The 60,169-nt window shown below is 42.6% G+C and overlaps 2 protein-coding genes, 1 non-coding gene and 1 pseudogene across 9 annotated transcripts; 2 read left to right on the top strand and 2 right to left on the bottom strand.

Annotated features, from left to right (window-relative positions):
- The first annotated feature begins 9,295 nt into the window (after positions 1-9,295).
- Positions 9,296-9,425, top strand: LOC132373846 (small nucleolar RNA SNORA18). The gene has a single exon (XR_009505506.1). It is a non-coding gene; the product is annotated as a small nucleolar RNA SNORA18 (small nucleolar RNA).
- Positions 9,426-10,922: 1,497 nt separating this feature from the next.
- On the bottom strand, positions 10,923-16,312 carry LOC132373720 (ERO1-like protein alpha; annotated as a pseudogene).
- Positions 16,313-20,911: 4,599 nt separating this feature from the next.
- ASB8 (ankyrin repeat and SOCS box containing 8) lies at positions 20,912-29,017 on the top strand. Of its 5 annotated transcripts, none has more exons than XM_059935776.1 (4): positions 20,912-21,056; positions 23,610-23,769; positions 25,224-25,328; positions 27,180-29,017. In XM_059935776.1, exons 2-4 carry the CDS (start codon positions 23,641-23,643, stop codon positions 27,810-27,812), a joined length of 867 nt encoding a protein of 288 aa, XP_059791759.1. In that variant the 5' UTR covers positions 20,912-21,056; positions 23,610-23,640; the 3' UTR covers positions 27,813-29,017. The 5 variants fall into 5 exon arrangements, with proteins under 5 accessions (XP_059791759.1, XP_059791758.1, XP_059791762.1 ...); XM_059935775.1 differs by having other exon boundaries at positions 23,606-23,769; XM_059935777.1 differs by lacking the exon at positions 20,912-21,056 and adding an exon at positions 21,111-21,405 and having other exon boundaries at positions 23,606-23,769.
- A 1,491-nt stretch (positions 29,018-30,508) lies between these two features.
- Positions 30,509-55,634, bottom strand: PFKM (phosphofructokinase, muscle). 3 transcript variants are annotated; one of them, XM_059935771.1, is made up of 23 exons: positions 55,545-55,634; positions 52,280-52,372; positions 44,905-44,978; positions 43,969-44,046; positions 42,144-42,333; positions 41,750-41,915; positions 40,939-40,983; positions 40,413-40,521; positions 40,204-40,299; positions 39,849-39,941; positions 39,140-39,265; positions 37,975-38,039; positions 37,384-37,447; positions 36,488-36,637; positions 35,629-35,699; positions 35,200-35,287; positions 34,957-35,109; positions 34,296-34,460; positions 33,244-33,305; positions 32,904-33,015; positions 31,482-31,581; positions 31,298-31,403; positions 30,509-31,056 (listed from the first exon to the last, which is right to left on the bottom strand). In XM_059935771.1, exons 2-23 carry the CDS (start codon positions 52,362-52,364, stop codon positions 30,912-30,914), a joined length of 2,343 nt encoding a protein of 780 aa, XP_059791754.1. In that variant the 5' UTR covers positions 52,365-52,372; positions 55,545-55,634; the 3' UTR covers positions 30,509-30,911. The 3 variants fall into 3 exon arrangements, with proteins under 3 accessions (XP_059791754.1, XP_059791755.1, XP_059791756.1); XM_059935772.1 differs by having other exon boundaries at positions 55,540-55,611; XM_059935773.1 differs by lacking the exon at positions 55,545-55,634 and adding an exon at positions 55,523-55,540.
- Positions 55,635-60,169: the final 4,535 nt, after the last annotated feature.

Below are 60,169 nucleotides of genomic sequence, written 5' to 3'. Positions count from 1 at the left end.
TGATGTGTATAAAATTGATGAAAAAAAAAAAAAGAACTTGCTATTCTCAGCAGTGTTATCTGGGTCTCCAAGAAGCAGAGGGCAATTTCACTGGTAGTTGCCTGGATAAAATGCATTAAACTGGGACTCAGTTCCCCTCAGAGGGTGATCCTGAGTCACATACCCAATCTCGTATTCATCCTAGCTCATCCATCACCATATCACACATCCTTCCAGTTTTCATGTATTATTAAAAATCAATTCCCTCTTACCAAGGACATTAGTGGCTTTTGCTGCTCAGCAGAACAATGAGTACCGTCCAAGACACTTGCAGGTGTGAAAGACAATAAACTGCTCACAATTTTACATTACTAGAACATTGAAATCACTGGTGTTTCAATTGTAATGAGATCTCTGGGACATAAGCCCTCTCTGCTTCATACTTGTGGATTTTTATTAGTGTTTCAGGGATATTCTTTTCATAAAAAAGAGTGATTGAGGAGACAAGTTCAATGCAGATGGAGATGGAGCATGGAGATGATACCAGGGCTATAATTTGAGTCTAAAGTCTAAGGGAAGAAAGGAAATAATCAACAAAGGTGAGAGAGAAGGAAAAGCTAGAAGGAGATTCTCCATAGATTTTAAACTCTGAAACAAACCAGCACAGAGGGTAGAGGGCAGCATCATACCCTGATTCCACTATGAGGACAAGAGGCAGGATGAAGCATTTAAGTAAGATTTCTTAAAGGACTTCTTGAGAGTGCTGGATCCGTGAGAGGAAGGAGCTTGCCTTTCCTTTCCAGGAGGACTTGAAAACTGGGAGAGTCTTACTTGTCTGAGTTTAGCTTGGAAAGAAATAGATTTATTTACCCTTGAGACCAGCTCTGTGATATTTTGGCACCCCACTGCCCACATTTGAAGCACAGACCCAAAGCTGAAAGAGTCCTGAAGCAATTGTGTATTTTTCAAAATAGGAAGATTTACAGTAATCTCTGATCCCATAGACCATTCTCTAATCCATTCCCTTCTCCCTTTTCTATAGGCAATGCCATCCTTCAGGCCCTGGTTATCTCATGCCTGGAGGATTGGGACAGTTCCACTTTCAGCCTTTCCTCTGCCCCTCCCCTCTCTCCTCCCTGTAAATCCCTCTCCTCACAGCATTTAGAAGAATCTACTTAAAATTCACATTTAAGCCTTCTCACAAACCAGCTTAAAATATTCCAAAGGCTTCCCATAGCTTCCAGCTTCATTTTTTCCCACCTCTTTCTGCCTCACTGTTTGCCTTCTAGATGCACATACACCCAGCACAATTTCATGCCTCCCCACCTTTAGTCATGCTGTTCTCTAAGTTTTCTCACCTTTTTCTCCCTTTTCTTTTTTAAAAATATATTTATTTATAAAAGTTTCAATAACTACATAACAAAATAAATATGAATAATGCTTCTTTTCTTTTTTTTAATTTTTAAATTTTATTTTATTGATTTTTTTATACAGCAGGTTCTTATTAGTCACCAATTTTATACACATCAGTGTATACATGTCAATCCCAATCGCCCAGTTCATCACACCACCCCCCCCCCCGCAGCTTTCCCCCCTTGGTGTCCATACATTTGTTCTCTGCATCTGTGTCTCAATTTCTGCCCTGCAAACCGGTTCATCTGTACCATTTTTCTAGGTTTCACATATATGTGTTAATATACAATATTTGTTTTTCTCTTTCTGACTTACTTCACTCTGTATGACAGTCTCTAGATCCATCCACGTCTCAACAAATGACCCAATTTCGTTCCTTTTTATGGCTGAGTAATATTCCATTGCATATATGTACCACATCTTCTTTATCCATTCGTCTGTTGATGGGCATTTAGGTTGCTTCCATGACCTGGCTATTGTAAATAGTGCTGCAATGAACATTGGGGTGCATGTGTCTTTTTGAATTATGGTTTTCTCTGGGTATATACCCAGTAGTGGGATTACTGGATCCCATATCATATTACTGGACCATATCATATTACTGGATCATAACTATTTTTAGTTTTTTAAGGAACCTCGATACTGTCCTCCATAGTGGCTGTATCAATTTACATTCCCACCAACAGTGCAAGAGGGTTCCCTTTTCTCCACACCCTCTCCAGCATTTGTTGTTTGTAGATTTTCTGATGATGCCCATTCTAACTTGTGTGAGGTGATACCTCATTGTAGTTTTGACTTGCATTTCTCTAATAATTAGTGATGTTGAGCAGCTTTTCATGTGCTTCTTGGCTATCTGTATGTCTTCTTGGGAGAAATGTCTATTTAGGTCTTCTGCCCATTTTTTGATTGGGTTGTTTGTTCTTTTAATATTGAGCTGCATGAGCTGTTTATATATTTTGGATATTAATCCTTTGTCCGTTGATTCATTTGCAAATATTTTCTCCCATTCTGAGGGTTGTCTTTTCGTCTTGTTTATGGTTTCCTTTGCTGTGCAAAAGCTTTGAAGTTTCATTAGGTCCCATTTGTTTATTTTTGCTTTTATTTCCATTACTCTAGGAGGTGGATCAAAAAAGATCTTGCTGTGATTTATGTCAAAGAGTGTTCTGCCTATGTTTTCCTCTAAGAGTTTTATAGTGTCTGGTCTTACATTTAGGTCTCAAATCCATTTTGAGTTTATTTTTATGTATGGTGTTAGGGAGTGTTCTAATTTCATTCTTTTACATGTAGCTGTCCAATTTTCCCAGCATCACTTATTGAAGAGACTGTCTTTTCTCCATTGTATATCCTTGTCTCCTTTGTCATAGATTAGTTGACCATAGGTGCGTGGGTTTATCTCTGGGCTTTCTATCTTGTTCCATTGATCTACGTTTCTGTTTTTGTGCCAGTACCATATTGTCTTGATTACTGTAGCTTTGTAGTATAGTCTGACGTCAGGGAGTCTGATTCCTCCAGCTCCGTTATTTTCCATCAAGACTGCTTTGGCTATTCGCGGTCTTTTGTGTCTCCATACAAATTTTAAGATTTTTTTGTTCTAGTTGTCTGGAAAATGCCATTGGTAATTTGATAGGGATTGCATTGAATCTGTAGATTGCTTTGAGTAGTATAGTCATTTTCACAATATTAATTCTTCCAATCCAAGAACATGGTGTATCTCTCCATCTGTTGGTATCATCTTTAATTTCTTTCATCAGTGTCTTATAGTTTTCTGCATACAGGTCTTTTGTCTCCCTAGGTAGGTTTATTCCTAGGTATTTTATTCTTTTTGTTGCAATGGTAAATGGGAGTGTTTCCATAATTTCTCTGTCACATTTTTCATCATTGGTGTATAGGAATGCAAGAGACTTCTGTGCATTAATTTTGTATCCTGCAACTTTACCAAATTCATTGATTAGCTCTAGTAGTTTTCTGGTAGCATCTTTAGGATTCTCTATGTATAGTATCGTGTCATCTGCAAACAGTGACAGTTTTACTTCTTCTTTTCCAATTTGTATTCCTTTTATTTCTTTTTCTTCTCTGATTGCCGTGGCCAGGACTTCCAAAACTATGTTGAATAATAGTGGTGAGAGTGGACATCCTTGTCTCGTTCCTGATCTTAGAGGAAATGCTTTCAGTTTTTCACCATTGAGAATGATGTTTGCTGAGGGTTTGTCTTATATGGCCTTTATTATGTTGAGGTAGGTTCCCTCTATGCCCACTTTCTGGAGAGTTTTTGTCATAAATGGGTGTTGAATTTTGTCAACAGCTTTTTCTGCATCTATTGAGATGATCATATGGTTTTTTTTCTTCAATTTGTTAATATGGTGTATCACATTGATTGATTTGCGTATATTGAAGAATCCTTGCATCCCTGGGATAAATCCCACTTGATCGTGGTGTATGATCCTTTCAATGTGTTGTTGGATTCTGTTTGCTAGTATTTTGTTGAGGATTTTTGCATCTCTGTTCATCAGTGATATTGGCCTGTAGTTTTCTTTCTTTGTGACATTTTTGTCTGGTTTTGGTATCAGGGTGATGGTGGCCTCATAGAATGAGTTTGGGAGTGTTCCTTCCTCTGCAATTTTTTGGAAGAGTTTGAGAAGGATAGGTGTTAGCTCTTCTCTAAATGTTTGATAGAATTTACCTGTGAAGCCATCTGGTCCTGGCCTTTTGTTTGTTGGAAGATTTTTAATCACAGTTTCAATTTCATTACTTGTGATTGGTCTGTTCATATTTTCTATTTCTTCCTGGTTCAGTCTTTGAAGGTTATACCTTTCTAAAACTTTGTCCATTTCTTCCAGGTTGTCCATTTAATGTCATAGAGTTGCTAGTAGTAGTCTCTTAGTATGCTTGGTATTTCTGCGGTGTCTGTTGTAACTTATCCTTTTTCGTTTCTAATTTTATTGATTTGAGTCCTCTCCTTCTTTTTCTTGATGAGTCTGGCTAATGGTTTATCAATTTTGTTTATCTTCTCAAAGAACCAGCTTTTAGTTTTATTGATCTTTGCTATTGTTTTCTTTGTTTCTATTTCATTTATTTCTGCTCTGATCTTTATGATTTCTTTCCTTCTGCTAACTTTGGGTTTTGTTTGTTCTTCTTTCTCTAGTTGCTTTAGGTGTAAGGTTAGATTGTTTATTTGAGATTTTTCTTGTTTCTTGAGGTAGGCTTGTATAGCTATAAACTTCCCTCTTAGAACTGCTTTTGTTGCATCCCATAGGTTTTGGATCGTCGTGTTTTCATTGTCATTTGTCTCTAGGTATTTTTTTATTTCCTCTTTGATTTCTTCAGTGATCTCTTGGTTATTTAGTAACGTATTGTTTAGCCTCCATGTGTTTGTCTTTTTTACGTTTTTTTCCCTGTAATTCATTTCTAATCTCATAGCATTGTGGTCAGAAAAGATGCTTGATATGATTTCAATTTTCTTAAATTTACTGAGGCTTGATTTGTGACCCAAGATGTGATCTATCCTGGAGAATGTTCCATGTGCACTTGAGAAGAAAGTGTAATCTGCTGTTTTTGGATGGAATGTCCTATAAATATCAATTAAATCTATCTGGTCTATTGTGTCTTTTAAAGCTTGTGTTTACTTATTTATTTTCATTTTGGATGATCTGTCCATTGGTGTAAGTGAGGTGTTAGAGTCCCCCACTATTATTGTGTTACTGTCAATTTCCTCTTTTATAGCTGTTTGCAGTTACCTTATGTATTGAGGTGCTCCTATGTTGGGTGCATATATATTTATAATTGTTATATCTTCTTCTTGGATTGATCCCTTGATCATTATGTAGTGTCCTTCCTTGTCTCTTGTAACATTCTTTATTTTAAAGTCTATTTTATCTGATATGAGTATTGCTACTCCAGCTTTCTTTTGGTTTCCATTTGCATGGAATATCTTTTTCCATCCCCTCACTTTCAGTCTCTGTGTGTCCCTCGGTCTGCAGTGGGTCTCTTGTAGACAGCATATATATGGGTCTTGTTTTTGTATCCATTCAGCAAGCCTATGTCTTTTGGTTGGAGCATTTAATCCATTCACGTTTAAGGTAATAATCGATATGTAGGTTCCTACGACCATTTTCTTAATCATTTTGGGGTTTTTTTTTTTTTTTGTAGGTCCTTTTCTTCTCTTGTGTTTCCCACTTAGAGAAGTTCCTTTAGCATTTGTTGTAAAGGTGGTTTGGTGGTGCTGAATTCTCTTAGCTTTTGCTTGTCTGTAAAGCTTTTGATTTCTCCATCGAATCTGAATGAGGTCCTTGCCGGGTAGAGTAATCTTTGTTGTAGGTTCTTCCCTTTCATCACTTTAAGTATATCATGCCACTCCCTTCTGGCTTGTAGAGTTTCTGCTGAGAAATCAGCTGTTAACCTTATGGGAGTTCCCTTGTATGTTGTTATTTGTCGTTTTTCCTTTGCTGCTTTCAATAATTTTTCTTTGTCTTTAATTTTTACCAATTTGATTACTATGTATCTCAGCGTGTTTCTCCTTGGGTTTATCCTGTATGGGACTTGCTGCACTTCCTGGACTTGGGTGGCTATTTCCTTTCCCATGTTAGGGAAGTTTTCGACTATAATCTCTTCAAATATTTTCTCTGGTCCTTTCTCTCTCTCTTCTCCTTCTGGGACCCCTATAATGTGAATGTTGTTGCGTTTAATGTTGTCCCAGAGGTCTCTTAGGCTGTCTTCATTTCTTTTCATTCTTTTTTCTTTATTCTGTTCCGCAGCAGTGAATACCACCATCCTGTCTTCCAGGTCACTTATCCTTTCTTTTGCCTCAGTTATTCTGCTATTGCTTCCTTCTGGTGTAGTTTTCATTTCAGTTATTGTATTGTTCATCTCTGTTTGTTTGTTCTTTAATTCTTCTAGGTCTCTTTTAAACATTTCTTACATCTTCTCAATCTTTGAGTCCATTCTTTTTCCGACATCCTGGATCATCTTCACTATCATTATTCTGAATTCTTTTTCTGGAAGATTGCCTATCTCCACTTCATTTAGTTTTTTTTCTGGGCTTTTATCTTGTTCCTTCATCTGGTACATAGCCCTCTGCCTTTTCATTTTGTCTGTCTTTCTGTGAATGTGGTTTTTATTCCACGGGCTGCAGGATTGTAGTTCTTCTTGCTTCTGCTGTCTGCCCTGTCTCCCTTTCCTTTTCTTGGACCTTTGTTAACTGTGAAATAGAGGACAAATACATAAAAGTAAATAAACATACATGTACAATTTAATGAATAATCACTCTACCCAGATCAAGAAACAGAGTACTGCAGTCATCTTTCCTCCCCTCCCCAATGTCCCTCACTGCTATGCTGGAGTCAAAACTCCCTCCCTCCTGTGGGTAACCACTGCCTTGATTGCCATGATGATAATTGTCTTGCTTTTCTTTATATTTTATCATATATTTATACAGTGCTAAAAATGTAGTGTTATTTTGCCTGTTTTTGAACATTATATGGATAGAATCACAATGAATTCGTTCATTTGAACTTTATATGAATGGAACCATACAATTTATCATTTTGTGTCTTGCTTCTTTTTCACAACATTATATTTGTAAAAGTCATCAGTGTTTTGAGGATACCTGTGTGTTGTTTATATTTATTTTTCTACTGTATTCCATTGCATGAATATACTGCAACGTATTTGTCTGTATTCTACTGCTGTATTCTACTGTTGATGGACCTTTCAGTTGTTTTAAAATTTAGGATATTACTATTGTTACTAATGCTCTAGTACATATCTTTTGTTGCACATAACGAGTTTTTCTAAAGTTTATACATACAGATGGACTTGCTGAATCATAAGGTATGAGCTTCAGCTCTATTAGAAAAGATCAACTTATTTTCAAAAGTGGTTGTAATGATTTACACTTCGCCAGCAGGGTAAAAGTTCTCATGACTCCACATTCTCTCCAACATTTGGTATAGTCAGACTTTTAATTATAAATTTCTCTCAGATATAGTAATCCCAAGTGTCTAGACTGTGCCTGGCTTATAGTATGCATGCATTAAATATTTGTTGAATAAACTAATATTTCTTAATTTCCAAACGTGGGAGTTTTCTAATTCTCTTTTTGTTATTAAAACTTAAATCCATTGTAGTTGAAGAACACTTCCTGTTCAATATCAACCTTTGGAAATTTGTTGAAATTTTTCTAATAGACAAGGTGTTTGCAATTGTTATGTATATGCATCATGGAAGAATATGTGTTTTGCTTTTGTTGGATGCAAGGTTTAGAGACACCCATTAGCACAAAATTTAAAACAAATTTATAAATTGTTTATTAAAAATTTTTATATCCTAAGTGATTTTTTTTCTATACGTATTACAAATTACTAAGAAGAGGTTTTTATAATCTTCCACTATGTTTGTGAATTTATTCTTCTGATAAATTTTTTGTAGTTCTGATAATTTTTGCTTTATATATTCTAGTGCTATGTTATAAGTATAATTTAAATTTTTGAATTGACATATTTTCCTGGTGAATGGAATGGTTTTCATTATTGGGCAGTGTTTTTGTTCACTGATAATGCTTTTTGCCTTAAAGTCAATTTTGACTGATGTTAATATAGCTACACCAGCTTTCTTTTGAATGGGGTGCATATCTCCTTTTCCATTTCTCTACTTTCAACTTCCTAAGTTTTAAGTGTATTTCTGACAGATAGCATGTAGTCACATTTTGTTTTGTTTTGCTTTTTTTCCATTTTGGCAGCCTTTGTCTTTTATCTAGTGCATTTAATGCAGTTATATTTAATATTAATAATTTGGATTTAAACCAAATTTGTGGACTTATCTATTTCTCATTTCTATTAGGTTTTGCCTCCTATATTTTGGAGGATCTTTTATTATATATTTTACAATTTAGGATTGTTATGTCCTTTTGCTGAATTGACCACTTTATCATTATGAAATGGCCTTTCTTTATTCCTAGTAATATCCATTGCTGTAATATTTACTTAGTCTGATATTCATGGAGCCATTTCAGCTTTCTTAAGTGTTTGCATGGTATATATTTTCTATTTTTTTCTTTTGTCATATCTGTGCCTTTACATTTCAAGTAGGTTTCCTATAGACAGAATGTACTTGAGTCTTACTTTTTATGTAACCTGACCATCTCTACCCTTTAATTGGGATGTCATTTATACTTATTATAATTATTAATAAGATTGGATTTCCATCTATCATCTTGCTATTTTGTTTCTATATGTCTCATCTGTTCTTTGTTTCTTTTTTCTTATTTCCATTCCAATGTTTAGACTAAGTGAATTTTAAAATGATTTTTTTACCTTGGCTTTTGGCATTTTAGTTCTTCTTCCTCTTTTCTCTTTGTTTTGTTTTGTTTTTATTGCTTTAGAGCCATTCTTTCCAACAGAATTTTCTGTGAAGATGGAGTTCTATGTCTGCATTGTCCAGTATGGTAACCACTAGCCACATATGACTATTTAAGACTTGAAATATAGCTAGTATGACTAAGGAACTGAATTTTAAATTTTTTTCTAATTTAAATTTTAATAGCCACATATGGTGAGTGGCTACTGTATTGGACAGTGCAGTTCAAGAGTTTACAATATACACCCTTATCTTGTCACAGTGCAAGAAACTTACAAAGACATACTTTCATTTCCTCCCTTATGTCCTTTGTGGTTTTGTTGTCACACTTATTACTTCTACATAAGCTAAAATCCCAAATGCACTTTAATTATTTTTACTTTAATCATTTATCTTTTTAAGAGATAAAATTTGAGAAAAATATTTTACCAAGTATTTATCATTTTTTGTACTCTCTATTCCTTTGTGTTGATCCAAATTTTTCATGTTGTTTTTTTCTGCCTGAAGAACTTCCTTTAACATTTCATCTTTTGTTTGTTTAAAATGGTCTTTAGTTGAGGTCTATCCCAATGAGGCTTTTTCTGTAAACCTACATCATTGGAAACGCCTCACGGAGTTAACTGTGGTTTCCTTTACTCATAGAACTACCTGTTAGATCAGTGGGGAAGAACTACAAGACAGAGCTGCCAACTAAACTATGAAAAACCTAACAGTCAAACTTTTTTTTATCTTCAGTATTTGCATATCCCAACGATCTCTATGTACTGTTCTAGGGTGTGATGGTTTAGGAGTGAATACGATTTGAACCTAATACATTTTTAGAGGGTGTCAAATTCAGAAACAGGCAGATCCATCTCCTGACCCTAAACATGGTCCTAAAGTAAATTGCTTGAGGAAATTGGATCCCAAAGATTACAAGTGGGGAATTTTGAAGTATGTCCATATTCCACTGGAGATCAAAGAAGCCCAACTAAAAGAATTGTGGGCTGACTCACATGACAACTTCTTTTTGAAAAGGCTATTTTATCTTGAAGATTATGAGTTTGGAGGAACTAAGGTGATTGGCAGTGGAAAGAATCAGAACATGTGAAATTCCTTAAAAATTTATTGACAAATAATTTTGCCTATGTTACACAAAATAGAATAAAAAACCCTTTACACTTTGTACAGGAAAAAAAATGGTCTTTATTTCATCTTTATGTGTGACAGGTATTTTTGCTGCATAAAAAACTCTAGGTCAACCTTGTCTTCTGCCGTGCTTAGCCGTTATAAGAAATCAGCTGTCATTATTTTCTTTGTTTTTCTGTAGTGGGGGATGGCAAACTTTCCTGTAAAGGTTCAGGTAGTCTTTTAGGTTTTGCAAGGCATATAGTCTCCATTGAATCTACTCAACTCTGCCAAGGTGGCACAGAAGCAGCCATAGCAAATACATAAATGAATGCATGCGCTGTATTCCAACTAAACTTTAGTTACAGAAACAAGAGGTGAGCCAGATTTGACCCATAGCCATAGTTTGCCAATCCCTGCTCTATATGTAACTTGTCTTTTTTATCTAGCTGCTTTTAGAATATTTTCTTTATCCTTGGTTTTTAGAAGTTTGATTATTATGTGCCTTGACATGGTTTTCTTTAAGCTTATTATGCCTGGATTTCATTGAGCTTTCAAACTTGGAATTTTTAGCCATTATTTCTTTAAATATTCGTATAGCCCCCAGTTCTTCTGAAACTTCAGTTACATGTATGTTAAACTGCTTGATATGTCTCACAGATCACTTTTACTCTGATCCTTTCTTTTTCAGTCTTTTTTTTCCTCTGCTTCATTTTGAATAGTTTCTATCTCTGTCTTCAAGCTCTCTAATCTTTTCTTCTATAGTCTATAATTTGCTATATTTCTCCTGTGAAAATTTTAAATTTTATTCATTTTTAAATTTGGATAATCCTCATTTTTTTCAATATTAAACTTTAAAATTTGTGCCAAATTGTCAAAGTCTTACTTTGACTCACAATAATATTATACATATGTAAACTCAGCACAATTACAAAATAAAGTTGTTTACTTAAACAATATAGTTCTCCTCTAATAAAAATAGCTTTAAATAAAAGGTCTGACTTCAAACTTTCATTGCTATTTCACTCTTTGGCCTCCATTGTCCAGAAACAGGCACATTTCAACTCATTTCTTTAATGGATATTTTGCAACAAGTTTCTGAATTTTTCCAATTCTTTCATATTTGTGTAAATTCTTTCAAATACATTAAACAGTGATACTATTTCTTGCCTGTTTGGATGGATTTCATATGTGGACCCACTTTCTGGTTTATTTGCTATCAATTTCTCTGAAAACAAGACCTTCAAAGCAGTGCCCAAACCCTGAGTCTGAATATTTTCCACAGTCGACATTTAAAACAAACAACGTAATCCATAATTTTGGGAACATTTCTATAATGCAGCCTAAAGTGTGCCTGTTTTTTTTTAATCCTAAGGGGAAAAAATGAATTCCATAAAGATGCAAAAGAAAAAAATTTGACTTTATGAAACATTTCCAAGAGTAATTTTTGAATCTTGTTTTATGAACCTTAAACTTCATTTTCAGTGAATAGCTGGAAATCTGGGTGCCCAGAGAATGGTAGCACTTTAGATAAAGTCCTTAATTCTTTTAAGTAGAGAAAATACGTGTTCTTAGGCCTTCTTGGATATTCCCCTTCAGTCAAAATTCCATCAAACCCACTGGTGAAATTCTGTAATGTGTGTCCCCTTTCTTTTCCAAACAGGTATCTTGTAAAAGCTCTCTCACACTCAAACACACATTATTGCTTGCATGTAATCCAGATATGTCTGTAGTATGTCACTTCTTTTACACAGAGACCTTCTAGCCATCTGTGAAAAGTGTTCTCTTCACATTTCCCTTGACTAGAAGCCAAAATATTTAAATGTCTTTTATTGTCTGTGACTTGAAATAATTTTCTTCATAGATAATGATATTCCCTGTCTTCCAAGCATCTGGTCCATTCTAACTATGTAATGCTTAGGATTAAGAACAATCTACATATTCATTGCCAGGGTACTATATGTCCTCACCTTCACAGATGTTGTCTAAGGAATCATCATACTTGGCCCACTGAAGAACAGTCTTCTGTGTTTCCTCATTTAGAGAGTCTTTCCAAACTCCATGTCACTGAGCTTGTTCATATTCTTCAGTGAGCTTATTGGCTTCTTCAGAATACCTGTATCTTGTGGATTTGATTTAAATTTAATTAAAACACTAAATTTTTAACATATTTAATTTTACATTTTTATTACTTCTTACACTGAACTTATTTGCTTTACCCTATAACATACACAAAACAGTTTCACAATACCAGTATTAGTACTAACAATAAAACTACAAAATGAAGTTTTAAGAGTTCTTTGCAGTTTGTTTTGTTCTTACAATATATCCCACTAAAGAAGGACAAAGTCCTGTGTTCAGAAGTCATTTGAAATAAATCTTTCTTTTTGGTTATGTTATCGATATCATACACATTTAGGTTTATTTTGTTTGTTTTCAGTTTTAGGGCTTGTCCTTTTTTTCTTTTTGGTTTAATTTATTTTTTGAATATGTAAAATAATTACTTGATTCTAAAGTCAAAAATAAACTCAGAGGAGTCTCCCTTCCACTCCTAACCCCGATCCCAGTTCCCCCTCCTCGCCTTCTATAAATAACCATTTTCATTAGTTTCTGGATTATCTTTCTAATGCTTCATTTTGTTCAAAGGGTAACTATCATATAACTTGTTCTGTACCTTTCCTCACACAATGTGACAATTATTCTATAGCAACATATAAAAATATTCTTCGTTATGTTTATAGCTTCATAGTATTCCATTATGTGTCATAGTTTAACTATTCAACTCCCCACTGTTGATAGTATTTGGGACATTTCTAGGTTTTTTGCCATTAAAAATAATGCCACACACATAAATACAATGGAATATTACTCAGCCATAAAAAGAAACAAAATTGAGTTATTTGTAGTGAGGTGGATAGACCTAGAGTCTGTCATACAGAGTGAAGTAAATCAGAAAGAGAAAAACAAATATCGTATGCTAACACATATATATGGAATCTGAAAAAAAAAAAAAAAAAAGGTCATGAAGAACCTAGGGGCAAGACGGGAATAAAGACACAGACCTACTAGAGAATGGACTTGAGGATACGGGGAGGGGGAAGGGTAAGCTGGGACAACGTGAGAGAGTGGCATGGACATATATACACTACCAAACGTAAAATAGATAGCTAGTGGGAAGCAGCCGCATAGCACAGGGAGATCAGCTCTGTGCTTTGTGACTACCTAGAAGGGTGGGATAGGGAGGGTGGGAGGGAGGGAGACGCAAGAGGGAAGAGATATGGGGACATATATATATATGTATAACTGATTCACTTTGTTGTAGAGCGGAAGCTGGCGCGCCATTGTGAAGCAATTATACTCCAATAAAGATGTTAAAAAAAAAATAATGCCACAATGACTAACCTTGTGCACATATTATTTCAAGTTTGTGCAGTGTATTTTGAGTATAGATTTCTAGAAAATGTGATTGCTGGGTTAAAGGGTGAATGCATCTATTTGTAATTTTGCTAGATAATACAAAATTCCCTATAAAATAGGTAACTAATAAGGATCTACTGTATAGTACAGGGAACTCTACTCAGTACTCTGTAATGACCTTTATGGAAAAGAATTTGAACAAAAAAAGAGTGGACATATGTATATGTAGAAATGATTCACTTTGCTATACAGCAGAAACTAACACAACATTGTAACTCAGCTATACTCCAATAAAAAATTAATTCAAAAAATACAAAATTCCCCTCCTTAAGGGCTGTATCATTCTACATTTCCACCAGTAGCATATCAATGTCTCTTTCCCTAGAGCTTTGGCAACAAATTGTTCTCTCAAACTACTGGATTTTTGCCAACACAGCAAGGAATTCTATCTCAGTGTAATGTAATTTGCTTTTCTTTCTTGAGTGAGTTAAGTGTGTTTCACTATTTTAAGGGCCACTTGCATGAATCTTTTAAAACTATCTGTCCATGTCTTGTGCTCATTTTTCTACTGGGCTTACGTCTTTTTATTTCTAGAAGATCTTTATATATTAGGGAGATTAACTTTTTCCTGTGATAGAGTTGTTAATATTTTGTCCAGTGAATTCTTTGTCTTTGGTCTTACAGTATTTGGGCCATGTAATTTTAAAAAATTATATGTAATAGAATTTATCAGTCTTTTATTGATTCTAGATTTTGAATCATATAAATGCTTTCCCCACTACCCCCATGGGAATACTATACAGAAATCTACACATGTTTTTTTCTATAACTTGTATGGTTTCCATTTTTGTTATGTTTAATTAACTGATCCATTTGGAGTTTATCTAGGTGTGCAGTATAAGCTATAGATACAAGTTTATCTTTTTCCAAATGATGCCTAGTTGTCTCAACAGCATTTATTTGAGTCCATTTTTTCATTATTTTGAAACGTCCTTATCATTAATAAATTTCTTCATGTATTGGATTGACTTTATATTATGTTCCACTAGTGTCTGTCTGTTCATGTACCAATTCTACACCATTTTAATTATGAAGGCTTTATAGTACTTTAAATGTCTAGTAAGACTGGCCCCTCCTCATTGCTCTTCTATTTGGGGTTTCCCTGGAAGTTCTTGTTTATTTTTTCCATATGAGCATAAGAATCAACTTGTCTAACTAAAAAACAAACAAAAATCTTGTTGAATTTTTTATTAGAATTATATTAAATTTACAAATTCACTTAAGGTATGTCTTTCATTTGTTCAAGTCCACTTTTGTGTCTTTGGGTAATATTATAAAATTTTTCTCATAGATTTTTACATATTTCTTCTTAATCCTAGGAGTTTTATAATTATGGTTGCTATTAAATGGGATGTGGGTGTTCTCTATGTTATCTTCTCACTGGTTCTTCCTTGTTTCTATGAAGCCTACTGACTTCTGCAAATTGCTTTTATATCCTGCTGCCTTACTGAATCATCTTTTTGTATGCAGTAGTTTTTCCATTGACTTACTTTCATTTTCTAGACTCACCATCAGATTATCTACAATTCTCATACATTTAATTCTTTCTTTGTAACAATGCTGTGGCAAATACGTCCAACAACATGTTAGACGTTACAGTAGTAGTGGATAGCCTCGTTTTGTTTTAGATATTAGTAGGGATGCCGCTGGTGCTTTCCCATGAAAATAGTAAGATAGATGTTGGTAAGCAAGATACTTTGTGACATTAAGAAAATAGTCTTTTATTCCTCTTTTGAAAGTTATTTTTACTAGGAATACATCTTGAATTTTCCCAAATATTTTTCCAGCACTATGGAGATAATTGCAAGATCTTTTCTTCTTATATATAATAACATTATTAAATATATTAATGTATATTCTAACATTGAACCATCTTTGTATACCTGAAGCAGTTGACACTTGGTCATGACATTTCATGCTGTTTGATTCCATTTACTAATGTTTTATTTAAGATATTTGCATTGATATTCATACATGAGATTGGTCTGTAGTGTTCCCTTTTGTGCAATCTTTATTCGATTCCGGTTTCAGTGTTATATTTATTTCTTTAAAGAATTTTTGAAGTTGTCTTTCTTCTGTGTTTTGGAATAGAATTGAGATTATAAGTCTTTAACTCAAAGATACAGAAAACAAATCAGTGAGGAGAGGGAAGGGGGTAGAGACAAATAGGGGTAAGAGATCAAGAGGCATAAACTACCATGCATAAAATAAATAAGCTACAAGGATATATTGTACAGCACAGGGAATATAGCCAATATTTTATAATCACTTTAAATGGAGTATAATCTATGAAAATACTGAATCACTGTGTTGTACACCTGAAACTCATATAATATTGCAAATTAACTATTCTTCAATTTGAAATAAAATAAAATAGATTATAGGTCTTTAAAGAATCCCATTTGAAACCACCTTGGGTATTTTTAGGGAGATTTTTAAAAAATATTCTATCCAGTATTTTAATTGTTTTCAGAAGAATGACTGGTCTAAATAAGTTATTACTTCTTTTCCTGAGGAAAAACTCCCACCTTTCTTTACCTTATTTACTCCTTCTAATCTTTCAAGACTTTGTTCAGTTATCATCTCCTCTGAAAAGTCTCTGAAACCCCCAGGTTGTGCTAAGCTGCCTCTTTTCTGGACTCCTTCTGGCCATTGTTCATTCTTGCATAGCTACATTATATTGAAGTAATCTATTAATGGTATCCTTACTCTGCCCCTTCTATAATCCATTCTTCAACAGAAAGTCAAAGTAATCCTTTAAAAACACAGTTGTGATCATGTCACTTGCATAAAACCTATCGATAGCTTCCTATTCTTTTGGGATAAAGTTTAGAATCCTTCACATGGCCCCCAAGACACTGCCTGATCTGAAGCATCCTTACCTTTCTGGCCTCAACTTGTGTCCCAGCCTCCTTATTCTGACCTCTTTCTCTTCTTCCAACTTCCTAAACTTTCCTTCTTGAAGTCTTTCAATACTCTTTTCCATTTGCTTGAAGACCCACTCCCTTCACTTCCTCCACACCTTTGATCTGGCTATATCCATGTATCTTCCAGGTCTCAGGGAAGTTTTCCCTGAACTCCCAGTCCGATTGAGGTCTTCTTTGAAAAGTCATATTATCCTCCACACTTTTCCTTTATGTAACTTATCACTATTGTGATTATTTAGGCATTCAGGTGATCCTTTAATGTTCATTTCTCACACTAACCTATAATTTCCCTGGAGACAGGGACCGTGCTGATCTTATTTTCAGCTGGATCATAACAAACAGCAAAATAATAGGATTAAATAAGTATTTGTTGAATGAATGGATGAATGAAGGAAGGAAGGGAAAAAACCCTAATTATTGAACTCTGAGCAAGAAACCTGAAGGAACAAATGCTCTATTTCCCCTCCAGGGGGAGACATACTCCTACTAGAAGTCTCACAGGCCTAGGAGAGCACAAAATTATGAGATCAACCAAAACTTGCTTCTCAAGTCCCTAAAATTGATCCAAAGAATCCAATCATTTCCTTGCTAGTAGGACTCTTCAGATCAGTCTGAACCACCCACTGGAACCAGGCAAGTGGGCATTTCCTCTGTTAATTTCCCTCCCCTGAACAATCTTAAAAACTCTCCTGCTAGAGTTTGTCTACTCCAGTCTTGGTTTGCTAGCAAATAACTGCCCACAGTCTTGAAAAAAATAGTATCATGTATATGTAATTTAAATATTATCATTAACATTGTTATTTGTATTTTTACTGTAACTTTTTTTCAAACTCCCTCAGATAGTCTTTCTTTATAAAGTCTCAAGATTAGCAAAATTATTCTGATAGTAGAAAATACTGGTAACCTGTAGGGCCAAAAAATAATAAAATACTGATGAAACGCTAACTGAAAAAAAACAATGATTCATAAATTTCCCCAAGCCTTGGGGAAATTTAAAGGGAAAAAGAGCAGAGTTTGAATACTGAGAGCATGTCTGCCTCTGAGCAATTCTGAAAGAAATGCTTGTTTAATCTTGATAACATGTCTTGGGAGACTACCCCTGCTGCACATTAATACTGTTCTTTTATTCACTGAACTACTTTCTCTAGGACAAGGTTTAAGTGTATAAAAAGTTTCATGAGGTTTGCATTATATTTCCCTGAACTTTTTTTTTTTCTTTTCCTTTGCTCTATTTCCAAAGCCCTCTTTCAACTTTCCTTGTAAATGTGCCACTGACTTTTTTCTCAAGATCAGGGACCAGTACATAGAGGCATTCTGCTATCCCTGTCTTTGAGAAGTCAGTTCACCATAGTTCAATTCAGTTCGCATTTATCCAATACCTACTGTGTGTTTGGGACTGTGCTATGGGGAGAGGTGAGTGCAGGAAATCTAAGTGCCTGCCTTAGCTTGCAGTGTAACTGAGAGGCCCAGACATTTGGTAACCTCCTTGAACAAATACATAGATGACACAGATAAGAACCAACATTTATATAGTTTAGAAATCCACTTTTCACAAATATGATCTAAGTTTTGTGAAATTAACTGTTGGGGGTAGGTGTTGCTACAAGTAAGGTAACTAGAACAACTATCAGAACTGGAACCTTGGTCCCTATGGTGTTTTCATGGATATTTCATTGTTTCTAAATTAAGGAATACACTACAAGTGATAATCCTAAAAATTAAAGAAATTCAAAATAGAAAGAGAAAATGCACCATTACACTAATGAAAGAAAGTTATTTTTCCTAACCAGTCTGACACTTGGATATTATCTTTTCACTCTACGTTGTTAATTTTGACAGCTTTCCTTCACTCTTAGGGTATCTCAAACTTCCTTTTGGTTCTTTTCATTTTCTTTGGTGATGGGGGAAGAGCTTCTTTGGAAGGAATCACTTCTTCTTACTTAAGTCACCTTTCTCTAGGAAAGGTGTGAGGAAAACTTTTTCATCAACATTAGTCAAGCAGCCCCTGAAGAAGGACGAGGCTGTTTAGTCAGAAGAGTAACTGATGAGTTCTAGACAGAAGCCAGAAAACTTGTGCTTCGTGTTACCACTTAAGAGAGGTTGCAGGGCAGAATTCCTCTCCTCCAGGAATTGTCATTCTAGAGGACTGCATTCAAAATCAGGAAACGGTTTGGAGCCAACTGGTGAAAAAAGGAGTTTTTCACTCCAAAAAGGAGTTGTACAAAAGCCCACGGCTGTTAGGTTGCTGCAGCGCTCAAGAAGAAAGACACCCAGATCTGTAAACTGGGACAGCTCGCTGGCATCTATCCATGGAGACTGGATACTGATATATGTTGAACAGTGATAGTAGCGTTCATTACAAGCAAAACATTATTATCAAATTTCTAGTTCCAGTTTATGCCAAGGTGTGAAAATAGGAACACTAGTTGTACTGTCAATCAACACCATCTCATGAACAGTTCTTCAAAACAGAACTAGAACTGGCAAGGGAGAGAAGAAAAAATAAAAGTCTTATGAGAGACACAACATATTTAAAAAAAAGTCAAACTCAGGGAATCACTTGTAATCAAAGCATGAAGATCATAAATAAGCTGAAATATATAGAGATGGTGTTGGGATGTTGAATGGAAGATTCATGGGATATGATCAAAATACCACTTTACTTTTTGGCTTTTACCGTCTTTTAAAAATATTTATTAAGAGGGGATAATTCATGCCCCTGAATGGAAAATTGGGCAGATTCTCTGACTTTTTGGTTTATTCTTTGATAATGGACAGTATTTTAAGTAACAGTCATTTTAAGTCAAAAAAAGAGTCTTGATTTAGTAATTAGAATGTTTCCAGTCCAAGATGGTAATCAAATACTTCAGGCTTCATTCTAAGGTGCCAGTCTAAGCACTCTCCTCCCCTCCCCCACGAGGGGAGGGTTGGTAGCTGCCTCCTGTGGCTGGTGGCTGCTGCCTTCAGCTTTCTCCTCGGCTTACCACTAGCTAACTGCTGTTTGATCTGCTGTGTAAAAGTGGGAGGAGGCAGGACAGCCAAGGGGATAGGGTGGTTCTGTTTTGATAGGATGGGTCCGTACTACCTGGGTCTGGTAGATGGTTACTCTTTTTCTTGTAAGGTGCTTTTAGAGGTTCTTTGGAGATTCCCATCATCAGAGACCTCTCACTTGAGTCCCTTTGGCCTAGACAGACACAGGTGGTTGCCTGCAACAGCCTCTGTGGGATCTAGGATTCCTGCGTTCATCTCTAGCTTCTGGTCACTGGGTCCCTCTACACCTCTAGACAAGTCTTTTGAATAGACCAAAAGCAACCTCATGCTGACTGTCCTCTACGTGGCCCACGTTGGGTCCAGGAAAACGTTTCACATTTGTCATCCCTACCGAATCTGGGTGTGCTGGTGGATCCCAGTGCAGCCACCTCTGCTTTATGGTCACTGCCTTCTTTTATTTATATGCAAGAGTCAGTGCAATCCTCTGTGTTTTACAACTATGGGGAAAAATTTCCAAGCCCTCTGGTCCCACAGAGCCCCTCTTTAGGCTTGAGAAGGATGCAGCACCAGCACTGCCTCTCCCTCTGGGTGGGAAGGGAGCGGGATCTCAACAAAACACATTTCTCCACAAGAAACCTCTTCACAGACCCTCTCTCTCTACACTCTCTTGATCTCACCATGAAGTAGAACTGTTCTTCAACATCAGCTTTGTACAGTAAAATTTTGTTGAAATAGTGATCTTTAACTGCAATTGACTGTTTGCAAATCTGTCTCCCAATCCTTAATAATAAGGAAATGTACTAAGCATCCTTAATTTATAAGATGCTGGGAGGAGGCTCAGTGAACTTTTCCAGTTCGCCATTCCCTCACTGACATACAAGAACTATCTGGGCCCTGCTTTACTCTCAAACTGGTTAAATTCTGTTGCTCAGAGCAAGCTTTGCGGAGGGGGTGCTGGGAAACTCTTGGTTAAACGGGCTGCGTGCGGGGTAGATCACGGCTCTTAACAGTCTGCCTGTGTGGGCTGCTTTACTCTTTGCATGCACCACTACGTGCTGCTGGCTTTGAAATGTTTATGCTTTGCATGGAAAAATCATCACTCGCAGGTGTCAGCATCTCTCTGGTTGGGAAAGGTTAATGTCAGCATGTACATATTTTTTCAGCCCTCAACATTTGGGCTAGTACTCCTCGTGAGTGCTTGTTTATCTTTGATATATCAGTAGTTTCCTTTGAGGGAGGGTGGACAATATCCAGAAGGGTTCCGAGGAGCATCGATGCGTTCCAATGTTATGAAAAATGCTGGAAGTCTCTTTTATTTGCCAAAGACACTTCTTACTAACAGTTTATTCTCCCAACTAACCGCATCAGTGTCGCGAGTTTGGGAATAATCTGGCAATTGGCTGTTCAGGTCCGGTATCACATGGAGACAGTGGGAGGCAGCGGAGGTCTCGGATGAACTCATTGCTTCACGCAGGCACAGCCCCACGGAGTTGGTCGAACAGCCAGCGGGGAGTGAGCTCTTTGCCCACCACCGCCACGGACCTAGCGCCGGGCCAGCAACCGATAGCGCCACAATGCGCCTGCGCAAACCCTGTGGCGGGGCTAGATAGCAAAGCGGTTAACTAAGCCTTGGTTGGACCAAGGCGGCTTCACAATCTGCGCAGGCGCGTTCCGCCTTCGGACACCGGTCGCTGCGCAGGCGCCCATTCTAGTCACCCATCCTGTAAACAGAGGGGCCCCCGGGAGACAACTTCTGCTTCCGGGTGACGTCTTGACAGCGGCTTTCACCACCCAGGTCAGCCCCGCAGTTCGGTGAGTGTTGCCCCGCTGCAGAAATGTCTGCAGCCTGGTTCCCTAATCCGGGGCCGCACGCCCAGTAACGCTTCCTCCACTCCCAGCTCGGGGTCCGCCAGCCCTCGAGGCTGGGACCTCGTTCCGGGCCTTGCGGAGATCGGGGCAGGGGTTGGTCCGCCTCAGGGGCTCCCCTGCCAGATTTCGCGACCCCGTTTCAATACCGGCCCCGGGAGACCTGCTGGAATTGCTGCGGTCTCTGAGGAGCCCGTGCGGAAAGTGACACCACGTGTCTTCGCATTTCGTGCAGTTGTCCACCGCCCCCCTAGATTCGGCGAGACCAAGCTGCCGCGAGTCCTCCCCCAAGCAGGTGCGGTGGGGCGGGGGGCCCCGCCTTGGTGGGCGGAAGCCTGGCCTCACTAGCACCAGAGCTCTGGAACGTCACCTCTCTCCTACTTTGCTTCTAGCTTCGCAATAAAAACAAAAAACAAAAACCTTGGGGTTGTCTCTGGATCCGAAGTGAAAGAAAACGGGAGAGAGAGGACTTTCAGCACCAGGAGAGGAAAGGGGAGACTTGGGGTCAAACCGTGTATAGGCTGCTGCCCGGAGATACGTCGAGTTTAGATTTCGTTGACCCTCCGTGACAGTGACAGTGTTGTCTGTGTGCCCCGAAGTTTCACTCTTCAGCACGAGCTTCGAGGCGGCAGCAGCAGAGGACCAGTGGTCATATTCTGAGTTAGGAGTTCTTAGCGGGGAGCCCAAGGGCGCTCCGAAAATGATTGCAGGGTCTAGTTTTTTCAGATTATCATGACCCAGAAATGGTTAACAGAACCACTTCGGTGTAAGCCTTCCACTTTGGACGCTCTGTTTTCTGCCCCCGTTCTTGAAATCAATGACTCAAATGCAGCTATGCCTTTTTCCCCTTTTTCCTTGCAACAAAGAAGTGTAAGATACAGACCCTTTGTCTCTGAGGAGTTTCGTGGCTGTTGGAGAGATTAAAACGTATGCCAAGTCTAAACTATCTAGAAAATTTCAGGGAGGCATATAAACAAGTGTGTAAGCTTACTTATTCTTAATAAAGTAGGGGAGAATACCCAATTTGAATCATTGATACCTATGAATTGAATATTTTTAACTTGCATTCCATTAATTAGTACTGTATATATTTTAAACAGATAAATGGCTACTGAGTAGCAAAATGGAAACTATTAGAGTTTATAGTATATTACATAATGTATAAGGGGATAGTCCTTCACAAAAGGCAAAAATTACATAGTATGAAATGACCAAAATAATTTTTGGATTTTTCCCTTAGTAGTCATCATATGCATAAGATGTTTAATTACTGCAAGTCTTGGATTTTTTTAGGATCCAAAGTAATAAGCTTTACACTGGTTCAACAGATATTTATTGAGAACCTGCCGTGTGCCAGGCACTATTAAAAATAACACTATATTTACCGCCAAGGAGCTTATAGTTTGATAAGAACATGGATTCCTAAACAGTTATACCTAGAGAGCCATACAGCATACCATGTTTTCTCTACAGTTTGATATATGCTTTTTCATAGAAATACTCCACATTCTTTGCTGTAATCTTAAATGTTCCCCAACTGATACATGGCTCTTATTCAGCCAAAACTTATCATAGTTGAATTTAAGTATATTGCATTATTTTCTTCTTCCAACGCCGAACTCAAGTCTGCTTCTCAGTTGTCACAAATGGCCAATTTTTAAATTCATTTTTCACTATGCTTGTTTTCGTACAACTGCAAGCATATGTCATTGGTGTGAACTTTGAAATTTTTTTCTAATTTTATATAGATGACCCCAGAGTAATTATACTTTGGCGTTCCTTCCTTATTTTAGAATATTACCTCAAAAACTTCCTATTTTTTTCTTTGCTGAAGACATTTTAAACTGTTTCACAGATGCCTTGTCATTTGTATTTGTTCCATCTCTTCTCACAAGTAGCAATCACTCCCATACCCTTTAGTCAGTCAATCAACCAGTATTTATTAAATACCTGCTTTTTGTAAGACTCTGTGGCTGGCCTTATATGGGCCGAAAAAGTAGAAGACAAGGACCTTGCCTTCCAATTGATTACAGTTTAGATGGAAAGACAATATGACCGTAACTATACTGCAAGGCCAAATGTAACAAGTAACCTAAAGGGGGTGCTGACAATAAAGACCACGTAATTCAGAGGAGGAAAAGAATGTTTTATGGCATCTTTAGCCTTTAGAAGAATCCCCTTCCTTGCCTAGTCTTTTTTAAACCACACAGAGCTCCATGGGGAGCTTGGAGCCTCTTGGGGAAATCTTGTGCTAGACTAGGTCAGAGAGTAGAACTGAGATTTCAAGGGTCAGAACATTTGCATCCAGGTTTACCCAGCTCCTTCAGCAACTATTATAATCTATTTCTTATGATTAAGAAAAAATGATATTAATGAATGAATCATTGATCTATTTGAAATCTGGTTTTAGTAGTGGGAAGGCCTCGGAGAACCTCTAACTCTAAGGACAGGTGTGCTCAGTGAGACTGTGTATGCCTAAAACATCTTTGTTTCAGGCAGTTTGGAGCATGTGAACGTACTCTGAGCCTTGATGAGTTCCAGTATGTGGTATATTATGCAGAGCATTCAGAGCAAATACTCTCTCTCAGAGCGCTTAATCCGAACAATCGCTGCCATTCGTTCCTTCCCACATGACAATGTAGAGGACCTCATCAGAGGGGTGAGTGTGCTGTGTTGATGCAAGAGTCCTTGGGGAGGTGAAGTGGGAAAGCTCCCGGGGAATCCTAATGGATGACAGATTTGCAGCTCTGACTCAGCACAAGATCACAGGGAGTCGTCTAAAATGTATTAACTTGACCATTAAAATATATTTAGCCTATGTTTTGCTTCTCTTCCCTTCTGCCTTTCACTTTGCGCCTATGATATTTTTCTTCAGGAATTATGTTCTAGATAAACCTAGTCCCTTGTTCTCTATAAAATCTCCGTCTGCATATGGTGCATATGGGACCCAGCAAGCTCAAAGTCTTCAACACATGCTGTACTAAGGGAGGAAGGAGGCAAGCAAAGCATAAGCGGCTTTCAAATCCTTGTGTTTTGTAATAATTACATGGAGTGGTATCATTGGCCTTCTGTCTTACCAACAGCCACCACTTACAGTTCCACAGAGAAGATCAACCCCTAAAATGCATGGTAATTTTTGACTTAAGAAAACTCCTTAACTATCTGATGTCTAGCCACTACTATTCAGTAATTCTGCTGAATGACTAGTATCCTAGAAAGGCTTTGATGCCTTTGTCTGTGTATTATTCCTGTTGAAGAGAAGTTACAGGGTAATTTTTGTGGTCACTAGAGAATGCATCTAGATGGTTACTTCTGTACATTCTTTTTAACAACTTTAGTGTCCTTATTTACAGTCTAGAGCCCTGTAGCTGCTTCAGAGTTGTGTGGCACAGCTGTGAGAAGAAAAAGTCATACAGCATTAGCTTGTTCTCAGCAAAAGTGGTATCAGAAGACTCAGCAGTAGAAAGTTTGTCACGTTCTAATTCTAGCTCTGCTGCTGAGTCATTCTGTGACTTTGGTCTGCTGTGCTATCTCCATCTTCTTCACCAGATTTGAAATAGAAGTACCAGTGGGCACTAGGTGGTAGAGAATGCTGATACTAATAGGCTACTTTGAAGATGTTTATAAACAAAGAGACAACATTAAGATGACCTTAATATTAGTGATGGTCATCTGTCAGTTGGCAAAAGAGCATGCCAGTTCTCCTGGCTTCAGTCTGAAAGACTCCCTTTCCTGACTTTTTCAGAGCATGGTAGCCATAGAAAGTTGATTGCTTCTCCAACCTTCTTGCCTGATGATAAGGTTCCACTGCTTTTACATATAAGGTTATGTCCTCAGTGATATGCAAATGACCATCTGGCAGTCTAGCTTGTGGAGAAACTTAATGACTTGATCTAAGGAATTGACAGTTCCTTTCGTTCATCTTCAGTGTATTCTCTTGGTTTGGATATTGGCATTAGAATATCATTTAATGAATAGGAATAGAAACTGGGGCTGGTAGTATGTTTACAGTACAGAGTTAGAACCCTTTTCCCCCCGGCCCTTGTTCTGAGTCTTGTCCTGCGTGGTGAGCCGGAGCTGAGCACACTGACTGAAGTTTCCTTCTGCCCGTAGGGAGCAGATGTGAACTGTACCCATGGCACGCTGAAGCCCCTGCACTGTGCCTGCATGGTGTCCGATGCGGACTGTGTGGAGTTACTGCTGGAGAAGGGAGCTGAGGTAACGTTTTTAACACTGTCAGATCAGTGATTCACTAACACTTGAGCGTCACACTTTCTTAAAATTTCTTGTCTCTTCTCCCATTTCTTCCCACCTTCTAGCTCCTGGTAACACTGGCATGGCCAATATTAAAACAAAATGTAGTGGTAAATCATCCGAAGTATTTCATTCCTTTGCCTTTCTTTCTTACACTGTCCATGACTCCAGGAAGAGGGAATTTTTATCTCCCCTTAATCTCTCAGCCTTCCCTCTAGGGTTGTTTATATTTCCATTTAATCCTCTCATTGCCTGTTGACTCTCCAGGCCCCTCAACCCTGATTCAATGTAAACCACTTGAGACCTGCTACTGGATGTACACTTCTAATACCTCTGTCACTGGAGAATAGATCACTAGGCAGTCCCTTCCCCAGGATTGAGCTACCTGTGCTCTTTCTGCCCACTGATTTTTTTCTGTCTTAGCATATCTTGTTCCTATTTTCTTTCAAATGTATCTTAACATAAAAAAACATAGATTACTTTTTATTGGCAGTAGCAAGAAGCAGCATAGTATAATGAATGATTAAAAGAACAGAGTCTGGAGCCATACTTCATGAATTTGAATTCCAGCTCTGTCACTTTCAGCTGTGTGACCTTGAACAAGTTACTTAACCTTTCTTTGCCTCAGTTTCCCCATCTGTAAAATGAGGATGATAGTGGTGTCTTCTTCATAAGGTTGTAAACTGTTTAGAGCACTGGCATGTAGTAATTACTAAGTAAGTGCCTATTAAATAAATAAATCAGCAGTTTCGACAGCTTTTGAGGCATCTTCAAGGTGCACACGCTGCGGCACTCATTTGAATCGGACATGCCATGAAGCTGGTGTGCGGGCCCCAGACACACTGGTCGGTAAGCCTGCTGCAGCCCCCAGCGTCCTCACCTCCACACCGCCATGTTGTTCTCTACTTGTCATTAACTATCCCGTAACTATTATGAGTGACCCTGAAGTGAAAGCCAGTGATTAATGTCAATGATAAAAGTGAAACTACCCCGGGGGGCAGTGGGGGAGGCAGTTTTTAGCTAAGTAGAAGGTTGAACTCAGTTAAATATCGCAGGGGTTTTTTTTTTTTAGTGCCTTTCATGGGAGAAGATAATTCGCTATTTAAACCTGGGATCTGAAGTCTTCGTAGCCTTCAAAAATTATAGGTGATGCTGAGTTTTAGCAAGCCAGCTGCTCTTCCAGCACTGGAAGATCTGTGTTCTTTCCTCCACATGCTTTCCTCCAGGCTCTCTTGTGACCTCACAGCATATGTTTGCAGGGGGCTGACTTGGATGAACAATCTGAGCTTCTCCGTATGGTTAAAGAACACAGCAGAGCTACATGGGCAGAATCTTGACCTCATTACTTTTCAGTCTGGTTGCCGTTAGCCACGGGATACAGAGTGAGTCAGGATAAGTAAAATAATCCAAAACCTTTTCTCTGGCCAGTATATTCAAGCCGCTTTCCAATAAACGTCTTTCAGAGTAGTTACGAGGACTTAGACTTCATCTTCTCTTTCTTTCCCCTTACTCTGTGGTAGAAGTCCTAGTGAATAGTAAATAAGAACGTGGAAGCAAAATCCTAGATAATGCAGGCCAGCTAATCAGCGGACATAATAGTGTCGGTTGTCTGGGGACAGTTGTTTTCCTATTTGCTCCTCAGCTCCTGTCATAGCTCCATCCTGATCACCATGACTCCCTGGGAATTGCTTGTTGACCCTCATGTTCAGAACGTTACATAGCAAAGGTAGTGGATAGACACATGCAAGCGTCTTTGCCCGCCTGTCGTCCTGTCAGTCGTCTATACACTGTAATGTAGTTGCTCCCCCTTTACAGGTGAATGCCCTGGATGGTTATAACCGAACAGCCCTCCACTATGCAGCCGAGAAAGATGAGGCTTGTGTGGAGGTCCTGTTGGAATATGGTGCAAACCCCAATGCACTGGACGGCAACCGAGACACCCCACTTCACTGGGCAGCCTTTAAGAACAATGCCGAGTGTGTGCGGGCCCTCCTAGAGAGCGGGGCCTCTGTCAACGCCCTGGATTACAACAATGACACCCCGCTCAGCTGGGCTGCCATGAAGGGAAATCTGGAGAGCGTCAGCATCCTTCTTGATTATGGTGCAGAGGTCAGAGTCATCAACCTAAAAGGCCAGACGCCCATCTCCCGCCTGGTGGCTCTGCTAGTCAGGGGACTTGGAACAGAGAAAGAGGACTCTTGCTTTGAGCTCCTCCACAGAGCTGTGGGACACTTCGAATTAAGGAAAAATGGCACCATGCCACGAGAAGTGGCCAAAGACCAGCAGCTATGTGAAAAACTGACTGTTCTGTGCTCAGCCCCAGGGACCCTCAAAACCCTCTCTCGCTATGCTGTGCGCCGGAGCCTGGGACTCCAGTACCTGCCGGATGCGGTGAAGGGCCTTCCGCTGCCAGCTTCTCTGAAGGAATACGTGTTACTCGTAGAATAGCCCAGAGGAGACGAGTGCGCCGTCAGGCAGGCAGCCCTGGGTGAGGTTTTGCCTCGCAGCACCGTCTCTGTCTTGGGAAACAGGAGAAGCAGTTGCTCCTGCTCTGTGGTTTCTGTTTCGAGGCAACATGTCACAGCAGTAACGTCCACATCACCTCCCCTCCCCGAACCAAGCAACCAAAACGTCCCTCACTTTTGTTTGTTTCTTGCTTACCTGGCCTTTCATATTGCACCCTGAAAAGGAAGAGGTCTCCCCGACCCTCCCTTTAGGGAAAAAGTCAACAGTGAGACTAAATTTCTCTTGGAAGATGAAGCGTATTTATAGAACATATGTTTAGTTTTCCTTTGGGGACCTGATTAACGTTTTCAGAAGAATCCCTCTTAGCAACATTTTAATTGATCTGTGAAGTTTAAGAAAATTCCAGCTAACAATTGCAGCCCCAAAATGAAGATACTACAGCCTCAAATGGTGTGCAGGTTCAGAATTGGGCTGGATGATATCCCTAGAATCATCCTGGGGCATTCAGAAGGGACTGGCCCCCTTTCTCACCATCGAAGGGAAGGGCAGCCTTTGCTCCTTTTCCATGGGTGTGCCCAAGGGTTACAGTGGTTCAGCAATATTATTTTAGAAAGACTGTCATGCTGCTTTCCATACAGTAGAAGGGATAGGAGGTTCTAAGCAGTCCTAAGAACTAACAGTCCTCAGAACTTTTCTTCTAATGCAGTTCTTTCTCCTCCTGACAGCCAGTTTGCTCTAGTGGGCTTGACAGGCACTTGCCGCACCATAGGCAAAGGTGTTTGCTCGAGCACAGGAGGACATGGGCTGGGCTGCCTTTTCTCTCTGGTCTTCTTCATTCACTCTGCTATGAGTTTGGAATTTGTTTTGTTTTGTTTTGTTTTCAGGTGTTTTGGAAACTTTACTTTTTACTGATCTATACTAGACATTGGTGGAGGGGGTGGAGAGTTGAGGAGTGGGGGAGGAGCATTATAAGAGCTTCCTCTGAGATGACCCACCTACCCAAAAAAGATCTGTTTTAGTGAACAATACTTAGTTTACAGTACTCTCCCTTTTCATGTTCCTAAACTAGATCAAGTTGTTATTGATCCTAGATGACCTTATGCAAATGTGAAAAACTTTTTTTTTTAACTGATTGGGAACTATAAATAAAATTGAACAGAATCTGCTGACACAGCTAATTTGAAAAAGTTTGTCTGCTTTTGTCCTTTTGCTGTTGGTGTTTTTTGCTCACTTAAAAAAAAAAAAGAAATAAACAGTTCTAAAAGCAAGTTTGGCAATTTCTACTGTTCCTACTTTTCTGTACATTATTTAATTACCATGAGCCCCAGTGTCCTCATCTCTGAAATGGGGCTGTCACCACCACCTGCATTGGCTGTTCTGAAGAATCAGTGATAACAGTGCTTGATATGTATTAATTTTTCTTCCCCTTAAAGAACTGTACAAAGAGCATTTGGCTGCTTTAATGCTGGGCTCTGACGAGACTTCTCGGTCATTTTTTTTTTGTTGTTTTATAAATTTATTTATTTTATTTTATTTATTTTTGGCTGCATTGGGTCTTTGTTGCTGCGTGCGTGCTTTCTCTAGTTGTGGCGAGCGGGGGCTACTCTTCGTTGCGGTGTGCAGGCTTCTCATTGCGGTAGTTTCTCTTGTTGTGGAGCACGGGCTCTAGGCATGCGGGCTTTAGTAGTTGTGGCACGCGGGCTCAGTAGTTGTGGCCCACGGGCTTAGTTGCTCCGTGGCATGTGGGATCTTCCTGGCCCAGGGCTCGAACCCATGTCCCCTGCATTGGCAGGCGGGTTCTTAACCACTGCACCACCAGGGAAGCCCTCGGTCATTTTTTAGAACTGTTTTTAGGGTATAGCAGTTATACTTTGGACAGCCAGCAAAAGTGAAGTACTACAGATAATCCTTTCCTCCATCCCTTGTAAAACCTCAAACCTCCTTCCTGCTTCAGCAAGCAAGCGAGGAAACTGTGTAGGTTGGGAGGAATATGTATGCTTGTGCCAAGAGCCAGGATCTGATTATTGGAGACTAATCTCAAGCCTGGCATTGACAGGGCAGCATCCTATCAACTGGGGGAACAGTCTGTAGTCCCAATCCTAAGAACCAACTGTATTACATGGATACTTGCTAATGAGGAAGTATGGGACAGAAAACAAATTGAGCTGAATAAGAACCGACAATTTTCCTAAGCAGTATTTCAACCAATCCATCAAACTAGGTCCGGGACTGGGTGTCTCTATTTCCCAGGCATTCAAGATGTACATGTCTCCCCACCGATGGTGTCTGGCTTTCATCAAGGAAGGAACACAGGGGAAAAGTTGAGAAGGAAGAACCCTGGATTGTCAGAGGAAGAGTAGAGATTGGGGGATGGCTGGAAAATAGCAACGCTGGGTAATGGGTAGATGATCAAGAGGGAAACACAACTTCATGCTTAAGGAAGACGGGAGCATCCTGTTGGCTGCAGAGGATGCAGGAGGACTAGTTGCGGGATGAGGATAAGGACAGTGTCCTATGTTTTAGGACCCTGTGTACAGAGTCAAGAGATGTCCAAGAACACAGAGAAGTACATGGGGTTAGCGCATGGGCTGCATTTTCCTAGGTGTCCGCTGGGCAGAGTCTGGTGCTTGAGGCTGATAGGAATGCACTTGTGAAGATGATAACAGGAGAACCAAAAGCACAGTGACCAGTTGGCATTTATTAGTGTAGTTATGGTTTGTCACTGTCGTAAATGTAGTAGAGGAACCAAGACTTTGTTATCACAAAGAAATAAATAAAGCTTATTTTTAGGAAAATTCTAACCGAGTAACTGAAATCGAGCAGTAGCACTAGAGGAGCCCAGCCTCGTGTGACACATGAAGCCGGGGCAGAAGTCAGGATAAATTCTACCTACAAGGAGCTTATGCTTACTGCCCCCTGCCCCAGCTCCCTGGCCAGAGCTGACCATGGCTGCAGTTACAGAATAAAAGGAAACCTAATTGAAAATGAGCTGAGCTGAAACACTTGAGAATGCATGGACTTGGATCTATCGGGGTGAGCTGACCATGATCAGACGATCCGTTCCTCTCACTGCAAAGAGGTTTAGACCTTAGCTTCCCCGGACCGCTTCCGACTGACGTGCTCAAAGTGGGCGTGCTCTGAGGTATCCAAGTCAATCTCATACTTGGCTAGGATTTTGAGGATGGGCCTCAGCTTCAGCCACCACTGTTCCTTGGGGATGCGGTGCCTACAGAGGAACGAGGTAGATGATGATTTAATCTTTAGCACCCCAATCAACTTCTATCAAAGGCTATGGGAAGAAGTTGAGCAGAAGAGGCTGGATTTGGGGCCTGGGCATCAGATCTGAAGTAGGTACGACTACAGGTGTTACTCGTAAAAGAAAAGGACTGAGGAGAGTGAGCAGCTTGGGAAGGGTAGATCTTGAAATTACCGGGGAGGGAACCACCGCAGGAAGTAGAGGTACTCACTCAAAATCTGTCTGTTCCTTCAGCTCAGTCACGGGTTGAAAGACCAGGGCCCTCTTACGCATCCCCAGAACACAGCCCGAGTCTGGGGTATTGGCAAAGATCCGCCCTGCAACAGGGATGGTCAGTCAGCTTCTATACTGGGAACCAGCTTCTAGGAAGAGGGCAACCCTGTTACCCCACCTACCATTACGGTAACTCTCTTTGATTTTCCCAGACATCCAGTTCATAGCCTTTGCACCCATCTTAGTGGCAAAATTCCTGTCAAATGGAGTTGGGCTCCCACCCTGGAAAAAGAATCATAAAAGTTACACGGGGAAGGGCTCTAATGAAGTGGCAAAGATATGGGAATACACAGAGAAAAGTTTATAACCAGAAATAGGAATCCAGAAGTCTAACTATGAAAGGAAATCCTGAAACAGGGCCGGGAACCAGGGCAAGCTGGCCTAGTGTATTTGGCCGTTTATCAGACTTCAGAGTAACTAATTAGTACAGGCGGATGACTGGTCTCACAGTCGCCTCTTCCAGCTCCATAGCTGCATGACCCTGTTCATTTCCGTCTAGTCTTACTGGCCATTCAGTCAATTCCCTGCCCCTCATTAGCTTAGCAGCTTCTGTCAGTCACCATCATCAATGACACAAGTGTTCCTTGTGACCCAATTTGGATGCTCTTGGTAGCACCTCAGAATAATATAAAACATGGTGCACAGTTTCTCTGAACAAAGCAGAAGTGGGAAAATGGGAAGGAAAAACAGAAAATAGGTCTTCATACTTTATGCAATAGTACCCCATTCCTGCAGGAGCTGCTAAGCCCATTCAAACTGAGATAATGTGAATTCATCTGTGGATATAGAAAGGTCAAAGGTCAATGCTTAAGAGGCATCTGCGGGGACATTTGGGATGGGATAGGCCTCAGACCACTAGTATCATCTGTGAGTGAGGCCTGCCTTGGGTGGGGATTGAATGTGGGTGATAGAAAGGGATTCCTTTCTCCTTGAAACTCCAGTTAGTAGAGACGGAGCCCAACCCTAGCAAGGTGCCTGTACTCGTCTCACAGGTTCCCCACAAAAGGCAGCACGCTGTGGTGGCGAAAGCACTGGACCAGCTCATTTTGACCTCATTCCAGCTTGACTAGTGGCCCTGGAAAAAGCATTTCTCCTCTGTGAGCCTCATTTTCTTCATCTGAAGCAGTGGTTCTCAACTGGAGACGATTCGGCCCCCCAGGGGACATATGGTAATGTCTAGAGACATTTTTTCAGTCATACAAGTGGGGAGGCTGTGCTACTGGCATCTAGTGAGTAAGAGCAGAGGGATGCCGCTAAGTAAGCAATCCTACGCCACACAGAACCACCACAAAGACTTTTCCAGCTCAAAATGGCAAGAGTGCCACGGTTGAGAAACCCTGCCCTAAATAAAGAGGATGAACCACAGAATGTCTAAGGCCATTTCCAAGGTAAAGATTTCTGATTCTGTGGCTGTAAAAGCCTGCAGGCCCACGCTCTGTGGCAGCCCCAGTAGCCTCCAGCGGGTCAGAGGCTACTGGGAGATTCAGTGACTGTTGGGGGTTATTTATGGCTGTCTGGTGATGGGCATGGCGTGTCTTCCGCACCTGCTGCATGTGGCCAAGCACATTCTTCCTGCTGTCGAAAATGCCCTTCCCCTCCTCAGAGTACAAGTTGAAGATGAAGTCAGTGGTATAGTTCTCATTGCACTTCTCATTCCTGCAGGAGAGACCGAAGCCTGTGCCGGGCATTGTCCCCCTCCCTCCACCCGCCTTCTGCCTTGGTCAGCTTTGCCCCTCCCGGTTCCATCTCCCCCCGCGGTCCAGGCGCTCTCCATTTGTATCCAGACTCCTCAGGGTGTCCCAGGCACGGATGCAGTCTGACTAGGGCCAAAGCCTGACTATTGCTTCTCTTCACTTAGGAGCAAACCGGGGATGAGGTAGGTACCTTAACACCAGTCCCCTCTTCACAGTTGTTTTCATCTTTTGTACCAGATGTTCCACGTTCACCTGAAAATGAAACAGAAAATCCAAAGCCCGGCTGAGAGTGGATCCGGCTGGGCAGGCTCATAGATCCCTTCTTCCCCGCCAGGCGTCTGCAGGAGGGAGAGGGACACGAAGAGGGCTATTTACAGCCCAGGGCCTGAACCGTGCCTAAGCCCTTTAAGAAGGTCAGTGCAGACTGAAATTAAGACTCCAGATGCGACAGGCAGAACAGGCAGAGGGAAAGTTGGACAAAGCGTGGCAACTGTCAGTTTTCGGCCCCTTCAGGGGTTTCCAGTTCTCCCTCCCTCGAGGGCTGACCCTTCTCTCCGTGTAGGTCTCTAAACGGGTTGCGTCCGGGTTGCATCCGTCCGTGTACAGCAGTGATTCACCCAGAAGCAGTCCCTTCATTGGGCTTTGAGTTGGGGGTGAAGGAGAGAAAAGGTCACCCTCCACTGCAGGCAGGCGTTGGCTGGGCCCTTGGATTAGGGAGTTCCCTCAGCCTGCGGCCCTCCACCTTGTGGCTCTTTTTCCCTCCAGTGAACGGGGATCTTGGAAAATGAGGATCATAAAGGTATGCCCTCAAATAATGGAATGAGGACCCCGGTTTGGTAGCAAGGGAAAGCTGGTGGGGGGTAGGGGGGTGGGCGTGTGACTTTCTCAATCAGTTAAACCGCCTACTCAAAGTTTAGAAAGGTTTTGTAACCTCACTAAACCTTTCTGATCTGTAATATGGAGATAATAGCTCCCTTGCATGTCTGTTATGAAAATAAAATGCAAAACCGCACGTAAAGTGCTTAGCTGCATACCACCCTTCAAACAAATGCTCCAGCAACAGGAGTGGCGGCCACGTACGGGAGGTTACACCAGAGAATGCCCGCCCGGTGCTCCTTCTAGGACTCCACACACAGACCACACATCAGCTCTGTCCTCGCCTTGGGCTCTCACAGCTTAGGTCGCTGTGGGGACAGTGGGGAGAGACTGGGGCGGGGAGAGGGGCTCTCGGCAGCCGTCTACCTGCAGGTCTCGAATGGTGAAGGGCTCCTCAAAAATATAGGCAGCATCGGCCCCGGCTGCCAGACCCGCCATGGTGGCCAGGTACCCGCAATAGCCACCCATAGTTTCAATGATAAACACCCGGCGCTTGGTGCCTGCCGCTGACTGCTTGATGCGGTCACACGTCTGCAAAGACAACAGGTCATAGAAAGACACGGTCAGGGGTGTGATTCTTGTCACTTCGCCGGCCCTTGCCATCCCCCAACTCTGGAGCGACATCCTCCCCAGGCCAGCGGGGCCCCTACGCCTCATCGAGCGCTTGCCTTCCGGGACAGCAGGCACGTCTGCTAAGCAGAGCGTGGAGCTCCTCCCCTGGAAGGAAGCTGTCCCTACCCCTCCTGTTGCTCGGAGTAGGGGAACTAGGCTGTAGGACCTCAGAAAGGAAAAATCATTTGATATGCAGAGTACAGATGCCTTTCTAGGTGAGAGGACTCACAAGGCGTGGAGGATGGACACCATATGTACGGTTAAAGGCAGTGTGTATAAATGCCGGGGCTTGAAGAAGCATTCTTCTAACACTGCCACTTGGTTGGTACAAAACAAGTGGCTCACTTTCTACGCTCAGACTCGGTCCAGGGATTACAGTCCTGGCCAGAGGCTGGGAAGCAGTGGTGGCCCTCACCATGCAGATGGTGTTGAGAGCCGTGTCAGTCCCCACGCTGAAGTCCGAGCCGGGCACGTTGTTGGAGACCGTGGCAGGGATGACCACAAACGGGATGCAGAGCTCGTCATAGTGCTTCCTGCCCTCCATCAGCTCTAGGCCCCCCGTGTAAGCCTGAGAAGACGAGAGCAGCGGGGGCGGGAATGAGGGGAGAGGGAAGGCGGGGGCGGGGGGGGGGGGTAGGAAGAAAGGGGGGGCACTCACCTCAAAGCCCCCGATGAGGACAAGGCCCTGAATGTTGAACTTGGTGATGTTGGCACTGATCTGTTCGAAGCTCTTCTTGGGTAGAGTTCTAGTTGATTGGGGCAGGGGGAGGGGAATAGAATTTGGGGAAGAGACAGCAAAATTGAAGGAGAGAAACGCTACAGTTAGAAGGCACTTTAACTTGTGCCCCCTTCCCTACCCCACTTTCTCATCCCCGTCCGAGGATACACGCTGGGGCTCTAAGTTGCCAGAGCTGCCAAGAGATGTCTGGATTGGCACGTCTGCCCTCATGAGGCAACTGTGAGCCTCGGGGGAGCGGACCCAGAGACAGCACTGGTCAGGCAGACCCTGACCGGATGAACTGACGCCCGCGTGCCAAGGCCCACCTTTCAGGGCAACTAGGAGGAAGTGCTCCTGTAATGCACTGACCTTTTAGTTCCAAGTTTAGAACCACCTTGGCCAGTCCAGCCCCCAACATAGCTCCAGCCAGCCTCCTCGATCTGCAGGGAAAGGTCGCACAGGTCCGCCTCGTGGCCTGACACAACTCCGTCAGCTCTGACCCTGCCCCAACACCCACCTGCCCGGACAGAGGAACGCCAGGCACCAGCTTTTCCCACCTCACTCAACTTCCTCCCCTTTCTGTTCATTCACAAATCTTAAGCGCCTTAGATTACACCAGGCCCTGTGCTGAACTCTGGGACAGAGAATTAAATCAGACACGTTGTTTGCAAAGGGTTCCTTTCAGTGGCTCCTGCCTGTTCCCACTGCCCTAAAATTAAATACAGTAGTCCCCCTTTATCTGTGATTCCACTTTCCAAGCTTTCAGTTACCTGCGGTCAATCTCAGTCCAAAAATATTAAATGGAAAATTCCAGAAATAAACAATTCACAGCTTTTAAATTGCATGCTCTTCTGCGTGGCGTGATGAAATCTTGCACCATCCCACCCAAGACGTGGGTCATCCCTTTGCCCGGTGTGTCCACGATGTGTACGCCACCCGCCCGTTAGTACAGAAAAAACACATAGTATACAGCTGACCCCGAACAGCATGGAGGTTGGGTGCCAACCCTCTGCGCAATCAAAAGTACATGTGTAACTTGACAGTCAGCTCTCACATCCACCGCTCTGCATTCGTGGATCCAACCAACCCCGGATCATATAGTACTGCAGTATTTGCTACTGAAAAGTTCTGGGGACTTCCCTGGCGGTCCAGTGGTTAGGACTCGGTGCTCTCACTGCACTGCTCCTTGGCCCCAAAGTAAGTGCCCTCCTTCCTTGTATCCCTGTACCTGACCCTTGGCCAGGCCCTCGAAGCCGTCGTGTACAACCAGCACTCGGTTGCCCTGGATGAGACCGATTCTCACGGTGGAGCGGACGGCGGCATTCATGCCTGCGGCCGGGGCCCCCACATTCATCACGGCCACTGTGTAAGAGGCACTCTGGAGAAGGAAGCAGAGGGGGAAAGGGGAAAGAGGGGACAGCAGGGGGAGGGGGACAGGTCAGTAAGGGGAGCTACACTCTGAGTCCCTTATGGTCCTGACAGCACACCCCTCCCCCAGGGAACGCCAGCACAGCCTGTCCCCTCCCCCATAGGAGGGAAGCAGATGTCTTCATCACAGATCAATAAATAAAGCTGTGCTCTCTGATCCCAGGTATCACTGCAAAATGAATAGGAGACCCTCCAGAGCAGTGTTTCCCAATGTGGGATCCTTGGACCACCTGCTGTATCAGATCCACCCAGGGAGCTTGTTAAATCTGCATATTCCTGACACTACCCCCGATCTGAATCCCCTCTGAGGGAGGGGAATATGCATGTTTAATAAGCAACCCAGGTAATTTTGGTATATGGTAAATATTAAGAACCACTACGCCAATGGAAGAGGTGGCTCAAATACACTTAGATGTGATTATTCCAGATTTGCCCAGAGAAAATAACACATGAGCCTTCTTTCCCATTCCTTGCATGCTATCTTGTCAGCCCTAAACTGGATGTGGGTCTTGGCTTAGAGACCTTCAGGGCACTCTAAGAACACGGGCTTATATCTGGGGTGACTGAGAGAAAATTATCTTAGTGGGGTCTAGGACTCAGCACTGAAGATTACAGGCGGGCAAAGAAGTAGGTTGTGTGGATTGAGGGTAGCACTTCATAATGGGAGAATAAGGGGAGAGAGCAACTTGCCAGTACCTTAGATACTGGGGGTCTGACATGAGCCAGAAGCTTGTATACCTCCCAGTTGTTCATGAAGCTCCTAAAAAAGTACAGAGAGAGAGAGAGAGAGAGAGAGAGAGAGAGGGAGGGAGAGAGGGGCGGTGTCTCCAGGCCATTCCCCGAGGCCAGCAGCCAAGGGGATCTGGTCTGAAGTTTTGCTCCCAGCGTGAAGTTCCACAGGGCAAACCTCTAAGGACATAACTGGGCCCCGAGCAGGGACTGGGCGGGGCTGCAAAGAAGCCACTAACTCACCAAACACTCCCTGAGCACTCTTCCCCCCTCGCCTAGAGAAACTTATGATCTAGCTGGGTCCACATATAGAAATAACAGACTATGAAAGGCTAAGGCCAGGGAGAGAATCCCTGGGGTGAACTGAGACACCTGGTCATCTCACAACTAATTCTCTCTTGGGTCATCTCACAACTAATTCTCAGAAGAAACTGTTGCAGAGACAATAAGAAGAGGAAAAAGCAGAAGCTCCTATTTTGGGTCTGGAGCTACGTCGATTTTTGGCTTCATTGTGGCATCAGATTTCTGTAGCTAGTGAGCTCCTGGTCATTTCCTCACCGGCCTCTCAGCTTCAAGGCTTCATCAAATCTCCTCTCATCCATGGCCTTGGTCACGTCTTTGGTCTGAGGGAGGAGCACGGCAACAGTCAGACTCCAGGGCAGGGTTCTGCAGCGCTGGATTCCCATCCCACACTGAGACCCTGCCCATCTCTGGGCTTGTGATTGGATCCTGCCCATCCTGTACCCCACCTTTTCTATGCCCCCCAAACTTTCATAGAAGAGGTATCTTTGTTTTCCTTAATTTTCTGAGTAATGAGCAGCAAAAGAACAGGGCTGATTCTATGCTCTATTTATTCGAAGACGGGCAGAGTGGAGGAGTACACCCAGATAAGATAGCACCCTCCTCCATTCCACAGCCAGGGCCCCAGCCTCAGAGGAGCCTGTAAACTAATGACTAAATGAAGACGATCCTGCAGGTAACCAGTTAGGAGGAAAGGCTGATCCCTGCCATGTGCTTCCCAACTATTGCTTTCTGTTCTGCGAGCCAGGGCTTCAGCTTGGGGCTTTTAGAGATACGGTTCCAGGCAAGCCTGGAGCTTGTCTGGGCTGTAGGTAATTAGGACTCCCAAGTCTCAGAGAGAAGCAGCCAGGAGACGGAGAGCCAGCCCTGAGAATCAACCGGACCCCTGAGCTCCCAGCCTCAGCCTCTGCCCTGTGGTATCAGAGGAGCGATTCCTCCATAACTAGAGCCACCACTTCCTGAGCACTCAGCATCTTCCAGACCATTTACATGTCTTCTCTCCAGTCCTTATACTCACCCTCGAGGTGAGCATTTCTCAGTAACCTCATGTTGGTTCAGAGAAACATGTTCAATGGAGAAATCAGAGAGAGGGATAAGCTACCCAGCCAGACCTTAATAGTATTCCCCTGCTTTTAATAAGTTTGGAGAGAGATTGCATGGGTCTCATTACTAGGTAGGATGTAGAGCTTCGCATCTTCTTTAGCAACATCTGGCGGATGGGAAAACTGAGGCTTAGTTAGAGAGGTGACAGCTCCTGCACAAAGCCCATCGTGTGCCTTCCCCACGTGTCCCTTCCTGTGCTGCGCCACCTCTCCACCTGCTCCCGCCCTGGTAGCCTCGGAAGCTGCTCTCTTCCCCCATTAGCTCGAGCTCAGAGACGGGTTTGGGGCTGGCAGGAAGGCAGGCTGGGGTCAGTACTCACCACCTGGACACATTCCATGAGGGGCAGGCGCACAGCCTGGTTACCAGAGAGGCTCACCACACAGGCTGGGGTGTCCGGGGTCCCCTCCAAAAGAGCCATCACTGCTTCCACACCCATCCTGCTGCCCTGCAGGGAGCAGAGACAGTCTGGTTCAAGCCTCCCCATCTAGTCTTGGCCTGGAGAACCTGGGCATTCAAGGCCCTTTCCAAATCACGAGTTGAGTTCCACATTTAAGGACCGTGGCCAAAAACTCACTGGGCTTTACCTCCCGACCCAGATGTTGTCTAAAGCTTGATGACTCTTCATCCTTTTGCCACCAGAACCCCAAGGATTCTACCTGGTTCCAGAGAAACATATCCACTACAGTAATCAAGGGGATTACTGGGGCTGAATAATAGTCCCTTCCTGATGAAAGTAGGATAAGAGGGTACAAACTGAGTATCTGAGGTTAGATCTTAATACTTTCACTCATGCTCAAAGCTCTAAGATATCAGACCTTAGGGGAGCATATCGTTTCCCATCATTTTCTGCAACAAAAGAGAACTCTTGAGCACATGGGAATGGGTCAAGGGCCACTGCAGTCCAGAGTCTGGTGGCAGGGTGGCATGAGCAGGTTGAAGCCCCTGTGCTGGTGAAGCACTGTCCTGCTGGGAAAGGACAGCAGGTTGAGGGTTCCACGGTGTGAGGGCCCCAGAGCCCCATGACTTACCAGGATTCTGTCAAAGGCTGACGGTGTCCCACCCCGCTGCACATGCCCCAAGACGGTGACCCGGGTGTCATATCCCAGACGCTTGACCACCAGCTGAAGGGATCAAGAGAGGGACAGAGAGAGATACAGAGTCAAGGACCTAGACTTAAAGTCAAGGTCCCTAAACAAGCAGGGACCTAGATAAACCAAGGATGACTTAGCCTCTTATCTTGTAATGATTCCTAGGTGGGAGGAAACCAGGGGGCAGGAAACCTGGGGAGAGATGTGCAGGACTAAGGGGAGACTCAGAAACCACCAGGGAATGGGGCCAGGGTGGGTAAGGTGTCAAGGCCTCTCTGGCTCCATTCATACGAACATTTCTGATGTCTTCTGAGCTGATTGGTTTCCCATTCTTGTCAATCGCACCCTCAGCCACAATGATGATGTTGAGACGAGAACCACGGTTCCTTGTCTGGTCAAGAACAAAGGAAAACATGGTCAGTGTTATGAAACTGAGGGACAGGAAAGGGGCCAGCAGCAGAACAGGGCGAGGGATTTTCAAAGGGCGAAGTAAAGCGCCGGTACCTCGCTGAGCCGGCGGCAGAGGTGCTCCTCCCAGTCATCATCTGGCGGACACTCAGGAATAAAAACCCAGTCGGCCCCACAGGAGAGAGAGGTGACAAGGGCCAGGTATCTGAGACGAGAGCCAGAAGCGTCACGCCAGGAGCTACACTCCACAAACAGCCTCTCCCGTTCCTGACAACCCCTAGTCCCGCAGCCGGTGAAAGGTCTGAGGAGCCGCCGTTTCATTCTTGGGGCGAGGGGACAAGCCCCACTGGTTCAGCCAATCAGCGAGATTCTGTCCCTGAAGAGCCCCTTCTATCCACGCTCACCTGCCACAGCGGCTCCCCATCTCAGAGCACCGTCTGCTCTTTCACCCGTGCACGTGTGGGATGTAAGGGAGGTTGGCTGGAGACGGGGAAAGGCAGCCACCCCAAGTGTGTACACCTCCAAGGTGCCACCGCTGGGACGCCTCCCCGGACTCCCCGGGGAAGAGGAAAGGGCCACTGCCTGGTCCAAGGCGTAAACGAGGCAAGGTGGGGGATCTTACCCGCAGTGCCGGCCCATCACTTCTAACACAAATGTCCTCTGGTGGCTGTAAGAGACAGACATAGGGCTTACACAGTCCAAGTGGCCCTATGGCCAGGACCAAGCCCCCACCCACACTGAGGCCAAGGAAGCGCTCGGCGAGATGCATTTATGCTGTGGGCTTTCCAGCAGGTCTCCTGAGACACCTGGAAGACCCAGGGGAAACACTTTAGCCACAGGGTGTCCCAGGCCTGAGAAAACACCACAGAAAAAGGTGTCAGTACTGAGGCTCTGTGCCTGGGAAGGAGGGGGCCTGGGAAGGGAAGGAGCGAAGGGAAAAGAAGCGGAGGGAGGATTCCACTAACCTCGAATCCTCCAGGATCAACCTGCAGGAGACTGTCACCCGCCCCCGCCCTCCCATTCTCCTGCACTGCTTCCCGAGTCCCTGCCCTTCTGAGCAGTGGCGTAATGACCGCTACAATCTCTAGGACATGGTTGGAGAGGTTTGGGGCTCCCTGGATTTGTCTCAGTCTGTAGACAAATCATTTAGACCAATCATTTTTAATCATTTAGGAGACCCCACAGGTATTAAAGACCTCAGAGCGACACATTTGGACAGTGGGTAGATAGCGGCCAGACGCAAGTCTTATGGCATTTATAGAGCAGTGCAATTCAGTGCTCTAGGGATAATTTTTAGTTAAAAACAATGTTCTAGTCCCAGAAAACTGGTCACTGTAGTCACCATAGCTCAAGCACTTTCATCTTCTCTAGTCCCCAGCTGGTTGGTCTGTCCCAGCGCCGTCCTCCCACGCCTCCTCCCACTGGGCCCTCACCTCTGAGCGGTAGTGGTGATGGCATCTACAATCTCTATGATCCGGTGCAGGGCAGAGTCAGTGCCGATGGTCATGTCAGTGCCGCAAAAGTCGTTGTCAATTGATCCAACCAGACCGACAATGTTCAGGTACCTGGACTTGGCAGCCTCCTCCACTGTGATCTTACCTGACAAGGGGAAGCAAAGCAGGAGGCACTGGGTGAGGTCCCTGGCATGCTAGGGAGCAGGTGACTGGAGAGGGAAGGGGCTGCAGCCAATGGCAGTTGTTGACAATGGCAGACAAAAGAGGGCAAAGACGGCCCTCTGTGTCTGGGCAACAGTTTTCTTCCATGGGAGGGAAAGGCGGGTGTGTGTGCACATACGCAGAAACCACACTCATGAGAGCAACGTCTCACCTGATTTCTGGAGGTCGCTCAACAAGTCACTCCACTCAGAGCGGAAGGTGTCAGCCCCGGTGAGGCTGCCGTCACCCCCAATGACGCACAGGTTGGTGATCCCGCGCTTCACCAGGTTGTGGGCAGCTCGGAGCCGGCCCTCTCGTTCCCGAAAGTCCTTGCACCGGGCGCTTCCAATCACCGTGCCTCCCTTTGGGGAAGAGGTGGGAGTCAGCTCCCCAGGTGACATGGCCAAATTTGGGCTCAACATGCTGAGATTGCCCTATCCCAACACTGTGATGGGCTGGCATCACCACGTGGCTCCCTAGGAAGTTCCCTGACATCCTGAAGAGTCACTGGCCCCTTCTTTTGTGTGTGTGTGTGGTTTTAAAGTTTTATTCTTCATGAAAAGGATTAATGAAGTTCACATGAGTTTCAAATTCCAGAGTCACGAATACTGATGTTTAACTCTGTTGTCAGAGGGTACATAATTATACAAGCTTAGCCATTAATAGAAGACATGCGAGTCTTGATTGCCTTAGACACGTTTCTATTTCATTTGCCTAACTAACTCCTTTGACTGCATTCAAGATTGTTCACTTTATCTTAATTTTCAGCTTGATTTGCATGGGCCTACCCATAGCTTTCCCTGTTTTTAACCTCCTTGTAGTTCACTGAGTTGGTTTTTGTTTTGTTTTGTTTTGTTTCTGGCCCCTTCTAAAGGAAGGCGAGATGGTGCTGGCTGAAGTATCACAGGGTCATTCCCATGTTCTGCTACACTTCTTAGAAGACTGCTAAGATGGGCCCATTCCACTGAAGGCTTTGTCACTGTGACTGTCCTAAAGAGAACTAGGAATACACACATATCTGTAGGCATCTGAAATAATCTCCATCTTTCTCATCTTAGACGTGTAAGAAGCAGCAGCAGTGACTTCAACAGGGACAAGGCACCGCTAATCCTTTCCCCTTTGCGCCTGGGGATCTGTGTGCTAGTGGGAGGAACCACAAGACCCAGGCATTCACAGGAAAAACAGCTCTGAATATGGAGAGCCCTAAATCCCCAGGAGCTTGTAGATACCCCAAGAGAGGAAAGTACACTTAGGGTTTTCACAAATCATATGCACTCCTGGCACCCATGACTTCGGGGACATTGATGGAGAATTATGGCTCATTCTCAGACCAATTTATGGAGGCGCCATTGCCTGTATAAAACCTTCACAAAGTGCTGCTCATTACATTTCTTCCCAGGGATTTTTTTTTTTAGGGCATTGAGGTAAAGAATGAGGATACAAATGTAATGTGCAGATTTTTCAGTAAATCAGAAGATGAGTATAGAATGACGTAGAGAAAGTAGCAAAAAGGGCTGTGGATACAATCGAAATCATCTTAGATTTTTCTTTAAACTCTAAAACGCTCTCTCGATTCCTTCCTTCCTTAAAAGGTCTGGTATCAGGTCACCTCATCGTCATCACATGAGGACTGGCAAACTTCAGCTCTACTCTGGCTCTGGCTCCAGTCCTCTGGTGAGGTTATTTTCAGGGCCTGACCTTCCCTGTGACCCCAGAGCAGGACCTGTTACGTGCCAGTTCCTCAAGTCTTGCCTATGACCTTTCTATAAAAAGCAAAGTGTCCTGTGATCACACACCCAATCCTCCATCCCGCCCCAAGAAACCAGGGTGATGTTTTCAAATGTAAAGAGTAAAGGACAAACATAGCCCCTCTCTGGTCACAGAATCCCTTCTCATCAAACCCCATGGCAGGGAATTCAGGAAACCATGAGCCCCAATCCAAGTGGGGGTGAGACAAGGACAGGACAAACACGGGACAGGAATCCTCTGGAACATACCAGCTGAAGCATCATCGAAACACTCTCCCAGGTGGCTTCCCTGATGTTATCTCCACCATCCACCAGGCCTTGATAACCCTGTGGGGTACATTACACCCATTCAGCCTCTGCTAGGCTTCCCCCAAACTCCCAGGATTAAGACAGAGTCCCTGGGAAGAGGTTCTCTGAGAATCAAGTCACCCATCCCGCCTCCCATTACTGACGCCTGGGTGCTCCTGAGAATAACACAGTCCAAGGAAGGAGACGTCAGCTTTTTCAATACCCTCTTCTAGTTTCTCTCATTCTCTAAACATCAGAATGCCCTTCCTAATATTTGATCTTGATTCCTCTTATTTTTGGTTCATCCCATTTCCTCCCAGGGGAACTAGATGACAGATAGTTTTGATAACCAACAATGGAGGAAAAAAAGAAGGGTATGTTGGAAGGAGGAAGGGAGATAAATGTGACTTGAAAAGATAAGAGACTATAACGTTTGAGAGAAGAAAGGCAGACAGACCTTATGGAAAGAAGAGTGGACAAAGGATGAGAGGAAAAGGAGAGGAGGGAACCAAAGAGGACTTAGAACCTCAGAAAGTAAGGCAAACTGCAGAAACACAGTGGGACTCTAGGGCTCTGTCCCTCCTAGGGCTCTGTCTCTGGATGTATTGAATTTGCTATGACATACTAACTCATTTCACCTTCTCTTCTCTTGGGGGAGGTAAAGGGAAGACAGAGCTACTTCTTACTTTAAATCGAACAGGCAACACGAGGACCCAGCCTGCAGATCCCTGGGACCCACCATCATTACTGGAGCCCCGAGTGGGGAGGGGTGACTTGTGAAGACAGGGAACCAAGACTAACCAGACACAGCAACGTAACTGGGAGGTAAGGAAAGAGAGTGGGGAGGGGGAGCAGAAACCAGAGAAAGAATAATGGGGAGCAGAGCAGAGAACCAACCTCATGGACAAAGAAGACACGGGCACCAGTATAGATGCCAACTCGAACCACAGCCCTGACAGCAGCATTCATACCTGCAAGGAGGAAAGAGTCAGAGAGAGGTTATCCTAAGAAAAGCGGCCCTGGACTCTAAGATCTGAGACAGTCCTTTTCTAAGGCTTTTCTCTGAATCTAGAATCCTCTCATCCAATTCTTCTGGCCTCCCCACTAACACTGAATTACTTCATTCGATGTTAATATAGCACAAGTTACCTCCATTCCTCTCCCCTCACCCCAAAACCCCATCTTTCCTAAGACCTTTCCTTGCCAGGGCAATCTGGGGAATAATAATCTTGAATGCTTATTGTGGGGTTAGATGCTGCTAGATGCTTGTCGATTGCCAACTCATTTAATCCTATCCACAGCTCTGGAGTTGCCTCCATTTTACAGATTTGGAAACTGAAGTTCAAAGAGGTCGAGGTCACAGAACTAGGACGAGCTCAGCTTTTAATCCAAATCCTAAATGTCTAAACCAACACTGCTGACCTCCATGCTAATCCCAATGGCTGTATGAGGCTTTTCCTTGCCTTCTGCATTGAATCTAGGTCTCCAGCTTGTATAGGCTTTTCAGGACAAAGACATGGCTCTCTGGGGCTCAGTGACCTGACCATTCACAAGCTGTTCTTGAGCACAACAATTACTGGCTGACGGATTCTCCCAGTCTACACACACACACACAGCTTTTTAGTGTCATTGAGTTGGTGTATGTTCCAGTGTGCACCACACACTGAGATTCTCTGGCTCCCAAACTACCAGAAGAGGTTGTGACCAAGTGTGCAGACAGAATTCGTGGAGACTCTATGCTCTCCTTCTCCCGCGCTGATCTTCTCCTGTGACCCTGTGTGTAACACGTGTATGAGGAACTTACAAATCACGCTGCCAATTATTCTGTTTCCACTGGGAGAAACAATTAGGGCTGAAACAGAGAGGAGAGCCTTTCCTCCTTTTCCCATGTGAGTACTATCCTTCTCCTAGTAGCTACTCAATGACAAGAACTCTCTCCCAAGAGTATGGGAAGGAGCTGTCCTGTCTCAACACACAACACATGGTTGTGAAGACCTCCACAGCAGAGACAATGCCGCTGCTGACTGTGCTCAGCACAGCCTCACTGGTGAGACATCCCTGGGTCTTGATCCTGGCAACGCTGTCTTACCTTGTAACGTGAGGAGGTGATGCTGCGATGGGTCAGCTTCTCGTGAACCACTCTAATCACCATCCCTCAGATACCCCTGTATACATTACACATTTTTGTTTCAATCTCAAATCTATTCATATGGTCCTTAACCCTACCTGGGGAAACATCATACACCAGTGAGCACTAGAGAAGTCAGTAACTGGAAAAATCTGCAGCAGCAGACTAAAATCCATAACAAACTATTGCATTATCCAAAGCTATCTGGAATGGAATAGAATCAAAAAGATTCTATCGGGTTTGTTTGTTTGTAGGCTGACAAAGGTTGGTATTATGTGGCGACAAGCTCCAAATTAAATTGAAGGTTCATTCACTTACTGAACAAATATGTATTAAATACCTCTCATGTTCCTGACACTATGTAGGCACTGGGGATGCATCACGGAATGATAGAGAGTCTGGGGATACAAAGATAAAGGACTCAGGAATGGTCCTCAAGACTTGGGAAGAATTATAGTGTTATTCTAAATTGGATCCATATGGAGGGGATTTGTACAAAGTGCAGGGGGGACAAGGAAAAGGAACATCTACGCTGCCAGGAGGAAGCTAGGGAAGGTGATACAGAAAAGACAGCATTTGTCCTGAGGCCTAAAGGATAATTTCCTTTCAAATCTTTTTGCTAGGTGGATGAATTTGGGGAGTGTTATAGACAGGAGAAATAGCACAAATAAAGGTGAGGGTCAAGAAATAACCTTAGGAAATTCAGTATTATAAAGAATAAAATGTAAAATGATGGCGAGATGAAGCTACACAGATGGGCAGGCACCTGTGTGCCCAGTGAGGAAGTCTGGCTTTTATTCTGAAGGCCAGGGCTTGACTGGGGATCCATGGGTGATAGTTTCAGGGAATCCATGAACCCCATGAAACTATATGAAAAGCTTTGTGGGCACGGGCATTTCTTTTGGGAGAAGGTCCACAACTTTCATTTGATTCTTTTTTTTTTTTTTGGCCGCACCGCACGGCATGCGGGATCCTCGTACCCCGCCGGACCTGGGATCAAACCTGCAGCCCCTGCAGTAGAAGCGTGGAGTCTTAACCACTGGACCACCAGGGAAGTCCCTCACTTGATTCTTAAAGGGGTCTGTAACCTTAAAAAAAAAGTTGCAAGCAACAGAGAATCTTTGAAGAACTTTGAGAGCGGTGGGACATGATGAGATTTAGGTATCAGAAACATCACTCTGGCAGCAACGTGAAAGACAGACTGAAAGAAGTGACACTAGGCTTAGATGGCAGCCTAGACAAAAACGATGAGGGCCTAGACTGGGAGAGTGGCATTTAGGACAAAACAGAGATACTGGACAAGAGACGCCTAGGAAACAGAAGCAACAGGACTTCCATCTAATCGGCCATGTGATTAGATTTCAAGGTGTTGGAGAGGAAGGAGGAGATGTCCTGTGACTGGCTTAGGCCACGGGGAAAACGGTGGTGCAGTTAACTGAGCAGAGGCGGGTTTTGGTTCGGGAAGGTAGGGGTGGGGGTGATATATTTATATTTGGATCTATTGAGTTTGAAGTTCTTCTGGAACATCGATGTGGACTTGGAAGAGACTGTTTCAAGAAAATATGTAAAATTAGAAGGGAAAAGGGCAAGGAATGGAACCCTGAGGAAAACCAACATTGAAGGAATGGGCAGAGAAAGAGGAGTTCCATGATGAAAACTAACACTAACACTAACTAACACTAAACTAAAACGATGAAAACTAACAGGGGTTCCATGATGAAAACTAACTAGCAAGAAAGGCAAGAGGAGAACCAGGACTTAGCAATGTCTTGGAAGCCAAAGGAGACAGTTTCAAGAAGTGGGAACATTGCCAAATGCTTCTGATAATTGATCTAAGGTGAGGACTAGAAGGTTGGGCTTGCCAACAGGAGGTCATTGGTGAGCACTGATGTCAAAACTTACTCACCTCATACAGAGTGAAGTAAGTCAGAAAGAGAAAAACAGATACCGTATGCTAACACATATATATGGAATCTTAAAAAAGAAAAAAAAAAGGTTCTGAAGAACCTAGGGGCAGGACAGGACGAAAGACACAGACGTAGAGAATGGACTTAAGGACACGGGGAGGGGGAAGGATTAGCTGGGATGAAGTGAGAGAGTGGCATGGACATATATACACTACCAAATGTAAAACAGATAGCTAGTGGGAAGCAGCCGCATAGCACAGGGAGATCAGCTCAGTGCTTTGTGACCACCTAGAGGGGTGGGATAGGGAGGGTGGGAGGGAGACGCAAGAGGGAGGAGATATGGGGATATATGTATATGTATAGCTGATTCACTTTGTTATAAAGCAGAAACTAACACACCATTGTAAAGCAATTATACTCCAATAAAGATGTTTAAAAAAAAAACAAAACTTACTTATGACATCACTAAGGCAAAGCCCCATGAAGTCTAGAAGTCTAATTGAAGGACTTTAACGAATCAAACGAATCAAAACAAAAATCTGTAAAGGAAGGGGGCTTCTCAGAAGCTTTAGGAAAAGCCTGTGTGTATGAAAAACTACAAGGTTAGAGTCAACACAAAGCCATCAGTGCTTTAGGAAAGATGAATAAACTCAACTTAAAAAGATCAGAACAGATATGAAACTATTGTTTGTTTATTTATTTTCTAGACTTTCACAAGGCCTATGGGATTCTCTTTTGGATACCTGGAGTCCCAGAATATAAATCTGTAATCTTAAGAAGTAAGGAAAAAACCTTCTGAAAAATATAGGCTGGAATGCTGTTTCCTGCTCCCAGAGGTGAGCAAGGGTAGGGGAGAAAACATTTAAGGAAAACAAATCACTTAAAAGGTTTTAAGTGTAAAGCAAACAACAGATGGTGGACAGGAAATATCCAAATCCATTGGGCAGAAGAAAAATCCCATAAGAAGATTCTCTTTTCTCCTCCCTCTGCCTTCTCACTTCAACCGTATCAACCTCCAGAGGTCATCCTTCCTGCCTCTGAATTGGATATCTGAGTGTTTCCCTAGAAATCAAGTTTTAGGACCCCTTTTGTGCCTCTGTGCCTGTGTCTCAAACCCCTAGTTCCCTAGAAATCACAGACTGGGCTGTATAGATAGCTTACACTAAAAAGTCCCAGCAATTCTTTGGGCTCTCCTACTGGCCTCTTCATCACTGGCCTCTTCTGGTCCCAGGCCAGTCCTTGGCTGCTCCATATTGCCCTAAATAACCCTCTATGAGCAGCTGTCTGACTTATTAGAAGCAAGATGAAGGATAAGATTACAGGCACCATCCAGGGGGTACTCTGGGTACAGCCAGGAGGGGCTCTGGAGAACATCAGGAGCACATATTTTGGAGTCTCCAATTACAGCCTGTTGGGAAGAGGCTTTAGGGAGAACTATGGGTGATGGGTCTCTATGACATGAGATAGAAGAAGAAACAATGTATGACTTGGTCACTACCTTTTTGCTAAAAAGTTTCTTTCTACCCTAACTGAACATTAAATAAGAAATAAAGGACATGAGGAGCAAATGTTTGTTAGATGTGAATTAAACTTTCTGATGGATATGCAATTAAAAATTGTAAATCCTACAACAGCAATCCAGAGAGGGAATAGAATCCTGTTCCTATGAACCTTTAAAAATAGGATAAACATGCATTTGGAATGGACTGCCTGTCTGAAGACAGAGGGATAGAGTAGATGACTGAGGTCCTCTCCAGCAGAATATGCCGATTTCATAAGGCCAAATGTAGCATGGTTTTAAGAGGACTGGGACCACTTCTGGGCTGGAAAGCGAGTTAGGATTTGGTATCTAATCAGCCCAGTTTCTGAGTTCAGGATGTCTGATTTCTGGCCACTCTTCTACTTTAAGAGGTTACTAGCCTTGCTAAGTTCAGGGAATGACAGAGCTGAGGCCCCTCTTGATCTTACAGAGCCCAACCTCACTTTCCCATGTGGCCCACAGCCTCTAGGGAAAAACCTTTCTGTGCCCTTTCCCTGTGAGAACTAGGGCCCCTCAAACCTATCTCCGGGAAGGTCACTTCTGCATTTGAGCTGCTCTTTCAGTTGGGACCTCTCAGCTCTACTTGGAGTTTTCTGTTTTGCTTCCTTCCTCCCTAGAATTCCATCCTCTACAACTCTCAGTCCCTACTGACATGCACCTGTGATGTTATGGGGATTCACAGTGGGGTGTTTCCCTGGGTACACTGTGCCTGTCACAGAATCCCATAGGCATTGGTCGAGTTGGGCCCTCCAGAAATGAGCTTATCAATAGCCCCTGCCTCCACAGAAGATGATCCTTCCCTTAAAGTGGGTGATGGGCATCTCTAGAATAAGAGGGTCTCTCTGCTCAGGATCAGAAGCTGGGAGGGCTCTGCTGCTCTTGGACCCACGTTAAATCTTAGACCTTTTTTTTTTTTTAACCTCCTTCCCTCTCCAGGAAGCTCTACTTTTTCATAAATGCATAACTCTGTGTGCTTCATCCGGATTTTTTAGCAGGCTCTCACTTCCCCTAATCTGACAATCCAATTCCACAGGCCATCCTACCAAGGTTTTAGGATCAACATTCAGAGTTCCTGTTGAAGAACTCATTACTGGCACGGGATTCTTTCCAGGAGAGGAGAGAGAAGCAACAGAAACCAAGTCAGCAGTCTCCACAGCCTCAAGGAGGGCTCTGCATTCCTAATCTGGCTACTCTTCCTAAACTCAGGCCTCTGTGCCCTCCTTCCTCTGTTTCCTCATTATAGCGTTCTCCTGGTCATAATACATATCACAATTATAAACATTAGTTTAAAATATACTTAAGGTCTAGCTTAACTAATATACTAATAAGAAGGATCATAAGAGCAAAGATGATGTGTGACTTTTCCACTGATGTAGCCTTAGTGCCTACCATCCTGTTTGGCACACAGCAGATGCTCAACAATTCACTTTTTATTTAATTAGTAATGCATTTATTGCATCATGCACTATTCTAAGCACTTTACTTAAATGAAGAGTTCAGTTTCTTGAAATCTATCTTTTTCATGAAGTCTTCCCTGGTTAATCCAACCAACGCCTATCATTTCATTACGTAAGTGGATTCTACTTGGTTAAGACACACGTGATTATTTTTATTTATGTGCCTTACGTAAGAATTCTAGTAATGTATGATATCTTTCCTCATTAAAGTTCCCAAAGGAAATCAACTTCTCCACAACACACAGGACAGGGCGCTATACAAAGTGGGTGCTTGACACAAAGTCTAGGAAAGCCTAGGGAGGGTGGTGCAGAGGGAAGGGGAGGTTAGCTGAGATCCCCTTCTTTCTCTCTTTTCCTCATCACAGTCTCCATGTCCTAGTATCCCTTTCAAAGAAATTCTGCCTCTCTTCAACATATCACAAATTACGATATACAAGAACGTACATCAAAGAGGGAAAACAGTAAAAATAAATAAATAATAAATTGAAAAAAAAGAAAAAAACACCACATCCCCTATCTGCCACTTCATCTTTCCATATACCTGATATTTCTGACTCCTAGGTTTCTTGGACTCAACCCAGAGACCCGTTCTCTCTGGCTTTGCTTTCTGCCCCACTCCCTTGGATATGTACTGATTAACTGCTGCTGTTCCCGTTTGTTCAAGGGTTAAAGGAATGGAAGGGGAGGAGAGGCCAGAGAATGACAGAATGACGCAGAAGTGCGCCTAGTAGAAGGAACTGTGCTGTAAGAGTGAGGCACCTGACCCTGGTCAGTGCAGGAGCTCTGCAGACATCAGAACTGGTACCTGAAGATTCACTAGGGCCCACCAAATACCAATGCCAAATCTCCTCCTTTCCCCATCATTTCCAACATACTTGAAGTGAATCCACCTACTGCCCCCTCAACAATTTTATCTCTTTAGTCTATTTCTTTCCAATGTTGCTTGAGAAAACACCAGTTTTCCAGGTACCAAAGGACCAAATGGTCCCAAATCTTCAGAGAAATGTGGAAAGAAGATTTATGGAGACTTAAGTGAATAAGTAGAGCAAATGAAATCCAAAAGCACTTGTGGACTTAGACCTAACAGAGTTTTAGGGAAGCCCAAGATTCCAGTGTGAATCTACAGCAGGAGGATCTTAAGGAGGATAGCTCTGTTCTACGGGCTAGGGAAGTGAGAAAATTCAAGGCAGCCTCCAAGCCATGGCTTTTGTCTCTCCCCAGGCTGGGCCCTCCTCCTTACCTTGGGCATCGCCACCGGAGGTTAACACGGCGATGGCTTTGCCAACCCCCAGGGTTTTGGCTTCATGGTGGTCTTCATGGGTCATGATCCACTCTAGAATTCAAGAGAATGGCCAGTTAAGACACAGCTGGATCAAGGTGCTATGAGCTCAGGGGATGGCTCTGTTAGACTGGCTAGAGCCACCTCAGTCAGGCTCTCCCACTACACTGAGTCTGAGCTTTGCAGCCTGGGATCTTTGGACTTCCTCCAGAAGAAAGCCACACCCCACAGAGTGACAAGCTGAAATGTCACAGAAATCAAGCCCAAGACTGCAAAAATCCTCTCTAATCCCTCCCACCCCAATTGGAGCCTATTTGGAGAATGAGCTAAGGTCAAGGAGAAGGGTGGGTGACTGAACAGAAATGAGAAAGGAAAAAGTTAAGTTAGCCTCAAAGATTCCTCCCTTTTAATGAAGGGAAGGGCTGTTGCCGAGGATAGGAATCAGATGAGGCTTGGGGCACTGAAAACTAGCAAAGTGGAAGCAGAAAAGCAAGGGTAGGTTGGGTTATGGTGAAGATTAGGGTTGGGTGTTACGGAATTGGGCTAAGTTAGAACAGGAGTTTGAGGTTATAGAGGCACACTGGAGCTCGGGCAAAATAATGGTTCAGGCTCAGGAATGGTTAGGGACTTTCTCTGGCTTTTCCCATCCCTCTCAGGGTCTCTGCCTCCTGAGCGTCTCTTGATCCTTTATCTTCAGGCCTTGCTCCTCACACTAAATACTATCAAATGGGAAGAGTAACACAAAATCAGTGCCACATATACACAGATATGTACACATGACATGTGAACACCTTCCTATTTTTGTCTTTAGGGCTTATCTCTCTCAAAGGAAAACAAAGGACATACTTTTGTATCCATAAAAATGCCAATGGAATCATCACTCTCCCAGTTATCTGGCTAAAATCTGTTATCTTTTAAATTTATCTCCTCTTTACTCTCAGAATCAAAACGGTTACCAAACCCTATTATTCTTCCTTCTTATTATCTTCCCTTATCCTTCTCTTCCTTTTTGTCCTCATTGCCTCTTTCCACCTGAATTGCTTACTACAATAGCTGGTCCCCCTCTGCTTGTGCTTCCCTTCTCCACTCTATTTGAGACACAAAATAAACCTCCATGGGAAGGTCATAGGCCCCTGAGGCCTCACTGAAGGGAGGATTCATTCACACAAACAGGAGCTGATGACCTTTAAATACAGCTCATGTTTCTGCTGTGAACCCAGGGCAATCAGGGTAGCTGCTGATAAAGACATAGGTCACATCCACATACAGATCCACACACATGCCAATCAAATACATGCAATGAGACACTCATGAAGAAAAACAAACAGAAACATACATAGTGCTGTTAACACAGATTCACAGACATGCTACATATAATCAGTGCTGACAGATAAACCCAAACTTTTTGGGTTGGCATTCAAACTTCCATGATCTAACTCTTGCCTAGAGTTTCAACCTTTGCTCCCATGAATTCTCTGCTCCATGATCACCTGAACATTTCTTTGTTCCTCCCCACTTTTGTGCCTGTGCACACTGCATCACTTGTCTGGAAGGCCACCCTGGTTCTTTCCACAGATCAATATCCTACTCCATTATTTACGGCCCTTCCTAGTCACATCCCTGTTAAACCTATTAAGCCCTCACTGATTACCACAGGTCAAGGAGGGCTTCTTACTGGACCTCCTCTAATCACATATTGTCTGAAACCAGATCATTCACTTAGCACTTAATTACTACTTTATGTGATAGTTTAATTGCTTCTTATGTACTGAAAAGGTTGGACTAGATAAGGAGTCAGCAAACTACAGCCCACGGGCCAAATCAAGCCCTTCTAACATTTTTGTATGGCAGCAAACTAAGAAAAGTTTTCACATTTTTCTAAGAAAAGTTTTTACATTTTAAGTGGTTGAAAAAACAATTCCATGACATGTGAAAATGATATGAAATCCAGATTTCAGTGCTCATACCACTCACATTCTTTTGCATATTATCTATGGCTGCTTTTGTGCAGAAGAGATTATTGTGACAGAGACCCGATAGCCTGCAAAGCCTAAAACATTTACTATCTGGCCTTTAAGAGAAAAAGTCTGCAGACACCTGGACTAATGATTGCTAAAGTCATTTCCCCAACTAGACTGAAAACTCCTCGGGGGGGGGGGGGTGGGGGGGGTGGGGGGTGGATCATGTTCATGTTTTAAACTCTCCCATGGCCTACCAAAGCCTAAAGAAGTCTATGCACATAACAACAGGAGTTCAATAAACTCTTATCAAAAGCATTAGTGAACTGACAAACAACAGGAAATGCACACAAATATAGAAAAATTTAAAAATATGCTTGGATACAGATGTACCTCTATATTCCCTCTACTTCTAACACATACAGATACAAATAGGACTTAAGAAAGCAGATAGTGACAGTGAGAGGAATACATACACACATAGATAGAAACACTCTCCTATTTAACCAGAGTGTTCCTGTGCAAATTTCTGCAGTTCTCAAAAAAAAAAGAAAGACTAAGTGGTTGCAAATAGGAAGGCAAAATTTTGGAAAGAAAAGAACAAAACATATGAGTACTATGCTGATCCCTTTTTCCCTGAGTGTTTTTCTTCTCAGTCACTCTGGGAGCTCATCACTGGCAGAAACCCATACAGGGATCTTCCACCCACAGAGGCTTCAGTGAGGGAGAGAATTCATCATAAACGGGGAAGGTTAGGAGTGCTGACCGGCAAAATGCAGCTCAAATTCTTCTCCTGCTTCTCTAAAATTGTTATAGAGGCACCAGTCACAGATATGCAAGCAGATTCGTGAATAAACAGATCAACAGTGACACACACGTAGAAACAGAGATGTTAAAACCTATATATAAAATCGCAGGTGCGGAGATAAGCACGCGGGAGGGAGAAATACTGGAGGCAGCATCCTAGGTGCACTGATTTGAACTGGATGAGTGCCAGGGTAGGAGTCGGGCAGCCGAGGGCCACTAGGTCCGAACACCACCCACCCATCCGTGATTTCCAGGCAAAGGGGCAGTGCGTGCAAGCCGAGCGAAGGGGCTAGGATTCTTCACCCATCCCCCGCCCCAGCTCCTGCTTCTGATGCCATGCCACCTCTTTTTCTCCCTTCTGCTCCTTTCTGTTCTCCCCACCGCCTCCTCCCAGCACGTTCATTCCCACCTCGCCCTCAGCTTTCCCCTCGCTCTTTACCCAAGGGCCCCTCTTGCCTTACAGTCTTAGCTCTCCTCCGCCCGGTCTTCCTTGCAGATTGTCCTTGGGGAAGGGGGGAGGGGAGCTTGGCGAACACGGGGAGGAGCCAGGTGCAGGCAACAGGGGAGGGGAAAGAGGAGAGCCTTTCCAGCCTCCACTAAGCTGATGCTGGCCCGGAGGCTCCGCCTCCTCCTGGTAGCTTTTCTCCTCCTCTTCCCCCTCCCGCTAAGAACACAGCTCAAATGTGACACCGGCTTAGTCTCTTCACTCCGCAGAGGGTTCTGGAGTCCCTGCATCTATCTCGGGAGCCATCAGCTCCTGTGTACAGTGGGAATCAGAATTATTTAGTTGCTTCCCTTGTTGTCATCAGAGACACTTTTTTTCCGAGCGGAGGCTGCCTGAGACTCCTTGCATTCAAACATCCTCCGCAACTAATAAGCCTCCCTCTCTGGCCCTATCCATTGTCTCCCACCTCTATCACTCTTTGAACAAACATTTATTGGAAGTCTGTGTGCCAGGTTTTGTATTAGGTTCTGAGAGATGTAAACGACAAGTGAAACAGAATCCCTGCCCTTGAGGAACATTGATCACTGGTATTTTCTATGGAGGGACCTCAAAAACTCCTTTTACATTTACCTACCTTTCTCAGAGAAAATACGGAGAAGCTACCTAGGAACGAGAGTACTAAGAGGCAAGACCCCTGCCTTGATAGCCTCATTCTCAAGCCTGCACTAGAAGAGGGTGCAGGATTCTGATAGTGAAGCAAGCATATCTGTTGGGCTACAAAGCAAACAGAATCCATTCTGGGAACATAGGTCCGGTACTACCACAGCAAGAGGTGCAAGCTTTACTCAGATCCTCTTTACTCTTTCCACTGCTCCACCCATGCCTTGTTTCAATGCCTCTCCACAGTCATCTCTCGTCTCCTTGCTGTTTCTACTGCCCTTCCTCTTGCTTTCTTTCGTCTCTGCACCTGCACATTCTACAAACAATAAGAATGCAAGTGACTAGGAGATAAAACCACGTGACTACACAAAATTAACTTTTGTACTGCAAATGATACCATCAAGAAAGTGAAAAGACAACCCATGGAATGGGAGAAAATATTTGCAAATCATATATCTGATAAAGGACCAGGTATCGAGAATATGTAGCTCTGGCAACCCAACAATAAAAAGATAACCGAATTTAAAAATGGACAAAAGATCTGAACAGATACCTCACCAAAGAAGACAGAAGATGGCAAATAAGCATATAAAATGATGCTCAACATCATATGTCATTAGCAACCACAAATTAAAACAGAGATACCACTACAATCTATTAGAATGAAAAAAAAAAAAAACAAAAACTGACAATACCAAATACTGACAAGAATGTGGAGCAACAAGCACTCTCATTCTTTGTTGGTGCAAATGCAAAATGGTACAGTCACTTTAAAAGATAGTTTGGCAGTTTCTTACAAAGCTAAGTATAGTATTGCCATATGATCCAGCAATCACATTCCTAAATATTTACACAAATGAGTTGAAAACTACATCCATACAAAAACCTGCACATGAGTGTTTACAGCAGCTTTATTCATAATTGCCAGAAACTGGAAGCAACCAAAATGCCCCTCAAAAGGTGAATGGATAATCAAACTGTGGTACATCCATACAGTGGAATATTGCAATTAAAAAAAAAAAATGACCCATCAAGCCAAGAAAAGACATGGAGGAAGCTTAAATACAAATTGCTTAGTGAAAGAATCCAGTCTGAAAAGGCTACGTACTATATGATTCCAACTGTGTGACATTCTGGAAAAAGTGAAACTATAAAGACAGTGAAAAGATCAATGGTTGCCAAGGGCTCAGAGTAGAGATGGAGCAATAGATAGGCAGAACACAAGGGATTTTTAGGGCAGTGAAATTATTCTGTGTGATGCTCTAATGGAGGATACATGACATTATGCATTTGTCAATAGTTATAGAACTGTACAACACAAAGAGTAAACCCTAGTGTAAACTATGGACTTTAGTCAATTATAATGTATCAATATTGGTTCAACAATTGTAACAAATATACCACACCACTGCAAGATGTTAATAATAGGGGAAACTGAGCAGAAAACAGAGAGGATATATGGAAACTCTGTGCAATCTGCTCAATTTTCTGTAAGCCTAAAGCTTCTCTAACAAATAAAGTCTATTAATTTCAAAAATATATCCTGTTCAATGAAATATCAAATAAAATTGTGATATTAAAAAATATGGGCAAGGGTTTGAAAAGACATTTATCTAAAGAAAATATACAAATAACCAATAAGTACATGAAAGGACACTTTCTTTTTTTGAAGATTATTATTAATTCAATTTCTTTAATAGATATAGGCATATTCAAATCATCTGTTTCTCCTTGTGTGAATTTTGTCAGATTGTGTCTTTCAAGGGATTGGTCCTTTCCATCTAGGTTATCAAATTTGTAGGCATAGAGTTGTTCATAGTATTCCTTTATTATCCTTTTAATTTCCATGGGATCTGTAGTGATGTCCCCTCTTTCATTTTGGGTATTAGTAATCTGTGTCCTCTTTCTTTTCTTCTTAGTTACCCTAGCTAGGGATTTATTAACGTTATTGATCTTTTCAAAGAACCAGCTTTTGGTTTCATTAATTTTCTCTGTTGATTTCTTGTTTTCAATTTTATTGACTTCTGCTCTAATTCTTTTTTTTTTTTTTTCCTGCTTACTTTGGATTTAATTTACTCTTCACCTATAGTTTCCTAAGATGGAAACTTAGGGAACTATAAGAGATTTAGATCATCTTCTTTTCTGATATATACATTCAAGGCTATAAATTTCCCTCTAAGCACTGCTTTCTCTGTATCCAACAAATTTTAATAAGTTGTGTTTTTCATTTAGTTCAAAATATATTTAAATTTCCTTGAGATTTTTTCTTTGACTCATGCGTTATTTAGAAGTACGTTGTTTAATCTCCAAGTATTGGGGGATTTTCCAGTTATCTTTCTGTTATTGACTTCTAGTTTAATTCCACTGTGGTCTGAGACCAGCCATCGTATAATTTCTGTTCTTTTAAATTAGTTAAGATGTTTTTTATAGCCCAGAATGTGGTCTAGCTTGGTAAATATGTTATCATGTATGCATGAATGTATGAATGAATATGTATGGGTGAATCATGTGACCCTGAGAAAAATTTACATTCGGCTGTTGTTGGGTGAATTGTTTTTTACGCTTTTTTCCTGGTAATTGATTTCTAATCTCATAGCATTGTGGTTGGAAAAGATGCTTGATACGATTCCAATTTTCTTAAATCTACCAAGGCTTGATTTGTGACCCAAGATGTGATCTATCCTGGAGAATGTTCCATGTACACTTGAGAAGAAACTGTAATCTGCTGTTTTCAGATGGAATGTCCTATAAATATGAATTAAATCTATCTGGTCTATTTTGTCATTTACAGCTTGTGTTTCCTTATTAATTTTCTGTCTGGATGATCTGTCCATTGGTTAAAGTCCCCCACTATTATTGTTACTGTCAATTTCCTCTTTTATAGCTGTTAGCATTTGCCTTATGTATTGATGTGCTCCTATGTTGGTGCATATATATTTATAATTGTTATATCTTCTTCTTGGATTGATCCCGTGATCATTATGTAGTGGCCTTCCTTGTCTCTTGTAACATTCTTTATTTTAAAGTCTATTTTATCTGTATGGGTCCCTAGGTCTGCAGTGGGTCTCTTGCAGACAGCATATCTATAGGTCTTGTTTTTGTATCCATTCAGTAAGCCTGTGGCTTTTGGTTGGAGCATTTAATTCATTCACATTTAAGGTAATTATCGATATGTATGTTCCTATGACCATTTTCTTAATTGTTTTGGGTTTGTTTTTGTAGGTCCTTTTCTTCTCTTGTGTTTCCCACTTAGAGAAGTTCCTTTAGCGTTTGTGGTAGAGCTGGTTTGGTGGTGCTGAATTCTCTTAGCTTTTGGTTGCTTGTAAAGTTTTTGATTTCTCCGTTGAATCTGAATGAGACCCTTGCCGGGTAGAGTAATCTTGGTTGTAGGTTCTTCACTTTCATCACTTTAAATATATCGTGCCACTCCCTTCTGGCTTGTAGAGTTTCTGCTGAGAAATCAGCTGTTAACCTTATGGGAGTTCCCTTGTATATTATTTTTCCCTTGTTGCTTTTAATAATTTTTGTCTTTAATTTTTGTCAATTTGATTACTATGTGTCTCGGAGCGTTTCTCCTTGGGTTTATCCTGCCTGGGACTCTCTGCACTTCCTGGATTTGGGTGGTTATTTCCTTTCCCATGTTAGGGAAGTTTTCGACTATAACCTCTTCAAATATTTTCTCGGGTCCTTTCTCTCTCTCTTCTCTTTCTGGGACCCCTATAATGCGAATGTTGGTGTGTTTAATGTTGTCCCAGAGGTCTCTTAGGCTGTTTTCATTTTTTTTTCTTTATTCTCTTCCGCAGCAGTGAATTCCACCATTCTGTCTTCCAGGTCACTTATCCGTTCTTCGGCCTCAGTTATTCTGCTATTGATTCCTTCTAGTGTAGTTTTCATTTCAGTTATTGTATTATTCATCTCTGTTTGTTTGTTCTTTAATTCTTCTAGGTCCTTGTTAAACATTTCTTGCATCTTCTCGATCTT

This window comes from Balaenoptera ricei, chromosome 10 (genome assembly GCF_028023285.1).
Source record: "Balaenoptera ricei isolate mBalRic1 chromosome 10, mBalRic1.hap2, whole genome shotgun sequence".
Taxonomy (NCBI): Eukaryota; Metazoa; Chordata; class Mammalia; order Artiodactyla; family Balaenopteridae; genus Balaenoptera; species Balaenoptera ricei.
The sequence above is the reverse complement of the archived record's forward strand: the minus strand, read 5'-3'. Positions and strand labels throughout refer to the sequence as shown.

Excerpts from the sequence above, each read along its gene's own strand:
- ASB8 (XM_059935776.1), top strand. The coding sequence starts at position 23,641 with ATGAGTTCCAGTATGTGGTATATTATGCAGAGCATTCAGAGCAAATAC. Across the intron at positions 23,770-25,223 it reads TAGAGGACCTCATCAGAGGG|GGAGCAGATGTGAACTGTAC; the intron begins GTGAGTGTGCTG and ends TTCTGCCCGTAG. Across the intron at positions 25,329-27,179 it reads TGCTGGAGAAGGGAGCTGAG|GTGAATGCCCTGGATGGTTA; the intron begins GTAACGTTTTTA and ends CCCCCTTTACAG.
- PFKM (XM_059935771.1), bottom strand. The coding sequence starts at position 52,364 with ATGACCCATGAAGACCACCATGAAGCCAAAACCCTGGGGGTTGGCAAA. Across the intron at positions 41,916-42,143 it reads GAGCGACCTCCAGAAATCAG|GTAAGATCACAGTGGAGGAG; the intron begins GTGAGACGTTGC and ends TCCCCTTGTCAG. Across the intron at positions 31,582-32,903 it reads TGCTTGGCCACATGCAGCAG|GGTGGGAGCCCAACTCCATT; the intron begins GTGCGGAAGACA and ends TTCTTTTTCCAG.